The sequence below is a fragment of the Epinephelus moara genome, chromosome 16 (genome assembly GCF_006386435.1).
Source record: "Epinephelus moara isolate mb chromosome 16, YSFRI_EMoa_1.0, whole genome shotgun sequence".
Taxonomy (NCBI): domain Eukaryota; kingdom Metazoa; phylum Chordata; class Actinopteri; order Perciformes; family Serranidae; genus Epinephelus; species Epinephelus moara.
Genome location: NC_065521.1, coordinates 15,442,664 through 15,512,827, shown reverse-complemented (window position 1 = coordinate 15,512,827; position 70,164 = coordinate 15,442,664). Strand labels below are relative to the sequence as shown.

At 40.1% G+C, this 70,164-nt stretch overlaps 2 protein-coding genes across 2 annotated transcripts in view; one reads left to right on the top strand and one right to left on the bottom strand.

Annotated features, from left to right (window-relative positions):
• Positions 1-6,353, top strand: part of LOC126403389 (antigen WC1.1) — a 20,652-nt gene extending 14,299 nt beyond the window's left edge. The window contains exons 13-19 of the mRNA XM_050066021.1: positions 1,962-2,240; positions 2,916-3,100; positions 3,187-3,295; positions 3,523-3,675; positions 4,232-4,327; positions 5,073-5,240; positions 5,364-6,353. Of these exons, the coding sequence (XP_049921978.1) occupies positions 1,962-2,240; positions 2,916-3,100; positions 3,187-3,295; positions 3,523-3,675; positions 4,232-4,327; positions 5,073-5,240; positions 5,364-5,551 (1,178 nt within the window). The 3' untranslated portion in view covers positions 5,552-6,353. The remainder of the gene's footprint in view (positions 1-1,961; positions 2,241-2,915; positions 3,101-3,186; positions 3,296-3,522; positions 3,676-4,231; positions 4,328-5,072; positions 5,241-5,363) is intronic.
• An 11,482-nt stretch (positions 6,354-17,835) lies between these two features.
• si:dkey-8e10.3 (serine/threonine-protein kinase SBK1) lies at positions 17,836-26,619 on the bottom strand. The gene is made up of 4 exons (XM_050065317.1): positions 26,405-26,619; positions 23,532-23,694; positions 22,565-22,767; positions 17,836-20,450 (listed from the first exon to the last, which is right to left on the bottom strand). Exons 2-4 carry the CDS (start codon positions 23,692-23,694, stop codon positions 19,782-19,784), a joined length of 1,035 nt encoding a protein of 344 aa, XP_049921274.1. The 5' UTR covers positions 26,405-26,619; the 3' UTR covers positions 17,836-19,781.
• Positions 26,620-70,164: the final 43,545 nt, after the last annotated feature.

Here is a 70,164-nt window from a genome sequence, read left to right as displayed (position 1 = left end):
GTTGCTATAGCGCCCCCCTTTGGCCAATTGATGTAATATTGCTTCATTCGCATCCTCCCATGACCCTCTACCACTGTACCAAATTTCACATGGATTGACCAAGTCAGTGAGGAGAAAAACGTGGAACAGACACACAGACACACCCAGACAGACAGAGTTTTTGTCATTATATAGTAAGATAATAATACATTTTCAGGGTGTTATGGGCGAGAGCATTTGGGAGACATCCCTGCGTTCAAGGTCCTATTTTCCCCATCTCCATATTCCCTTAATATAACACATCTTTACATTTGTCTTTGTAGCAATTTAAAGATTTAAAGATTTATAAATAGTTATGTATTTTTCATGACGTAAACTTACATTGTCATCATTGTCATTATTCATTCAGCCACTGTGGAGATATCAATGTCAAAAGTTAAGAAAACTGTAAGGTTTCAAGGGGTTAGGGTAAGTAGATAGGCTAGAAGCTGTAAGTGGCATTAGAACACTGAGGGCGATGCACAGTATCTTTTAAGAAGTTTACACCCCTGTCCAGTTGGTGGCCTCTGCATTTTATTTAGCTATTGTCTAGTCTTGTCTTCGATCTCACCCGCATGACCTCATTGTCTAACTGGCTTTAGCCATTGCACTGGCAGGCTGTACCCCTACCAAGCAGCAACCTCTGTGGCTAAAAAAATTAAGCCAACATGGAAGAGCCAAAAAAAATGGCTGCTTATGGCTGGCTCCAGTAGCAAGTTAATTGCTATAGACAGCAGAAATAAACAATTTTGGTACAAAAAAAACAAAACAGTTTTGGTCCCTATAGCTAATTTCTCCCATCAAGACAACTGTATGGGGCTGAATTTTTAAATAAGTAATCCGTTCAAATGTTAATGAGGCTTTAAGTTACCCATAATCAAGGGCCAGGGTGTCTGCCAACAGTGTCCTCAGCTTCTCAGTCAGATCCACCCCTTGGTCCTCCACATCTCAAGCCTCTCACCTACATGTGGTCCCTTCTGGCTCCAAAAATTCATTGACAGCGACCAAACAGTAGTCCACCACCCAATAGGTGACATCACGGTAGCCACGTGCATTATTTTTACAGTCTATGATCGCTACATGTCCGTTTTTTCTCCAGTAGAGCAAATAGAATAATTGCGTCATGCGGTTGAAATCGTATACATTTTTTTGATGCTTGGAGATATAGCTAGGCTATATCATACAAGAAGGACAATAAAAACAAATGGAATCATATTGACTTTTAAGTTGTGTTGATTCCCGACCGTCAAGTATTGCAGTAAATAATATGCAAGAAAACATTCCACCTTAAAAGCTTCCAGTAGCTGCTGGCAGCCTTTGAGTGGCATGGTGAATGAGGCTAAATTATTTTTTCTCAGTCTATAACAAGCGAACTGTTAACTCGTAAAGATTACAAGGCATCAAAACATCCCTTCATTTTATAGTTACGGTCACTCGTGTGTAAACTTTTTTATCTTAAGAACAATGGTTATATGTCCTTAAAAACAAGCCATGTGCGTGCACGGACACAAGCATCGTAGGTGTACTGTGGTAGTTCAACAAAGTGCACTACACACCTGCTTATAAATGCATGATCTATAAGTATTTCCTGTATCTAAATGATTAAAAATGAAAATTATCAAATCAAAAATGAAGCACATGACAGAATTTTTACAACCCTTTTCATCAAAATGACGGATAAAGAGAAATTCTAACACAGCATCTGATAGGTGGGTGATTTCAACATGCTGATTCAGGGAAACATACACTGAACATTTGTCCAAGGGAAAAAAAAATTGCTATTGCTAAGAGTATGAAACCCTTTGAAATTTCTCTTTAATTGGTCATATTAGGAGGATTTTAAGCTGCGGAACACAGAACCTTGAGAACACAGATACTCTGCCGAATATTTAAACCAGAAAACCACAACTTTGATCTTGTTGTTTTATTGCTTTTCTTTCTAGATGAGCCCAAGGTCACCCTTTCGGGGCAGTGTCATGGTGAAGTGATGATAAACGGCCGTGAGGTTTGCAGCAGTACCTGGACAGACACAGACTCACAGTTGGTTTGCCAACAGGAATGTGGCAATGCCATTACTGGTGCCCCCAGCCTGAAGCCCAGACCTCCTCTTTCAAATATGGATTACTACCATGTCAGCTGTGAGAGCAACCATTACAAACTCGGCAATTGCAAGAGATTCATGGGAAAGTGTGACAAAAAAGTGGTGTATGTTTCCTGTACTGGTAAGTATGTATATATATAGATATGTATATGTGCTATTTGTGCCATCAAAACAATGCAAAGTATTCATCTAATCCTCCCTGTGTGATTATTATTTTAAATTATTTGGCTTTAATTCTTGATTCTTATTTCATATATTTTATTAGAATATCAAGAATTGACTTGATAATCAATTAAATGTGAAATATTTTTAGGATATTTATTCAAATACAGGATAGAATACAGTATTACCGCAATAGTTAGACACTTTAGCTTTATGCACTTTTTGCTCTTCTTTCCGAGAGTTAGATTAAAAGACTGATGTAACTCTCATGTCAGCTACAGACAGGAGATGGTCAATCTAGTTTAGCATCCAGATAAAAAGCAGTGTGTATTCTGTGTGAAAAATGAAATTTAAAACTACAACTTGTAATTTTTACACTCTCCTTTTTGTACCTGTGGACAGAGCCAGGTTAGCTTTTCCCTCTGTATGCAGTCTTCATGCTCAGTTTAGCCAACCATCTCCTGTTTTATGTTTTTCAGACACATATGAGAGCATTATGGATCTTATCACTTAACTCCAGACTAGAAAGTGGATAAGCCTATTTCATAAAAAAAAAATCCTTAAAACACCACTACCTAGAGTTGAAGCTGAATTATGATAATAATGAATATATATTTATTTATTTATTTTACAGACAACAATGTCAAGTTCAGCACCAAAAAAAAGTGTGGAGGTCAGATTTTAGTGACGTATCGAGGCAAATCTGAAAAAGTGTGTCCCCTGACGTCATTTCCCGAGGAAATGAAGGAGAAGCTGTGTCAAAGCTTAGATTGTGGTGGTCACAATAGTAGCACAAAGAGAAGTGATAACAAGAGCAAAGTAAGTCTTTGTATCACACTTTCTTGAGGGGCTTTCTGACGATGTCCCACTCATTTGTCTGACGATGCTGCCTCTATAATTTTAAGGAAAACTTGGAAACAACACTGAGTTGCGACACCAACGACATCCAGGACATCAATTACTGTGTCAAGTACAAGACGTGTAACGCCATACCAGCTGAGATCTACTGCAACGGTAACCAAAACCATGAATCCTCTCCCAATAAGTCAAGCTAGTTCCTAAAATATTCATTCAGTTGTTTTGCATAGGAATCACCTTTTCTGTAAACTGTACAATTTGAACTTATTTAACTTTATCTAATTTCTGATGTGATTGGCGTGGCACAAAATAACGTGATGAATCAAGTGGCATCCCACTCTGAGTAAATGCAGATATGACAATGTGACTGTGTTTGATTTCAGGCTATGAGGGAGACCCACCAAAACCACCCGAAAACTATTTCACAGTGCCCATTATCCTGGGAGTGGTATTTCTGCTGGTTCTGGTGATACTGATTGTTGTATTTTTACGAATCTACATTGTCAGGAAAAACAAGAAAGGCAAGAATTTCTCATGTGAGTACATTATTCTGTTGCACCTACTCTGGTAGTTGTTATTAATTTGGTTACAATTAAATACTGATTGACGATTTGCTTCAATGTTAATGACTTGCCTTGAAAAACTATTGTTCCAACAAACTGAAAAGCAACTCTGTCAATCTATCTATCTGACCATCCTGATCATCCCGGTGTCAATTTAAAAAAAAAAAAAAAGGTGTACTGGAGCCTTTTGCCACAAGAGGCCAGTCTTCCTGCATGCGGTCAAACTCTGACTGCTTTATGCTGTATCAGGCCATTTGAATAACAATATCTCCGCTGCTTTTGTCCAGCATTTATATTTCAGCTCTTAAGCTTCTTAAATTTAAATAGTAGCACACCAGTGCCATAATAATTACATGAAGGAAAATGCAAGAACAGAACTGGAACAGTTACAGTCTGTAAAAAAAGTTTAATGTATGCATGTGTTGTGTACTAACTGTTTTTCCACCTTTTCTACATTAGTGTGAGACAGTTGTTTGTCACAAAGCTGTAAATGTCTAATGTTCTTCTTCTTCTTTTTTTTTTAATGTAGCGAGAATGTTGCCAAGACAAGAAGTGGAGTTTGAAAGTGGCGACTACGAGGATGTCACAGACAAAGAGAATGAAATGGAAGACTTGAGTCGTGGCAGTGAGTCTCAAAACATATTCATGCACTTATTTTATTTGTATATATTTGTTGAATGAGTTAATCCTTATTAGGGGCTGCACCTCAATTATTATTATGGGAATAGTAGCATAAGAAGTGGTAACAGTATTTTATTTTACATTGCATTATTTTATTATACTACATTACAACTGTATTGCTCATTGTGCTTTTATATAACTAAATATTGGTTATATTCTGTGATACAAACTTCAGATTATCAAATAATTGCTGTATAATATATTTATTACATCTACTTCTATATATATTACATATAACATTGTATAACTCATTTTATTATTTTGTACTTTTATTCATTCATATTCTTCATAATATATATAGCTCACACATCATCAGCCAGAGTTGCACTACTGGAGTTCTTGTGCACAAATATTTGCGCAATGTATTTGCTGTGTATAACTTTTTTAATGCCACCTCTCTAATTGCTTTAATTAATCTCCTATTTCATTTAAAAAAAAATTAATTTCATTCGTATGGTTCTTTGTCTCTGTAGTCTTACTTTTTAGCTTGTCTCATTGTTGCTGCAACAGGAGAATCTCTCCTTAAGGATAATTAAAGGCTTACCCTCACATTCACACTTGATTTCAAAGTAACAATAAGCACTTGGGATATGATGAAAATATCTTTAATGATTGAGTTTATTTGTGATTTGAGATGTGAGGCAGTGTGAAAGTATTTGCAAGGTGTTCTGTTGCTGTCGTTCGTGCAGGATTCCTACCAGAGGTCATCACAGAGAACGACGCGCACAGCGCTTCCTCTTTACCTTACGATGATATTGACGACATGCTTGAGGCTCAGCACCTGACCTCTCAGGTCGCCACTTCTGGTGCCTCAGGAGACAACTACATGCGTGAGGGTGCCCTCAATCAAAGCGAAGGAAAGTTTTGAACCAGTTGAATCACATCTTTTTCACGAACTTGCATACGGATCTTTGACTAATTATATTGTTGTTAATTCAACTACGCACATTTTAACATACAACTGTCTTTCTTCTAAACAGATGGGGTGACCTATGAGGTGGACGACCCACAGGAGAATTACGACGACATCGAAGCCGGCCCTGAAATCACTGCGACTGAGGCTGAAATCCACGAAACCCCACAAACCGCACCTGAGAGCGACACAGCGCCACCTCCAGAATTAGTGGAGGGGGATGACGACTACCTGGTGCCAGGCGTAGATGGGTGAGCCAAGACTGGGTTCAAAGCCAAGTGACATAATTTTCAATCCGGCAAAGCAGAACTCCCCTCAACCCCGGGAAGAAAAGAGAAAGAAATGCATCCCTCGATTAAACTGACTAAAATATGCATACTCTGACATACTGATAATTTCAAATCAGACAATATTGTTTTAAAAAAAAAGATGTTTCAGAGTCTAAACATTTTCTGTATATAATGACAAAATAATCTGACTGTGTACTGCTGATTTGTGTACCTTTCATTGACACGAAGATAGTTTTATTTCTTTTGTTTGGTATCAAAAGGTTTGGCCTGTAACAAGATAACAGGTAGTAAAATTTCCTTTTTCTTCAAATGTACAAAATTAGAGTGATAGGGACAAAGAGCAATAAGCACGGTTGCTTATCTTTTTCTTATTGGTCTAAAATCTACTGCCTGTTGCGTTGTACAGTCATATATGATTGTTTAAGAATGATGTGCAGTTGTATATACAGTAGTTAAGCTTCTATGACTTATGCAATCTTTTACAAGAGATTGGTTTTTCAGCAGTTTGTCAGTTCATTGATTGCAATCCATCCAAACACCCATACGATCAAGGCCTGTAGCTAATGAAAATTTAGCTCCATAGAGCACAGAGACAGCAAAAATGCACCAAATGTTATATGAGTGAACACAGCTGATACTGTAAACTCAGGTCATATCAACACATTGTTACATCATATATTTTTATAATTGTATAAGCTTTGTAAGGATGTAGAACTTTGAGATTTTACACATTGTTTTTTTTTTTTTTTTTTATAAAGGAATAGTTGCAGAGAGTTAGATGAGAAGAAAGATATCACTCTCATGTCTGTAGGGTAAATATGAAGCTACAGCAACCAATTGGTTAGCCTGAAATAGGAAAACAGTAATTAAACAGTAGTAGTTTTACGATGCTCTCCAGTGTAGAGACAGCTGCTGACCCAGACCCAGGATGAGCCTTGGTGAGGTGGAGGCAGCTGCCCGGGGGAAGAGAGGCTTTGCCCGTTCAGGCTTCAAGATAATGTTATCATCTGCCTTCTGCGTAAAAGGAGTGAGTTTACAGCTTGCAGCAACCTCAAATGATACAGTCTCTGGCTGTTTGATATCTAGTGTTGGAAAAAAAATGTGTTCCTCATTTCTGACCCATTGTTAGCGTAGCTAGCAGGCATTAGCTCGAGGGGCTAATTTGGCTTGTTTACTATGCTAAGTGAACATTGCTGTCACCCTGTTCAAACTTTAAATTTTCATATGAAAAAAGAAAGAGTAGTCACATGTATTGAAAAGCCAAATCAAATTTGACTGACATGATTCTGAGCTGGGTACAGCCCTATACAGCTAGCATAGCCAGCTAACGTCTGTCTGCAGATGCCAAAATTCACTAATTAACACATTACTCTTGTTTGATTCATACCATTTCCAAAAGCCAAATAAAACAACAAGTTGGGGTTTCAATATTTGCACTGATTACACAAATAGGATATTAAAAATTATAGGTGCCAGTCGGTGGATTTTAGTATCTTTCAACAGGCAGGCTAGCTGTTTCCCCCTGCTTCCTGTCTTGATTCTAAGCTAAGCTAACCATCTCCTGGCTCTACTGCAGCTTCATATTCACCATACAGATGTAAGATCAGTATTAGTCTTCTCATCTAACTCTCAGCAAGAAATGCAAAAATGTTTCTATTTTCGACTTTTATTGTTTGAGTGTTGACAATTTATATGTTTTAACTGGTAACAACAACAAAAATTTTGTTATTTTGTACTCCTGTAAAGATGTTGTATATCTTGTATTTCATGTTTAACTTCAGAATTAAATTCAGTCAGTGCATCATAGCGTCACTCCATTGTGTTACATAAGAAGCTGTGTGCAGAAACAACATTGAATTCTTTGCCGGGGCTTTGTGTATGCTCTGTGTTTACAATTTCAGGTTCTATCCTCTCCCTGCCTCAGAGAGTCCCGGGTTTTGGAGATGGCTCAGATGTTGAGTATCAAACTGTATGTTATATATGTCATATATAGTTTGATACACAGCACAATAAGCCGTTTTCTTCACAAGACGTCGTTTGTCGAGGGACTCCACATTGCTTGAAATTCACTCTGTTTTATTTTGGTTTGTTGATTTATTATTAATACACTGCACTGTTATGAACTTGCTTGTCATTTATCACACAGAGCCAAACACTCTCAAACACTGAACACTCGGAACATTTCCAATACAGTTTCATCTCTATGCACTTGAACATTCTCTATAATCACTTATACATACTTTATACACTTAACATTTCCCCCCAAGCTGCTGGGACATGGAGAGGGAGCAGCTGCTCTCTACGAATGTTAACATGAGTAAGGCCATCCGTAAGGGACTGACAGACATACTGGTGCTGCTTTTTACAGATCGACGGACCTGATAGTCTCATATGTTTAATCAGGAGTTAGCCAAGGGCCACTGAGATCAGAGAGCCAGCAATACTACCAAAGGGACTAATTTGTAAGCAGCAGCCCTCGTATGATATGTAAACATCACACCCAGGCCTGCTGTCAGAGGCCTTGCTGAGGGATTATGATGGTGGATTAAGTCTGCTGTGTGGCTGAAGCTTAAACAGATACAGCAGAGACCAAGAGATCTCTAAGTGAAAGAGGTAATGTTTTCATAAAGTCTCAAGTGCCACTTGTGCACAGCAGGACCCTGTGGGACCTAGCATGACCAGAGGGAACTCAAAGGGTGTAAGCGCTGTGCTGTTCAGTCGAATTTGTAATATTTTGATAAGAAATCCTCTTTATTGACAGCAGACATGATCTCTTAACAACAAAACAGCAGGTGGTCAGTGCTCTGGCTTACTTTTACGCACTCTGACATTAAAGGAATATACTGATGTTTGCACGATTACCTTAAAGGGATAGTGCACCCAAAAATGAAAATTCACCCATTATCTACTTACCCATATGCCGAGGGAGGCTCAGGTGAAGTTTCAGAGTCCTCACATCACTTGCGGAGATCCCAGGGGAGAGGGGGTAGCAACAAAACTCCAGAGAAAAGCAGTCAGAGCTACGGGCTACAATGAGGCTAAAAACAGAGTTCAGATGACGTTTTTCCAAACAATTTTTTATGTCAGGGCTTCAGGACACTTGGATCACTACGGATGAGCAGCATGGAGATTTTTTGTGGTTTCAATTATGTGTTTGAATCTGGGGCGCCGTAAGCCTCCATTAGGTGGAATTTTGTTGCTACCTCCTCTCCCCTTGGATCTCTGCAAGTGTTCTCTAAAACTTCACCTGAGCCTCCCTCGGCATATGGGTGAGTAGATAATGGCGGAATTTTCATTATTGGGTGCACTATCCCTTTAAATAATTTTAATTGTTCCATTACCTAGTTTATAAGAATGACTGCATTATGTGTTGGTGGTACATAATGTTATGCACATAAAAATTTTATAAATTGTTTATAGCACACTTTAAGTGGTTGTAGGCAGGTATAGGTGTTTGTTAATGTATTCATTAACTCCTCCTGTAGGCACCAATAAGTGGTGCCTGGTGTATAAACAGATAATGAGTTACAATACAGTAAAACACAGTTGTAAGAGGCACTAAAATGACTTTGTAGCTACAAGTGAAGTGTTGTTTATTCCATTCAATTTGGAAATAATGCAGTTATAAATTCTGGAAACATTACTAAATGCAAATGGCTCTTTCACTCTGCAGTTTGGGCATCATTTAGCCCAATACCCTTAAATCATTTTATGTACCATTTTCCAGAGAACGCCATTGTATTTAGGGATGTTAGTGTTAGTAGTCCACTACTTCCTCCTCTTAACGCCTCATTATGAGTTGGAAGTTAATCATGTTTTGCATTTGCACGTTCACCTCAACTGACTTTATACTGCTGCAGCTTGGATCGGAACATATCTTATCATAAATAATATGGCGGGACACCTGTAGAAGGCAAATGTCTATTTAATGGATGTAAACATTATGAAGCTGTCATGAGCACAGCAATATTTTAATTATCAGAATTTATTTTGTATACTATCATGGATGGATTATCAGTGACAAAGCCAATCAGGATATGAAATGTTTCTTTATAGATGACCTTTGACACACCTCATCTTATGTGAATGTCAGTTTTATTCTTTAGTTTATCATCTTTTCACACTATTTAATGAGGTTTTATAATCAGTGTTGCATTTTCCAAATGCACGTTTTGCTATTCTGAAAGAACGAGAACCCTGTCTTGTATGAGCCCTCAGATGCCTTTGACCAAATGTTCGTAACCTCATGTTTCAAATATTCATCCCGAGCACTCTGATCCATCTCCTCTGCTGGCTGTGGCTCTTGTGTTCCTCATTTGTTCAAACACAAATCGGTGTTGATTAAAAGTTTCTTCAGCTACCTCATGATGGCTTTTTATGGAGGTGACAGACAGACGAGCCATCGGCTGGGAGAAAGGTCCCAGTTGTGGTGATTTTCCATAACAAACAATATGGTATTATTTATAGTGCTCCCGTGTGTATGGAGTCATCCAGAAAGCCTGGATATCTCGTCTATGGCTCTGTGTCTGTGAGTGTGTGTGTGTGTGTGTGTGTGTGTGTGTGTGTGTATTGCGTGTGAGGGGGTTGGGGAGTAGGTGGGTTGGGGGGGTGCAGAGTAGAGCAGTGAGAGAGAAGACACGTGACTTTTTGATATGTACGGCCTTTGTGTCAACACATGCTCCACACATAACAGTATCAAATCATACTATGACCATTCAGCTTTGCAATGAGAAATATAAACTCCGGTTCTTACTGTATGTAACCCCCCCCCAATTCAGTTGAGGATTGCTGCTAAACAAAGATCCTGGAACAGAGCAGTTTTTAGGCATAGTTGATTTAATCTTTCATCGAGGGTACCTCAAGCCGGAGGGAGAAGTACAATTTCATTTCGGAATTATTTTAAACATACTACTTTTAAAGGTCTGTCATAATGACTTCTAGTGCCTCTGTTTCATTTACTACTTTACTGTCTTAAATATCAGAATACAGTAAAGTACTGTGGGTGCTCTCACCTATATTATGTAGGAGAAAAAAAATCAAAAATAAAGATGAATGTGGGATCACAAAAATTTGTCAAGTGAATGTGTATTTGTGTGTAATATCTATACCTCAGTACAGGAATGACAGAAGATTTGAGAAATTAAGACCCCTTCTGCACAGACAAACCTGGATAATAAATAAATAAAATCACATACGCGAACATACAAATAACGATCATTACTTAAACACTATACTTCAAATATAATCAAAGCCAGAATACTCATAACTGGGATACTAGTGTGCATGTAAATGTACTCATTGATGGACTCTATGTTGTTAATGAGATGATACCGAGCAGGAGTTGACGAAATTGTATCAACATGTTATTTTGCTATGACCAGATTATTGAGGGATGGGTTCAAGTACCTCTTTAAGAAATGGCATGACTTTCCTTTTTTCAAAGTTTAGGCTTGGTCTCTGTGTCTAGCTTTGCATCCAGAAAGTTTAGTCATGGTTGTCCCCATACTACTACCAGTTGCAGTGGTAGATGTTTCAACTGTTTATCTGTTACTTTCAGTCATAGAATTTGACTTTTCTGCTGCATAGTTTTTACATGCTTGTAATTACAATATATGATGTTAAGGTGTAACAATTTACTCAAGACTGTGGGAAACTGATGTGTATGTATTTTAATATAATATATGATAAAGACTTCATGATTTGTAACTCATGACTTTATTATCAGTTAATAAATTGCTAGATTATAAAAAATTCAGATATTTAGTTTATTGCCAACTTTTTAACATTAGCAGTACATGAACATTTAATAAATGGTTTACACCACACTTTAATTTCCTGCAACCCTGCGTCCTAAGGACATTACATTTTGGGTAGGCCGAATCACATACTTTGCCTAACTTTGACCTGTTGTCCTCGTTCATGGACACTTTTTGGGCCATCTAGTGGTAGCAACAGCAGAATACACTAATCCATGTAAAAACAAGATGGCAGTTATCTCTGTCAAGTCAGTCTACAGCCGAACCTGAAACAAAAGTGGACAAGGTACAAAACCTGATCACATATTATGGTTGAACCCATGAATTTATGCTTAATAATGCCTGTAGTTTGATATGTAAATTTGATAAGAAATTCGACCCAATTTAGCAATAGTCACAAGCTAAGGCGTTGTTAATTAGGAAGAACTCATTTGGGGACATTGGGACTGCATGAGGCCAATTGGGTGAGACAGACTGTTCCTACAGACAAAAAAGACATTCCTAATTTAGAATATAGAGAAAGGAATCTTTATTAATGACTATAACTCCTATGGGCATCCATAAGTGGAGGCTGGTCTACAAATAGACAAAGAGTTACAATATTTTAAAACACAGCTTTAAAAGTTTATCATAGCTATAAGTAAAGCCTTGTTTATTCTATTCTGTTTGGAAGTAATGCTGTTCTAAATTTTGGTAACATTATTAAATGCTGATGGCTCTTTCACTTTATATTAAGCCCTTGTGGTTGATGTTTCAAAATTATGAATAAAGAGACATTATAAAGATATTTAAATGTAAATGTAACTAAGTCATTAATAAATGAACATGAACACATCTTTAAATTATCTTTACTGTAAAGTTAAAGAGCCAAAACAACAACCAAAAAAAAACAAAAACAGATGGATTTTCATTGGAAGGTTGTTCCACAGTTGTAGTGCCCTTATGGTAAATGCCCTGCTACCCTCTGTCTTAAGTCTTACCTAAGGGACTGATAACAATAGCTGGTCTGCAGATCTAAGAGTGGGGGCAGGGCTGTAAGGGGATGAGAAGGTTATTAATGTCTGATGGGGCAAGGTAACCAGTGCAATGAGGCAAGAATAGGGGAAATGTGTTCATATTTTCAAGGTGTTATAAGAACCCTAGCTGCAGTATTGTAAGTATAAGTAAGTTGGAGGTGGTTGATTGATTTCTGGGGCAGTCTGACAAATAAATACTTACAGTAATCTAGATGATGGGAGACAAAAGCATGAATGAGAGTGTGTGTGTTGCTCAAAATAAGAAATTATCTAACTTTGGCAATACTCCTGATTTGACCGATTTGGTAATGCTGCTAAAATGTTTAGAGAAATTCAAATCTGAATCAAAGATCACTACCAGATTTCTGGCCTCATAAGTGCACGGCAAACCCTGGGAAATAAGATTTTACTCACACAGTCCCTGTGTGTTTTGGGTCCAAAACACCATCACTTCAGTTTTGTTATTGTTAAGCATGAAGAAGTTATAAGCCATCCAGGACATTATGATTGCAAGACGGTCTGTGAGAGAGGTTATTGAGGAGTAGTCTGATGAATTTAAAGATGAATAGATTTGTGCATCGTCTGCATAAAAATGAAAAGTGATATTGAAGTTTTGCATGACTTGATTCAGTGGCACCATGTAGATACTAAACAGTAGAGGGCCAAAAAGGGACCCTTGAGGAATGGCACAGGTGATATTAGCGGGGCTAGATGAGACATTCCCAATTGATATGGAGATGGTTCTGTTATTTAGGTAAGACCTGAACCAGTCTAAAGCATCCAGTCATGCCAACAACCATCTCCTGAATTCATCCTAATATTATTATATTATAATATATTATTATGTTATATTTAAAACTTTTAAAAGTGCAGTTCCTGTATTTTGATGACTTTGAAAACCACACCGAAACTTCTCAAAAAGTGAGTGGTCATTCATGAATGATAATAACTGAGAATGTACTATTTTCTCCAGTACTTGGGCAAGAAACGGTAATTTGTGGGCCTAAAATTATTAAGATTATCCTCATCGAGATTATATTTTTTTAAAAGGGGTTGAACAACTGCTGATTTTAAAATTGGAGGCACAACTCCAAGATAAGGATAAGGATAAGGACTTGTGAAATAAAATATCTGAAGATAAAAAGGCAGAGACCTCTTTTAAAAGTGTTGTTGGTAACAACAACCAACAGGGAGGTGGAAAATTTCACGTCATTAATCATCCTCACTAAATCTGACTGGGATATCAGATAAAATGAGTCAAAAGTCTGATGCACCTCTCTGTGTGGTGAGATAGACAGTAATGGAATGATTTGGGCTCTGATGCTGGAGACATTATCGACAAAGACAGACCAAAATGCCTCACATCTTTCAATAGAAGGGACTCCATTGGAATCTGGAGTGTGCTGGATAAGAGAATCAATCGTCCTAAATAGCAATTTGGGGTTGTGAGGATTTGTAGCAATAAGATGTGAGAAGTATTTTGATTCTTTTACAGTGTCATTTAATTCTTTTTGAAGCTCATGGAATTGAAATTGCTGCATAATTTGGATGCTTTCTATTTCTGTTCAGCACATCTGGCCGCCCTTCTAATGCCCTGTCCTACCGTGTCCTACCTTAAAGAAACAACTTCCATGGTAGGACACGGTTTAGACATTTTAAAGGGAGCTACAGCACAGTGCACAAATTTAGTAGCCAACTCCTCCACGGAACATGAAAAGTCTAGGGGATCAAGCTGCTGAGATGCCTTACAGGGGATGGGTTGAAAGTGTTGAGGGCCTCTAAGATTAGAGATTGCAGGCACTGAAGGGACATTGAAAAGGACAGCAACTTGGTCAGAAACATGCATTAGTTAGATAAAGCATGAGTAAATTATCTATATCATAATATTTACATTTTTATAAAGCTGAGTACACTACAATCTCTCCAGGCATCCCTTGGTAACTGCAAAAGCACCCTGGCTGGGAAACACTGGCATTGGGTGCCAAAAGGGCCAAAAATGACCCTTTTCCAGGACATGTGTATCCATCTGTCACAGTGCATGATGATTTATTTATGCAATGTTTAAGTACTCAAGTATTAGAAACATGACACCCTTGCCTTGTAGATAAGATAAAGGGGAAAGTCTATGACCACAGTGTCTCTCTTAACAGCATGAAGCAATCTTTATTTGGCAGGCAAAGGAAGTCATGTGGTGATTAGACTCATGATTCTTGTGTAGATGTAGTTTCCTGGAAATGATGCTTTGCTGATCTGTTTAGTCTGCTACCGAGAGTTTCTTACATTTAGCAGGAAAGCATAATCTGAAACACCTAAATAACTTACATTTTAAAGTTCTCTTGTGAAGCAATTTTTTTTAAAGTCCACAAGTTTAATTAACTGGTTGTAAAGCTGTGTTACACTGAACAGGCATGCAAAACATTGTTTTAATGTTTTTAAACGCTGGGTCTGTTACTGTATGTGTGAATGCCATCACAAAGGGCTTTGCGGTCAGATTTACTTGGCTGTATTAGTTTGTATGACAGGCCTGGTTGTGTAGTCAGGCCCAGGGGTCGGCTGAAAGATGACCCTGGTTAGTGTAATGCCCTAAATATGCTGTAAAGCATGAGGGGGCCGAGCAGGATCAGGCCCCGGGCCAAGTTTGGGTCTGCCCCCCTTTCAGAGGCCGACACGTCCTGTCCTGAAAGCACCTGTGGTGTCCCGTATACTCCAACAAAAGCAGGACATCCATCAGTGGAGAGCCAGCTGTAGCAGATTGCAAAGAGATTATAAAATGTAAAGGGGCTGAAGAGGGTCAGTGTGGTGAAGTAGATGAGAGGGGGGAGTGAAAACTGAGTGAGACAGATACCGAGATCTGACATATGTCATGGCTCTAACTTCAAGGACAGCAATGTGATATATGCACAAGAGAGTGGATGGAAAAAACAAGACTAAGTGGATGGATGCATGATTTTTATTTTTTCAATTTTCTATTTTAATCTACATGCTCTTACATCACAACATTATGAGCAATGATACAAAGATCATGTGAACTGTGTGGGTGTGTGGGTGATATGATAAAAACAGTTACAGAAATGAGTCTGTTGTCACACTAAGCAAAACTTTTTTTAAATTGTTTTTATGTCAACCATTTCTTAGTTTTAAAAATCAAACATTTAATTACAAAATCTATATAAAAATAACAAAATACACTAAAAGTTAAGCTCATACATGGCTCAACATTTATTAACTTAACAACTTTCAAAATATTGATTAGTATATAACTTATATAGATTAATCCTGCATTAATATTAAATTACAGACAGTAAAGAGAGATGTGGTGTAGTTGAAGGCAAATTTTATCAGTGAACTTTTATGATTTATGAGAAGTTTCATTTCCGTTGAACTGCAGTCAACCAGGAAAGCATGCAAATTCCACACACATCCTACGGTAGATATGGTACGGTATATAGAGAAATTAATGCTGTATTTAGCCACTGTATTAAAATGATCTCAAAAAGGAATCTGCAGTTAAAACTCAACTATATATATATATATATATATATATGTATACACATTACTTTTTGCAGCAACAGTGGGGAAACATAAAAAGAACTGTACTGCTTTCTTTGTGCAAACTTTACACAACAGCGCCATCCCCAAAGGCAGAAGGTCAGAACATGCAACAGCAGTCTGTTGCACTCCAGATGATGTCTTGCAGGAAATGAACATGTGCTGCCTGGTGCTTGCATTCGCAGTGATATCTGGAAACACATGGTGAACGCTTACAGTTTTTATAATTGCTGTCCACAAAACCCTAATACTTCCTCTGCTGCACCAGAATGTTATGCTGTGGGACTATTCAGTCCAAGAAGCAATGGGTTTGTGTGCTGTCATGTACTGCGAAAGACTTCACACTAACTGACTTCACACTATAGGATTTAGGGGGATATACTGGCAGAAATGGAATATGATAAGTATATGTTTTTTAGTGTATAATCACCTGAAACTAAGAATCCTGTTTTTGTTATCTACACAGGGAGCGGGTCCTCATCTACTGAGATTGCCATGTTTCCACAGTAGCCCAGAATGGACAAACCAAAAACTGGTTCTAGATATGCCCATGTCCATTCAAGCCCCTTTGCATCAAGAGTCAGAAAAACATATTATTTAATGTCAAACTGCTTTATTTGGTGTTTTTACCAGTTTAAATCACAGGGTCAGTTTGTTTCGGAGAGGAAAGGACCCCTGCAGATAATTCTGCTCCCAGTAAAAACCTCTTAAACATCTTGATCTTAAGTTATCAGAGATATCAGGTGCACGCACATTAGTAGGTGCTAGGCCCTCTCAGACATGCCAAACAGCACCAGAGAAAAACAGCTTTGTAATGTGAAACTGCTTTATTCAGTGTTTTTACCAGTTTTAATCAATGTGTCACTTTGTTTTGGAGAGGAAGAGACTTCTGCAGATAATTCAGCTCACAATAAAAACTTCCTGAACATCTGAATCAGAAATAAGGTGAGCGCACATTTGCGGATGCTAAGTTAATGGTCTGTCTCCAGCGGTTTTAGAGAGTCTTGTCTTGTATTGGAGAGGAAGAGACCTCTGCAGAAGAATGGCTCATGGTAAAAACCTCCTTAATGCTGAAGAATTCCAAACTTGAGAAGTTTCAGCTGGTTGCAGTCTGCAATCCTCACCACTAGATGCCACTAAATCTCCCTAAATCTTACAATCTGGGCCTTTAAAAGCATCTTTGATTAAAACATGAAGTGCAACTAAATGGGCTTAACTTAATGTTCAGTCATGTTATACATTCATTCATTCATTCATCTTCTTCTAACGAACACTGGATCTTACATTCCCACAATGCAATGCATGTAAAGCCCGATGCATGATAACCACAATCACATCATCAGGGTTATTTTTTGGAACTTAAACTTAAGCTCCCTCCAAAGTCACAAAGGACATCACACTACTGTTTTCACAGGCTGAGTAGTACCTCTCATAAAACTGACAACTTTTTGATACTTAAAGCAGCTGTGTGGAACTTTTTGTTTTCGTTGATTATAGCGCCCCTTTGGTCGAAGCGGTATGACACCCACAGCCTGGTGTTGTAAAATTCCGACTGCAGCCGGCAATTACCGCATGCATTTGTTTTGGAGAGCGAGAGGATTAACTAACGTCAGGTCAGTCCAAGTAATTAGTGGAAACATGCTAACATGCTAACGTTACACACAAATTAGTAGTAAAGTAAGACCTGTTCATAAATGTTCTGGTGTAGCTCTGAATTTCTTATAAACTGAGGACAACTGCCTGCTGTATATTTGTGTTCATGGTCACAGTCACAGATAATTTTAGATGATGCTCCTTCGTTATCCGCCATGACATCAAAAGTACAACCAAGTCCTCATAGATACATCTCTGGTAAAACTGTTATGTGTTCAGCAATGCCCGTTGCGTACTGCTTACTCGAAGAACACTGTAAACACGGCTCCTTCTTCTTCTGTGGTTTAATCGCTGCAGGCCGCTGCGGGCGAGCAGAATCACTTCCGCCTTGGGTGCCGTATTCTGGTTTGCTGACTTCCGCTGTGTGTCCAACCCGAGCGAGGCCACGCTAAATAACCATATAGAGAAAGGCTTTTTTGTCGCTGTTGGGTTCAAATAAATATGTGGATCTTCAAGGGGGGGGTGATACGAACTAGGGACAGTTTTATTAATGGTAAAAAGTTCCGCACAGCTGCTTTGAACTTGTGTATTTACATTGATGTTACATTTTACATTTACATTTAACTACTTAACAACATTTTACTCATTTACATTGATCTGACAGCTATAGTTACTTTGCACATCCAGATTTTACATTCAAAACATATGATCTATAAAATATGGTGAATTTTTATGGGTCGAAATACCCCAGCAGCATGGCTGCATTGACCTGTTAAGGGGATTAACCTGTTTTGGGGCTGTGTTGTTCCCCTCCTTCATTAGACCCAGGGACCAATGAGTACTCCTACACTGGAGTACGACCTGGTCCCATGTGAGCACAGTAAACTAACATGAAGTCTTAGAACTAGATTTTACACAGGGTCCCTCTTAAAAGACTAAGTAATAATGCAGGCTTTAGTGGTGTAAGTTTAAAGTTGCTAAATCAACTAAACAATCCTATTTAAAGTAATAATAATTCATAACATACAATGTATGATCAGTATATATTACTGTAAGTAAGGATGCATTTTGCTTAAAATACTTTAATTTAGTAAATTTTGAATGCAGGACTTTTACTTAAAGGAGCACCGTGTAGGATGTATGGGGAGCCATTGGCAGAAATGAAATACAATATTCATTAGTGTATCACCTGAAACTAAGAATCATTCTGTTTTTATTAGCTTAGAATTAGCCCTTTGTATCTTATTAGGGAGTGGGTGCTCTTTCATGTCGACCGCCATGTTGTACTGAAATGTTTCCGTAGTAGCATTTAGCCTTTCATGTTTTCATGTCAATGCCACTATAGGCTCTTTACGCGCTTGGAAAGGTAGGGATATTCAGTTGGCTGCAACCTCAGTGTTGGGGGGTAACACGTAACACATTGTACTGTTACTGTAATCACATTACATTTCTTTGTAACGCAGTAATGTAACATGTTACTGTCTAAATTCAGTAATCACACCACAGTCACTAATCAAACAGTTATGTCGTTGCTTGAGTTACATAAGTTCTTCAACTATCTACATAATGGGTGGATAGAAAAAAATCATCAAGCATGCCGACAGTAGCATCATCCACTAGTGGAGAGGCTCTTCTACAGTCTCTTTTATCGTTTTATTAAGGCTTATTGATATATTATTTTGAAATAATTAATATTTGTACCAGGCAATGTTAGAAAACGCCAACCTCCTTTATACTTTTTATCAGACTTGCACCGATTAATCAGCAGTGCTCGTAATTGGGCCGATTTTCATGTGATCAGCCGTGACCTGCGACCAGCCGGTCAGTCTAAAATATGCCGATTTAAAACGCCGGTCAAATTCCCGGTGCGCTGCATGATTGACATCGTGTAACATCAGCAGCGCACACACATACCTGACAGTGCATCTCAGGTGATGTTGCAGAGTAACAAAAAAGTGATGTAAGTGATTTCCACAGGGAGTATATAAGTACAGTAAAGCATTAATTTTTTAAAGTATTGAGTACATTATCCTTGTAAAGTGACGACCCCAACGCTGCCACTAAATGGCACTAAATTCTTCCCACTGCTCCTTTAAATAAAGGACCAGAGTATTTCTTCTATCACAGAAACTGCAGCATCTGTGAACTTTATGTTGCTGTCAAATGGTCTTCATCATTCATCACTGCAAATCACATGCCTGATGCCAGGCACCTATGACTGTATATTTGACATGCTGTCTGGGCATATAGAAGCTATAGATTATACAAATGCAGTCTGTTACTAAGTATTAGGCTGAACCACCTTGCCATGCCCAGGATTATTCCTAAAGGCGCTGACTTTTTCCTTTTCTGCTGTCTGCTGCTGCCCGGTCCCGTGTACCTTCTTAAGCCAGTCCTTGTCCACATACGCTTTCACCTCCCCCACTGTACACCTCTTTTCTACATCCAGATCCAGGAGCTTACTGAACATCTCCATGGCTTCTGGAGTGAACCTTCTCCACAGAGGAGGAATGTCCTCCTCTGTGTTGGGTTTCTCCTCCATTCTGCACCAGTCTGCAAACTCCTGGTAGAAGTCGTCTGACTCCATGCAGCGCTCCCAGGGAAAGTAGCCCGTAAGGATGCAGAAGATAACCACCCCGAAGGCCCAGGTGTCCAGGCTGGGTTCCACACTAAGCGGAGGAGCGGTCACTTCTTTCTGACCCTCCATCAGGGCCACGGTACAAAGCTCCGGGGCCATGTAGGGCAGGGTTCCTGTGATGAAGCGTATCAGAGTGCCTCTCTTCTGGGCCAGGCCAAAGTCTGCCAGCTTCACTTGGCAGCAGTGATTGTCCAACAGGAGGATGTTTTCAGGCTTGACATCACGATGGACCAGACCATGGCTGTGGATAAACTCCAGTGCACTGGCGATCTGGAGGACACAACGTTTTACTGAAGATTCGGGGATACCCACCTGAAAATATCAGACAATGGAGAGAGAGGACTCTTTGTGTTATTTACAAAGTTGCCAGAATAAAAAGTGAGCACTCATCACAAAGTACCGTGTAAAGCAAATAAGGCTGGATCCAAGTGTCCACCCTCCAGACTTTCAGGCATGGGTACTGTGTTCAGACTCATCACTCAAGCTGCAAGGCTCCATGAGCACCTGACGAGACAGGCCTCGCATGCAACAGTTTAATACAGTCACATTTAAGCATCATTTTTTCCCTTTACATATTTCGACATACTTACAGTATATGGTTAAATATTTCCACATGATGCAGGTCACATCTCATTATTTTTTTAATACATTTAATGCAGGCAATATATTATAATTTATATCCTTCGTCCCGACAGCAATAAGACCGTTTAACACTTCCTGAATCCAGTCACACACACAGTTACACACATCACATTAGCCACAACTGGCTGGACTGTGGAATAGACAATATTCTTTTAATTTAATTTCTATTCATGCACTTATTTTAACTGATCTTGTCTTATGTCTGTTTTAATACCTCTGTGTCGTTGTTGATGAGGGGAAGTGTGGTTGTTGTTCTTTCTCTTTTATGAGTTGCTGGACAGCTTGCGTTAATATTGCCCTTATATCAGCCCTACACCTCAGAGAATTGTGAATATCACAATCTGTATTTATTATAAAACTAAAGCCTAGAGGCTTTTAAATACAAAGTTGTCACAGGCATAAATTTCACACAGACATATTTTTTAAAAGACAGTTACTTTAACTAAAGGTAATATATCAGTCCCTTCATGATATTGGGATGTTGTGATCCTGGCACTTAACGCAGATTCAGACAATAACCATGAATTCTATGGGATCTTGCATTTGATCATTTAAAATGGGTAAAATCTCATTTCATTGAAGATCTGCGCACAGCTCTACAATGATTCTCTTTCTCTCTCTCAGGACGTTTACATGACATTAGAGAAAATTGGTTTATTGTGTCAGGCTGACTAAAACTGGACATTTAAAATGCATGTAAACATGTTAGTCTGACTGCAATCGTACTAAATCCAATTTCTCAAAGTCGGACTAACACACCCAGATAATGCGAACGGGAGTCGAATCAGTCCTGCGTTTATACAGTCAATCGGAAGTTCGGAACCAAACTGGCCTTGGTGCTCTGCACATGCTCCAGTTTCCACCCAGGGCTTTGACCTGGAAGTCGAATAGCATTAAATGCATAACAGAAGAAGCTGGTAACAACGTGGTGAAATCTACATCCAGAGCCATACATTTTTGAATGGATCACGAGACATCTTTCATGCTGTGTTAGCTGAAGGGATAAATATTTTGAACTACATGGATGGGAGGAAAACACAGACTGGCCACCTGTTCAAAAAAGTGGCAGAACAGCTGGACGACGCTAGATTGTTTGGTCTGTGACGTAAAAGGTCAACCGGAAAAAGGTCAATACTAACAAACTGAAAGGGAGCATATTGCCACCTATCGTAGTGGAAGCAGACATACTTTGGCCAGTAAATTGATTCCTGTACCGTGCTTGTATACTGAGACAAGGACAGTGGTCCAGTTAAATGGCCTTGTTGAGCTACGGTTACAGCTTGACTTATCTGTGCTTATAAATGTGCTGTCTGTGTTTATCATGGGACTACTGGTGTGAAAGTGCATGCTCTGTTCTTCGGACAAAGTCACACAGACAGTTACAGGGCTTCTATTAGCATCACATGGCTAATGTTTATTAACAGGTTTGAAGCCAGAGTAGAGCTGTTTCGCTGTCAGTGTAAGATTGTTGGGACCCTTGAACTGTTTGGTGTTGGACGTTAGCAACTGCTGTCGTGTTAACCTCAGGTAGGCCTAACACTCCAGAAAAGACATTCTAATAAAATTCCCATCAACCTCAACTGTACTTTGTGTTCTGTACTAATTAGCAAAAATTAGCATGCCAACATACTAAATTAAAACAGTTGTGACACTGTGAGCTGGTTAGCATGCTGACATTAGCATTCATCTCAAAGCACCGTGCTGTACCTAAATACAGCCTCACAGAGCCAGTAGCCTGGCATTAGCCTTAGTGTTTTAGTGGTGTTTGCCAGTGTTTGACTCACCTTTGGCTGGATGACAGCAAACAGGTCCCTGCCGATCACAAGCTCCTGGGCAAAGCAGTAGTGCTCATCAGACTGGAAGGCAATGCCAAAGAGGCCCACGATGCAGGGGTGGCAGGACAGGTGTAAGGAGATGCAGTACTCTCGCAGAAAGCCCTGCAGCTTAGTCGAGGCTTTGGGCATCACTTTCAAGGCCATGGGAGTCCCTGCGCAACATCCATACTTTACTTTGGCTATTATTAAAACCATTCATGCACATCTTCTTTGTCTTACTAGGGAAATGAAGTATTACAGATATTTATGACCACTGCAGTGACACTGAACGGATATTAGGTATTATGCTGTATACTGTAATGACTATCTAATATCCATTGCAAGGCTTTTCTACAACATTAAACTTCACCCAGGTCACCCCCGATTGCAGTTCCAATGGTTATCTAAGCCTCCAGGCCTCAAGCCAGCCAGCTTTATGCCAGCTCGTGCTCTGCGTTCTGCTCTCCCCTTTGTCATTGCTCTACTCTGGAGTTTGGGGTTCCCATCCCATCAGAAAAGTGCAGTCACTAATCTTTAGCTCTCTGTCCAGCTCAACCAGCTATGTGTTTATCATAGCTGGCTGGAAAGTTTTGAAAAGTTATTTATTTTCATTCATTTATTTCATTTCAGTGAAATGCCCACTAATTTTGGGGATTTCAGAACACCCACATAGAATTGTAACTGGGCTGACAGTTACAAAAAATAAAACATATTAAACAAAGAACTTAAATTATTATTATTCAACTCATTTGTTAGTTCTACTTTTTACCCCCTATAATACTAATGCTGGCATCATAAGACACTTCAAACTCATTGCCTTTTTAATTGGGAAAAAGTGGTTTCAGATCAGCAAGACTTTATGACCATTATTATATTTCTGTAATTGGTGACTGCTAAAAGGTTCTCGACTTAAAGAGAATTGAAAGTGCAGTCATACCCCGGAAGCGATGCGTCACAAGCAGCACTTTGCCGTATTTCCCTCGGCCAATCTCCTTGATGATGTTGAAATGTTCCTGGATCTCAAGCTGACTGAGGCTCTGTGCCGTCAGCTCCATCAGCTCGTCGATCAGGCTGCCGTCAGGGAGGCCCAGCTCAATCATCTGTACCCACACATGGAGAGAACAAAAGAAATTAAACCTTAGGGGTGTAAAAATACAATACATAGATTTTTTACTACTTATTGGAATATATTAAAAACCAGCATTTGTAGATCAAACGTTTCTCACTGCTGCTGGAACAAATCCTTACTTACAATAACAAAAAACTGTCCATTGCTTTCCACTTCACCATGCCTGAATGCCTTCTCTTTAGCTCTCTCCTATAATGTTTGACACAATTATTTCTGCTACTTTCCATGTCAATAAATAACTGTAACACTACGAACGTCTTCAGGAGAGACTCACTGAAAATATGTGCCATTATCCCCAGAGTTAAACAAAATGACATTGTATGAAATTCCAGTGTAGATTTTAGGGGTGATGCAGGGGACACGTCCCCCCAAATAATAAGAACATGAGCATTTGTCCTCCCCAATAAAAACATGAAATTAGCAGAAGAATTTTGTTTCGACAAAATTAAAGACACCATGAAAGAATACAGAAAAAGCAGAAATTGGTACATAGAAATTCACAAGAACGCAGGAAATTAAGTGTTTGATACTTAAAACGTTCTTGCAGAGGAACCAAACCTCCACCAATGTTCACACAAATCCTATGCCCTTGCAAATAATTTTTGTCTGAGCTTAATCCTTCCCTAGCGATAGCAAAGCAGGGTGTTTATCCCTACATAAACCCCTAAAAGACAAAATTGCAACATTTGGCATTATTAATTTTTTCAGTTGCACAGATGTTTTTTTTGACTTTTCATTTATGTGAGAAGATTTTTATGTCTTCCATATATTATGTTGTTTCAAGATTTGGTCAAAAAACAGCTATATCAGCTCCATTGACCCTTTAACCACAGTTAAAGGATCGTGGTCCTGATGGTCATGATAATTATAATAATAATAATAATAATAATGCATTTTATTTATAGGCACCTTTCAGAGCACTCAAGGACACCTTATAAGTCAAAGTTAAAAAAGAAAAAACAAGCAACAATGTATCAAGAGATCATAGAAATAAACAATTCTGTAATATACACTACAAGTAAATAAAATGACTAGACAAAAATGATTATTATAAATATTAGGTATGAAATCATCATCATAAAGTCATCAATCAATCAGTCAATTTTATTTCTAAAGCCCAATATCACAAATCACAGTTTGCCTCACAGGGCTTTACAGCATACGACATCCCTCTGTCCTTAGGACCCTCACAGCGGATAAATCATCAGTGCAGGCCACCATATGTATGTTTCCGTTAAATCCGCCCGAATATGCCAACTTGAAAAGGTGTGTATTTAGATTGGAATTGAAAGTGGAAAGGAAGTCAACATTGCAAATGTCATGGGGGAGAGAATTCCAGAGGCGGCGGGCAGAACGGCTGAGGGCTCTAGAACTCATTGTAGTCAAGCAGGCAGATGGTGATGTGAGCTGGAGAGCATGGGAGGGTATGTAGATATGAAGGAGTTCAGACAGGTAGGAAGGGACTTGATTATGAAGGACCTTACAGGTGAGAAGCAGAATCTTGAAATTGATGTGATATTTAAGTTGCTCGAGACCAGGAGTGATACGATCTATGGAGGGGGTTCTAGTAATGATACGGGTGGTATGGGTAAAACATGTACCATAACCACAATCCATGGTTTGACTCTGGCTTAGGATCATGGATGAAAGACAACAAAAATAATAAACTGCCTTCCATTATTACCCTCATTATTGCATATAATCATGTGAATTCTTTTTTCCTCTCTTTATTTCTGTTTCATTTCAAGGCTCCGGCAAAAATCTTTATAGCCGCACGTCCAGCCTGGAGCGACTCAAAAAAACCTGCTTTCGTCAGGACATTCAGATGTTGAACTCTGTCTTCTGACCTTTGTATGTCCTTGTCAAGTCAAGTTTATTTATAGAACACATTAAAAAGAACAAGTGTTGACCAAATTGCTTTACAAAGAGATTAAATAAAACACAATAATAATCAAAATAAGAAACATAAAGAAGAAATTATAAGTCAATAAAAGCGTACTGTATCTTGATGAAATCATAGCACAAGCAGCCGTGCACGAATAACAAAATTAAGAAAAGAAATTGGTTCCGCAAATCTTTATGATAATTAAGGAGCTAAAGAAAAGAGACGGGTTTTTAGGTGGGTTTCAGCGGAGGGGTAAATTTTAACTTTTAGAGGCAGACTATTCCACAGTTGCGGGCCAACAACTGAAAATGCTTGTTCACCTTTGGTTTTTAAGTGGATGCGTGGAATGGACAGCAGTGATTAGTCGCCAGATCTGAGGGTCGAGAGGTGCAATAGGGGATGAGAAGTTCCTCTGCCAATTCATTTTATTTATCTTTATTCTCAAAATTTTAATATTCACACTAATCTTTTAGTAAAGCCTTAATGCGTTTACACGCATACACATATCCCTAGTGTATATTGGAAAAAAAATTATTTAATTTTTCAATAATAATTATAACAACAAAGTAGGCTATATATAAGATGCAGAAAGGCATTTGAGTTTGAGTATTTTTAGTGCACATTTGGACAGTGGTCATTTGTACAAAATGAATCAAAAATTGCACTGAAATATTTTGCTATCCTGCTAATATAATTTCCTATTAACAGCAGTAGCAGTAATAGCATTCTGTAATAGCAGTGATGGATATCACATCATTCTAACCATGATTAGATATTGATCTGTTTCAGGTCTTACCTTTTTTCAATTGGTTCCAAAGGTGGTCACAGAAGTCTGAAAATAAGCAAACCAAACACACAAAATGACTCACACACTCACACCACCATGCTTACAGCTGACAAAATACAGCTAGTCAATGGGCTGAAAAACCGCCGGTTCAGTGTGTGTCCTGTCTATCCGCCACCCTCAGTGCTGCTGCTGCTGCTGCTGCTGCTGGTGCACAGATCAGCGTGCAGAGTGGACCTGAGAGCTTTACACTGCCCAGCATGCGGCTCTCAACTGCTGCGATGGGGACAGAGCCCACTTTGACAGCTGATTACAAACTGCCTCTGCAAAGGGCACACACACACACACACACACACACACACACACACACACACACATACACGCACACACGCACAGAGTGGTACGTACACATTAAGTAAAATCAGCTCAACACTGCTTCTGTAAATATATGCAATGCATATGCAAAACACATAAACTCTGACACAGATAACAACTCATTTACATTTACTTCACTTCTTAGATGTACTTGACAAATTCATGGGTCTGTTACCACTAGTAAGCACATGTTCACAGACACACACACACACACACACACATGGATACAGTGTGCACATACATTCAGTAGTGCCTGTGTACCCCATAACCTCCTCCCAATGATCTCATTACTTTATATTAATGCACTGCATACAGTATTACATGGGATCGGCACACCTGCCATGCACGATACATTCTGGGATGGGTTTTATGCTGGAATAAATTAATAACTAGAATTGCGGTTGCCTCCGTGAATGAGTCGCAGTTACAGTTTATATCCATATCTGTCCAGACTCCACTTTAACCCTAAAAGTTGACAATACTATAAAAACAACCAAGATGTCTCCCCTTCTGTTATTAAAATTATGACCAGAAAGGTGAATTTGCAGAATGTTATGATGTCACAGTGATGTTGACCTTTTGGGCATAAAATGTCATCACTTCATTATTTTATTGTGTTAGACATTTGTGTGAAATTTTCTTGCCAAAAAGATGTTTTGTGAGGTCACAGTGACCTTGAACTTTGACCTTAGACCACCAAATTCTAATCAGTTCATCCTTACATCTGAGTAGACATTTGTGCTAAATTTGTGCCAAATTCCCTTAAGGCCTTTTTGAGATATTGTGTTCATGACGCAAGACAGACGCAAGGTCACATTGACCTTGACCTTTGACCACAAAATATATATACATACATACATATGTATATATATATATATATATATATATATATATACATATATATATGTATTAGATATCATTTTAGCCTACAGTATGAGCATCTTACCTCAATGTGCTTGCATGGGTTAGAAGAGGGGTTTTCAAAAGTGCAGATCTCAGTGTTTTTCAGGAGGCAAGGGGAGCACCTCATCATTTAATGGTTAGGTTTTTTTGGTATATAATGTGTGGCCTGATGTGGTCAGGGATTGTTGGTGAAAGCTGCCTCTTGTTCTGGATTTTACTCAGTCATCACTATATCGTGGTCAAATAACAGCAGGTGCTTCTTTTTCTTCCAGGCAGCTGGAAACTTGGCATCTGCAGTAGAAGTGCTCCTCACACATGTTCATGGTCCCCAGAGGATGATCCCTATACTGACTTAGATGATCCACTGAGTTTTCCTGTAGTCACTATGAGGCTGATATTTTGCTTTTTTCATTGCACGCTCAGGCTTGTTATAAGAGTGTCCCAATATTCATGACAATAGGAAGAAGATAGGAAGCAATAGATTCTTTTAATAACGAGACTCTATATGCTTTTTCTTTTTTTTTTTTTTTTTAAAGATATGTTTTTTGGACATTTTTGCCTTTAATGTATAGGACAGCCAAGTGTGAAGGGGGGAAAGAGAGAGGGGGTTGACATACAGCAAAGGGCCACAGGCTGGACTTGAACCTGGGCCGCTGCGGCAACAGCATTGTATATGGGGCGCCTGCTCTACCACTAAGCCACCGAAGCCCCTCTATATGCGTTTTCAACTGTACGCCAAAACAATAATGAATATCACAATATTGATAATCTACGCTATCTAAAAATTGCTTTAAAAGCTACACAGCACTGATTATCTAACAATGTTTTTACAGTGTGATTGATTAATGTGGACATGACAGTAACATTGAATGGATGTTTCCACTTCATGGCATGGGGAGCTTTATGGCCCTGAACTAGAAGCCATGAATGCACTCAAGCTGTGGCTCTCATACAAACAATTCCCCCAGGGTGTCGCCTACAACTTGTCAGGCCTAATGGGGTGTTGTTGTCTGCACCTGTGTGCGAGTAAGTGTGTAGATGTCTGTGTGTGTGTGTGTGTGTGTGTGTGTGTGTGCGTGTGTGGTTCATTTGCTGTGAACTCACTCAACACTCTGACCCCTCGTAGTTATTCTGGGGGGCAGCAAGCGCCCACATGGGCGGGACAAACGGTACAAAGAAAGGGATACTTTGGTGTGTTGGCCCCTGCAGGGCTGTGGTGGGTTAATGAGGTGTCAGTCACTGCAGTCCTGGGCTGTTGGATTTCCCAAAAGCTACAAAGGTCATTTTGTTAGAAATACCTGGTATAAAGCTGAGAGGCTTTTGGTGTGACCCATCCGTGTCAAATGTTTGGACACTAGGAATGAGGTTGTACATTGTAGTTTGGGACAAATTTCTAGATGCAGCTGTATCTATTTTTTCTACTGTGCTAAATCTAAAAGCATCCCGCTGTGTTCTGTAGCAGCTGGCTAACATCATAACAACCCTCCCCTGTGCTCTGTCAGGTGGTGTGAGACTGCCATCAGTGATTAAAGTTATCTTGTGGAGTGTGTTTTGAAGTTTGTGATCATCATGTTACGCCGTCACCACAAACATGGGGTCATGTCATATTTGGGATCTTTTACATCCCAGGTTGGGTTAGAGCAGTCTTCGAGGCGCCAGACGGGGTCCATATCCCAACTTCCCGTCCCATCACGATACCACTGCTGTCCTCATAGTCTCACAGGAATGGAATTACAGAGCTGTGTACACTGACAAACCAAGAGTTCTTTGGCAAACATTATGAGCTCAATCTTAAGAAGATATACCATGCAGTGCAGTTTCAGCTGTCAGTTCAGGGATATCAGTAAGAAGAGTATTGCTATTTACCACGATTAATATTGTAGAGGCATTCTGCACTTGTTTTTGACATGCAGTGAAAATAAAGCCGAGACTATCAATTCCAAAACAAACCCGAGAGAATATTAACTCCAGCTAATGATTGTCCCTGCCTCCGCATCATGGAAAGTTCATCAGGAGAAATAAGGCTTATGTTTCCAAAACATGACCTGTTTTCTGCTGACATAGCTGAGGAGACCTTGTGCCCAATTAATCAGTCAGGGTGTGTTTGAGTTCATAGTGCCCACAGTTCTATGAGGAAATCTGAGAAAATCTTTTGGATTCTTAAAAAAATACTTTGACATTTGGGAAACTATGGTCGTTTGCCATCCTACACTGAGTCAGACCAGAAGGTCATTATCAATTTCAGCTCTGTGCTTCCAGAACGGAGATAGGTCATGTAGGGGCATGACGAACTTTGTGGCTCAAAACCTTGAAGCAAAGGAAACTATTTCGGCACTATCAGCAGTGAGGAAATACACCTTGCAACAGCCCAAAAACTGTTTCATTTGCATGGTGTATCTTGTGTTTCTAGCAGGTGTAAGTGTAGACAGGACTCCAGGGCACTTACAAAGTTTATGTCCTGCTTCCAATCTTAACATGAATTTAAGTAAAAACAAGGATGATGATGTAGTAACAATGAGGTCAAGCCAGTAGCTGAGACACATCCATCAAAGTTCAGGGACTATGTGGTTGTGTTCGTAGCACCAGGGTTACCACTTGTAAGCACGGTTCTTTTTCTCATATCCTAAGTCGTATAATGGTCTCCACAGGCTGAGGAAAACATTTATATAATGGCTGTACTTAGTAGTAATTATCAAGTGTTAAATATTTGCTCAGCATATTATGCTTAGTATTCATTTTGGAGTCACGTTTCTGGTAACCACATAAATGTAAGTCCAATAATCATCCTTTTTATCTAGGTGTCTGTCATGTGTTTCATTGTGTGTGTGTGTGTGTGTGTGTGTGTGTGTGTAAGTATCTGTCTGCAGCTAATCTCACAAACTACTGGACCAATCAGCCCCAAATTTTGTGTGCATATTTATAACCGTAGGCTCAAGAATCTCTCATGGGTTAGTGATTCACAGTTGTTGAAAATACTGTTTAGTTGTTTTATACAGTCATTAACAGCTGACTCCTCACTTGTCCTAACTAGAGTGTATTTTTATTTGCTTCTGGGACACTTCTGAAAAGCGCCGTGCATGTCTGCTGGAATTTCAAGAACTGTCTAGAGTGGCTGGGATCAGCTCGGGTAGCCTCCTGGTAGACATCTGCACTCTACTGAGTACACTTTTCTAGATTAAGCTGGTTTTTATGTCTAGTTTTGGGATTTTTATATTTGTGTATGTCACTGTGTAGATTGTTGATTAATGCATTCAACATTAAATGGTACAAAATAGACTTTTTCTTAAAGAATACCTTCATCGTAAGACTTTTCCCTTAAAGTTATTTTACTTGAGAATCTGAATGCTTTTTCACTAACTGTAAGTAAAACAGACAGCAAGTGTTTTAAATGGTGAATTCCTTACAAACTACATATCTCACACAGCTGTTCTGAACAATAGCCAAATAGACAGAGGTCCGGATGACATATGACATTTAGTTCAAGGCTTGAACATTAAGATTGAGAAATTTAGCCCCGTGTGAAATTACATTAACATGTCATCATTTACAAAAGTGCCGCTCTTATCACAGACCATATCTGACAGCTGCTCTGCACACTGGCCAGGCCTTTAATGTGAGGTTGTGACCTCACTCTTTGTACGTGCACAAATCGCCTGTACATGATGTTTCGGTCATTTGGCTAGTTTACAGACACTTTCTTTTTATGTGGCTTAGCATATGTGTTCGCGCATGGTTTCGCCCATTCTACAGCAGTGAAATGCTTCACCCCACAACACATTAAAATATAGACGTCCCGACACTCGGTGTACGCACCTGCCATGGGAGAAAAGATTTAGTAATCACAAGTAATGATTGTGGGTATAGGGTTCTTGGGCGTGAGAAACTGCATCTTTGCAGTCCAACTCTTGGTGACAGATGCTTCATCTTGTGCCGTGGTAGTCTCACTCACAGACACACACACACACACACACACACACACACACACACAAATGTTCACAAGGCACGCACAACATCCATGCACACATTTGTACAGACAGACAGCTTTAACATTCCCAATTACGTTCTTCAGCTGCTGCTTTTAATGTTTGAAGGTTAACATTTATTAAACCCGCCAGGATGATCATCCATATGACTGTTGTTTAATTTTTGTCATTATGGACTTTTAATCCCTGACTGTTTATTTAGTATCCATGATTACAGTATGTTTAGCCTCTATAAGCATGCATAAGCATATAGACACTTGATATAACCTTCCGGAGGGGCTGCTCCACTGCCGGCCCAGACTCTCACCGACCCAGAGTTGTTTTTGTGGGCTTATTATGCATTCTAACCTTATATGTACTTAAACCAGTTTAAGAACTCCTTCGTGCTGTATTTTAAACAATAGCTTAAAATAAGCAAAGTTTACTGAGGCCCACTGCAGTACAAAATCATTTTTGATGTATTCATATCTTCAGTTTGCTGGTGGTGTGTAACCATATGCATTGATGGGTCCAGCTCTATCTATCTATCTATCTATCTATCTATCTATCTATCTATCTATCTATCTATCTATCTATCTTTTCTTCTCCCATAAAATCATAACAGGCAAATAAACAGCTAATTAATTATGATATTAATGTTCGTACACATTTCTCCTGTTAATACATATCTCCATTGCACTGACTTAGTGACTTCATGCTATGTGCATAGTAAACAGTAATCAGAGCTAAATAGAGTATGTGTAATGTACTACAGAATACCTCTGATGAAATATGCATCTACAGCACTCTGATGTCAAACAAGGGGAGGTAGTAAGTAGGCCTTAAAATAGAAAGGTTAGTAAGTGGATGGGGTGAAGGAATGAGGTTTACAGCAGTGCTAGTGTTGACAGAGTGGGTGAAGACAGGCTGCTAAGATATGGTTACAGACTGACATGCCTCTTCGTGGTTAGAGCGTTCTGCCTGATAGAGTTGTACCTCTGAACTCAGTTTTTCCAGTTAATCAGCTTACTTTGACCACAAATGTACAGCATTTTTTTCCTCATGTCACTGAAAAAGCACCACCCTCACTAATTAATTAATTATTAATTATTATTTTAAACTATGAACTACCCAAGTGACACATTAAATCATAGGTTAACAAGGAATGATGAAATAAAACGAACCTTCCAGACCCTCTCATTGTTGCAACCCTTAAACTAAAGGGCTCTGCCTGATACGTGCCTGACTCTTGTAGGACCTTTGGGACCTGTCTTCTCTTAGATGATGTATAGAGAGTCAGTAAGTCTCTTGGTCATGGGCGCAAATATTTTTCGATGGTCATGGATATGGTTGAAATGAGGAAGTAGTTGGACATCTGAATCGTCCGAACACTTCTAAATGCAGATACAGTATAGGTGAGACAGAATAAACAACTTGCAGATACTGTTTGTATGTGTATGTTTCCATAATTGTACTGCAAAGCCTCTGTAAAGGCTGTACTAGAAGAAATACGTTGACACTCTATGGAGATTGGTTTGTTGCTATTTCAATCCACATGCTAATGTAAGCCCTACAATATACAAAGAGAGTCGACCAAATTTTGTAATGTGAGTAAGTGTTGCTGTTGACTAAAACTGATGGTGACAAGGATACTGGATAGGGTGACTGGATAGGGTTTGAAGGATAATATGATTCTGGGGCAACTATTAAAAGCAGAAAAGCAACTCATCTTACGATTCTGGGGCAACTATTAAAAGCAGAAAGGCAACAAACCTTTTGTGGCTTTATAGAGACACTGGCAGAGTGTTGATTTTTAGTCACACTTAAAATGCATGATCAGTGGATCAGTCCATCACTTTGGTCTAGAAAATATTTCCAGAAAATGTCTGAACAACTGCAGGGGGACTGACATGAAATTTGATACATGCATACATGGTGCCCAGAAGATGAATCCTGTGACATGGGCGGTCTCGACTTTTTGACATCAGCAGGTCACAGATATCAGTCATTCAGTGAAATGTCATATTATATCTCAGGATCTCCAGTGCCACCATGAGGTTGACATATTTAATCTTCAGTGAAATATGTCAACAACTATATGAATTATCATCAAATTTGGTACACAGGTTCATGGCGTCCAGAGGGTAAAACTTATAATTCTTGTTATCGCCTGACTGTGCTCTAGCGCCACCAGCATGTCAAAGTTTTCACTTATCTTGTGAAAAATCTCAACATCTCCAAGTTGGATTGGTCCAACATTTGGTTCCGACCTTCATGGTCCCCAGATGATGAATCCTACCACCTCTGATGATCCCCTCACTTTGCCTGTAGCACCACCATTAGGTTGACATTTGTACTTTTGAATGCAACATTGGAGAACTACTGGGAGGATTGCCATAAAACTTACAGACACTTCCCACTCAGGATGAATTGTTATTCCCAAAATTTTCATCTAAAGCCATCACCAGGTAAAAATGTATGACCAAGTAGCTTCAAAACTAATGACTCATGGCTAATGGACTGTGCTGTATTTTGTGTTTAGTACTTATTAGCATATGTTTTATGCTAATATGTTAAACTAACATGGTGAGCGTGGTTAACATTATACCAGCTAAACATCAACAAGTTAGCATTGTCTTAGCATGCAGATTTTAGAATTTAACTTAGAGAGTGTGGCTGTAGACTCTACAAATAAACTAGCACAAAAAGGGAGTTCAGTCATAGATACCTATGACATAGGTTTTGATAAGATTTCACCTGTTGATATCACCACTGCACAAATCAGGTGTATCATATGTGATCAGGTCATGCCTTAATAATATTTCCCAACATTTTGTTTATATTCTTTTATGAATGATAGTGGGAAGGTCCACCTCTTTTCATTTCTGAATGTGACACCATTTTGTGCAGTCACTGTACTTGCTTCATTGTGTATTCACGGGGTAACACAAAAGCAACATGTTAAACATTTTGACAATACTTGGAACATATTAGCTACTGCTATGTGGTACTGTATGTCTCTTCTAATCTCCATACTTCTAGAGCAAAACCTTTCCAAAAACCTGACTAGCACATATGACAAATTGAGCTGTGATAGCAGCACAGGTGGCTGAGAGGAGAAAGATACGATGACCGGTGGGCTAAGGCCTGGTGGGTTTACAGAAGTTATGTTCAGGATGCATGTTTTATGACGCCTCGTGTTTCTGCCAAGGCAAATATCAAACAATGGAATGAGGAGCAATGACCACGTAGTCACACCAGAGTCACATTACAACGTGAACTCTCTCTGCCTTTCCTCTCCCTCCTCCCTCCTACTTTTTTCCATCCAAAACAGCACCCTCACAATACTGTTCTCCCAAGCCTATAGCAGATCCTGTGGCTGGTGTTAATTGAGATAATTGTGTGGTATGAGGCTGAGCCACTGCTATGCCTGTCGAGTTATTCCTATCATGGGGTAACAGGGTGGCACACAGATTCCATAGAGATTTTACAGCGAGCAGAGCGATGGAAATGTATCCTGGTACAGCACAGTGGCTGTTATCCCCGGAGGACTTCCAAGTTGCTGGATACGGTGTGTTGTGTTATATCAACAACCACTGTTATAGTAGAGCTGTGTCTTGTCTGGGGTGGTGAATCTCTAAGAATAGCTCGATGGTAGCTGATATTCTCTCAACTTGGCTAGTAGAAGTGTGGCAATACTCAGAGGGAGGTGACAATATAAGCAAAGGTCTCAGTGACTGCATCTTTGATAGCAGTGTCCTATGGGGATTAAAAAAAAAAGTTTGGAAAGTTCAGACATCTACAATTCTATGACAGGTGGGAAAAATCCATCTGCTGATGAAGCCTGTGTGATACAGTTGAAGGTTTTGGCAATCTCTGAAGAGATTTAGGATTAATCAGGGCAAGCACCTATAGAAAATACGATCTACTATACGATGTCCTGAAGAAAAAAAAAATGACCGTCCACTTTCTAGCTTGTTTTTTGCTTTCGACCATGTCACATAGTGTTTATCAGTAGACAAGGTTTAAATTTTAACGGCTTTTTGTTGGTACAACTTCGTTTGAATTCTCGGGTCTCTGTAAATTAAAAGAGTATGCGCTAGACAAACTCAAAGTGTGTTGAGATTACTTTTGTTCTGGTTTGGCGCTAAATAAATAAAATTGCCTTGACTTGACTTGAATAATGGACAGTTTGAACGTCTACAGTTCCATGACCACATGACGACTCAATCTGCTGATGAAAACTGTGCAATCAAAGGCTCCAGAACAAGTAAGTACAGTAAGTGGACCTTTGCCCATTGTCCCCAACCCCCTTTTTACGCCACTGGTTGACATTTGCAATACATCATGGATCGCTGTCTCATCGCTGAAGTGATTCCAAGATGGGTTCTAGTTCAACATTAATAACATTTAAATTTATAGTATATAATTTGTTTAAAAAAGTTCAGCACTTTCACAACCTGCTTGGAAATTTTTATTAGACTATATATTATATAATATGCAAGGGGTCTCTGATTTATGAGCTCTGGTAACGAAGTGTAAAGAACACTGACCTATGTCATGATGACACATTGACAGCTTTGGAATCCACTGTGTTTGATCCATGGGAGATTCCTCCCTTTATCATCTCTTTGTTGAATGCTGCTGGATGACACTGATGATGGCTAAAGTTACACAACATGCTCACACAGACATGCGCTCATGGCTACATGATCCTATAACACAAGAAAAGCCAAGCCACCACCATTAATCAAATGCTTGACTGATGATGGTGATTTATGTAAGATCCAGAGAAATAAGTAAAATGCTGCCATCTAGTGACACTAAAGGCAAACACATTTATAATTCTGCCAAAGGAAACATTCAGATGCTTGTAAACCTGTTATTCATTTATATGAAAAGAAAGCTCTTTTTTGATATTGTAAATAAACCTTTGGCCACATTTTACATAATCTTTGCCAAGCAGTCAGCTGTGCTATCCTGGCTCAGTCTAATGTGCTGGACACTGAGAGAAGAAACTGGATAGCTAACTCGACACCTCACTTAGGATTCTTCACGCTCTGCACACATTAACATCTCACCTTGGGAAAGAGTGTGTGCCTGAATGTAACCATAGCACTGATGTCACCCTGACGAACTTCTTTGGGTTCACATTGCAACACCCCGATACTGTAAACTATATGTGAATACTTACACGTGGTTGAGTGTGTGTGAGGGGGCTGTAAAGTTTCACAGAGCTAATTTGGGAGATTATATTTCCTATAAGTAAGTACATTGCTGCTGTGTGTATGTTATAAGATGAGGTGTGTTTTGCACAGTATTTCACTCTGTGTTCAATGTGACATGTCATATTTCAAACATTTAATTTGCAAGACATTTCCTACAGGCAACACTGTATAGCATCACTGTCAGTTGTTAGAATATATTAACAGAGCATCCTGACATTTGGTCTCCTTTGTGAAGGTGGGCAGAACACTATCAGTGTTTTAATACAGAGAAAGGGCAAAGTTGATGAAACAGCCAAATTAAACAAAACTGATGATAACAGACAGTATTACATGAAACAGATGACCTGCAAAAACTAATCAAAGTCCTCTGCCCTCTCACATTGCTTCTAAAGCCCTGTTTCCACCAAACATTTTCCATTAGTACTTTGGAACCAAAAGTAACCCTACAGACATGATACCTAGACCCTAGGTCCGTTAAATATCTCCAACACAAACAGTACTCATAAATGTGGGTGGGGTTGTTGTCACTCACTGCTCCGTCTAGCACTTGCAGTGTTTCCTCTTCAGATGAAAGTCTGCACCTCATTTATCATTCACGGAACAAGGTTGCATGCCGACATTTTCACAACAAAATAGAACAGGCTGGAGTGGAAAATCTCTCTCGATAGCTGGATTGTGCACTAAGTCCTTCTCACACAAGCGCACGGGTTTAGTGTTATCACAGCCCCCTGCAATGCTTTTTTTTCCCTTCAAGTGAGGATTAGACTACATGCAGTTCACATAATCCTGTCAATATTATATCTTTAAACGCTTGACGATCCACTCATTACGACTGTCGTCCAAGAGGGGCAATAAGAACTAATGGAATGGTCAAGGTTCATTCATTCATTCATTCATTCATTCATTTTCATCCCAGCTGACATTGGGCAAGAGGCAGGGTTCACCCTGGACAGGTCGCCAGACTATCACAGGGCTGACACATAGAGACAGACAACCATTCATGCTCACATTCACACCTATGAGCAATTTAGAGTCACCAATTAATGTACATGTCTTTGGACTGTGGGAGGAAGCTGGAGTACCCAGAGAAAACCCATGCTGACACATTGAAATTTAACGTGTGCTGATGGATTCACATCGTAACGTCATGCACTGAGTCACATTACAAGTAAACGTTCCAACTTAAAAGTCATTGGCAGTCAGCCCCGTGAATTAAGTTATCGTTTTCTAAGACCATAGCTGCTGCGAGAGGGAGCAAAACATCATTTCATTTTATAGTTATAGTTTACTAATGTAGGTAAAACTTGCCACAGTATGAACAGTGGTTACATTGGCTTCAAAACCAGCCACAACTCATCCTTGAGCAGAGTGACATCCACGGCTCTGTGTGCTAGGTACCCCAACAGAGGGGTGACCAAAAATGGGGACGGTACGGAATGGTTCCATTGGTACCATCCTCAACTTTTGACGGTGGAAACAGAAAAAATGGGCACTGATCTGACCTGAACTGGACTGCTTCAAATGTTTACAGAAACATATTTTAGTGTACTGTTTAGCTGTAAATTGAGTGAGTTGGTCTGACAAACGGTCTCATTTTAAAGCTACACAGTACACTAACACATGTTCCTGAAAACATCTGAGGCAATGCAGTAACAGAATCTTGATTAAAATTTGATGAGCACTGTCTGGTTTGACAGTTTGACTGAAGTTCACGAGCAGCAATTGACATGACTGACTGCTGTGTCAGAGACTCCTCTGCTCTAAATGATTGCTTCCCTTCAGCTGCGGTGGATTCTTGCAAATACCAGTAGAAGGAAAAGAAAAGGCAGAGAAACATATTATCACAGATTATCTGTCTCATGTAGTACTGTGTGGATATAGTGACAGTACAGTGACAGACAGGACTTGGTTTGTTTTGCTCTGCTGACCTCTGCTGATCAGGAACCAGATTGTTCCTGGTTATTACAATTAATGATGACAAACTTTCACAATTAAGAGCAAAAAAGGTGGCAACAGCATCAGAAAATGCTTGCAATAAATATAAAAGAATCATGAAACACATCAACATTTATAATAATACTTATGTTATTATGGGGTGGCACGGTGGTGTGGTGTTTAAAACTGTCACCTCATAGCAAGAGGGTTCCTGGTTCGAGCCCAGGAGGGAGCCCTTCTTGCATGTTCTCCCCGTGTCAGCGTGGGTTTTCTCCAGGTACTCCNTAAATATAAAAGAATCATGAAACACATCAACATTTATAATAATACTTATAATAATAATACAAGAGGGTTCCTGGTTCGAGCCCAGGAGGGAGCCCTTCTTGCATGTTCTCCCCGTGTCAGCGTGGGTTTTCTCCAGGTACTCCAGCTTCCTCCCACAGTCCAAAGACATGCAGGTTAATTGGTGACTCTAAATTGCTCATAGGTGTGAATGTGAGTGTGAATGGTTGTCTGTCTCTATGTGTCAACCCTGTGAAAGTCTGGTGACCTGTCCAGGGTGTACCCTGCCTCTCACCCCATGACAGCTGGGATAGGCTCCAGCCCCCCGCGACCCTCAAGAGGATAAGCGGTTACAAACATGGATGTTGTTATGGTATTTAATTTCCATGAGTATTCAGCTCTGTAGATGACATACAGGTGACCTGACAGTAAGTGAAAGTTAGAACACCTCAAATTCTCAGACTGTTGTCTTTCCAAAATGAGCAATAATAAGGCTGACCGGGGGTCAAAGTCCCAGCGTCCTGGCAGTACACACTGTCTAACAAATGTCCCCATCTTTTTAAGAGGATGAGGCCAGCATCAGTCATCAGTCCTGCTCTGTTTCCACCAGTCAGCTCCTTGGCGTTGATGCTGCTGACGGGACTGTGCTCACCGGCAGCCACCCGTGAAAGATGCTCTGTTTGCAGGGCCAGGACTCACGCTTGGCTGAGAGACAGCGGGGGGTCCCGGGGTCCGAGGCCCTGACCGCTCACTAAATTGCTGTTCTGGGACTGTTGTTAAGAGTGAGTGTGCATGTGTGTGGATGGCGTCTTGGCCGGTATCCCTCTCTTTCACAATGTAGAGGAGACAGCCAGCAAAGCAGAGAAATTGAAGTGACAGGACCTGCTGCCTGGCCCCCATGTAGAGTCTCTCTGTGTGTGTCACAAGCACACACACACACAGTTTTACATCTCTGACAGCTCCACTGGACATTTGGCTCTTTGACAGCTGTCTCATTCCTTTCTTTATATAGGTCACACTTAATTTACATAGTGCTATATTTCTACTCAGCCCCTGTCAAATTAAATTTTCAATAAAATATCCCCTGAGTGTCAGGTGATTCTGACAATGACATGATAAGACACCTAACACAGTCATGTTAATGTGCGATGGCAGCAAAAGACAGTCATACATTGCTAAACAATAACAATTATCACATAGTCAGTATGGGTTTATGAAATAATGCCTCCTTTTTTGTACATTTTTGAATGTAAAATCAACAACAACAAAAAATAGACCAAAAAAAGAGATTTAAATGCAATAAGAAATTAAATTAAATTAAATTATTAAATTTTATTGTTGCACAGTGAGGGAAACTGATAACACATCAGTTACACATACTAGAGTAAATACAGTAATATGCAAGCATGCAGCGTTTTCTCTCTCTGTCCAACAAACCACATTATTTCCTGCTTTGTGTTCACAGAGGGGTAGACATGAGTCAGGTCTATGGGATCCCAAGGGCAACGTCGGGGTGTCAGCTCTGTCATCAGGCACAGAGGGAGGTGAGGCCGTGAGTGACAGCTTTACAAAGAGAAACAAAGCAAGCACCGTCACCTTCACGGCATGTCTGGCCTCCATCTCTACCACGGCTTAATGTTTTATCGTAGTGTGCACAGGGAGGTCAGCGTGCACGGTCACACTGACACTGGAGGGGGGAGTGTTTTGTGTGTATGTTTATTTGTAGGCCCATTGAATGAAAACAGGAACAGGAGTGTTTTGAAAGTGAAATATGACGGGGTTGGACTTCTACAGAAAGAGGAACTGCGCGGAGTTACTGGAAAGGGCCGGCCTCTTTCCCACATATATCTTCCTTTTTTTGTTTTTCCTTTTGTCGTTATTTGTCTCCCCTGTTCTCTCTTCATGTTCACAAAGAGCAAGTTCACTTTTCATGTAACAACAGAAGGTCATGTTTTGGAAAAAAGGTCACGACCAATCCAGGAATAGAACTCTTTACTTTTGCTTGTCAGCACAGTGAGTGTAAGCTGAAAGACATATGAGTAAAACTTGTCTCTCAGTGTGCACGAACACTGATGTGAAAACATGTAGTCTGAAATGGCACATGCATCATGCTACTGTGTCTACTGTATGTACTATTTATTAAGTACATTCCACTATGTACCATCAATAGTTTCTTGCAAAGTAAAATAATAACTGAAGAGAACATTTTACAATCTTGAGGATGAAATAAAGTTAGGTGTAGAACAACGTATAAATGGAAACACAATGTTTTAGAAAAAATAATGTACATAATGCTTCAATATCCTCATATCATGCTTTGTGTATATGATAAATCAGTTAAGTTATTCTCATATATAACAACATACCAGCATGTTTATTTGTATTAGTATGTGTGTTTATGCTGTATATGTGAATGCATATGTGCATGGGTATGTAGACATGTGTATGTGCACATATTCAAAAGCATGTGTGCAAATATGCCTCTATATGGATATGGACTGTGCAGCATATTCATGTAAATGCTGTATCATGATAGGGCAGACCAAATTAACTATGGCTGCAGCCTGCACCTTTAAACCACTGCTATAATTTTTAGTTTAGACATTGATGTCTCGTCGCTGTCCAATTTTTTGTTTTGTTTTTTTAGATAAAGGGAGGGAATAAATGTTCCCAAATGGGTTGTGAAAATTCTTAAAACAGGACTTTTAAAAGGCAGTGATGACATCATTTATTTTAACTTTAAGACCAATTTACAGATCGCACAATCAAAAAGAAAAACAAAACAAAACAGAACACCACCAAACAAAGCAAACAAACAAAAGAACATGCAGTAACTGGCAAGCACTCATATGTACTAGAATTAGGAATATGATAAACATGTAGATGCGGCACGGTGGTGTGGTGGTAAGCACTGTCGCCTCACAGCAAGAGGGTTCCTGGTTTGATCCCGGGTGCGGGAGCCCTTCTGTGCAGAGTTTGCATGTTCCCCCCGTGTCAGCGTGGGTTTTGTCCGGGTACTCCAGCTTCCTCCCACAGTCCAAAGACATGCAGGTTAATTGGTGACTCTAAATTGTCCGTAGGTGTGAATGGTTGTGATGGTCTGGCGACCTGTCCAGGGTGTACCCCGCCTCTCGCTCCAATATAATGAAGGCACTAATCCATAATAACCATAGTCAAGCGTGAAGACAAAGTCCTAGAGTATGTACTTAACTTTAAAGACAGGTATTAGTGCATTGGTACATTTGGTCAGTAATATTTGAACCAGCAGAGGGCGCTCCGATATAAGAGAACACTGTAAAGTACTGCTCCTGCTATAGGTTCATATTATACCAGAGCACACCCAAAAACCATCCATGAGCAACATAAGATGCAAGTCAGTAATGCAGAACCTATCAATTTCAAAATATGGAAATGACATGAACAAAAGCAACAGTTTGAAAGCAGAATAGAAATCAGACCTTCCTTATCTCTTCCATCCAGAGGGTAACGTGGTCACTGCTGTGTCTCTGAGTTCAGTCAGTTCATGTGGCTCCTTCCTTCCTCTTTTGTCTGACTAAAAGGTTTGGTTTCTAAGAATTCATTCTGAGCTGTTGGGCAGCTTCCCACACATTTCTCTGACAAGCTTGATATGATCTCTTCTCTCTTTGTCATGCTGTCAGTGTTTCACAGTATTTGCACTCTCCCTTTGCATTGCACATGAGGCTGTGTGGTGTCCCTGCAGTGTGTGTGTGTCAGTGCATGACAGAGCAAGATAGAAGTAAAAATCTGCAAGAACTGCATGCAGCTGACTTAAATTCTGATTCGATCCTTATTTAGAGTTCTGAGATGTATTGTCCATGTGTATCAGTACATGGACATATTTATACTGGAGGGATGCTTGAGAAAAGAGTATGAGTCTCTAAAGGCCAATCCTCTGTGGTATAGACAAATCCAGAGGCTGTTTTATGTGCTGTGTCGCCGCCATGACTTCATTTTTTAAACACATGACACTGTAAAAGTGGAATTTTGACTAGGACACATTGTACAGAGCTGGCAAGAATCAAATGGGATGCAGCTCAACATCACGTGACCAGGTTGCTCAGTTGATGGTCAGGCTTGTTAGCATGCTGCTTGGAATGCGATCAAAACATATGGACTTGATAATTCCAAACCCCCAGCCTGTTTTCAGAGGAGCTGCAAAACAGAACATATACTCGACAAAGGTTTTGGGGATTGTTAGTGTCATTAAATGGCATTTAGTTGTGTTTTCAACATTCTGCTGGACAGAAATCTTGGCAGAAGCACTTCCATGCATTACAGTGTTATAACCATGTTCACAAGTCACCACACAGGTGCCACCACAGTGATGGAGGCTCTTCTACTTGCACCTATAATCAGGGTTCATCTATAGTGCTCAACAACTTCATTCATACTGCTGAAAGTTACATCCCAAACTAATAAGGATGTACATGTGCCTCAAAGTGTATGAATGCATGCCTTCACGGACAAGTGTGTGTACATCTACATGTGTGTGTGTTTGTGTGTGTGATGCCTAAAGCAGTACAGTATTTCAGCACTGTGATGTGGGCCGCAGAGAACTCGCCCCAGCCAAAGAAAAAGGCCAAAAACGGTTAAATTGGGTTGCTCCCCTTGGATGCCAGGCTGCAGCATGTTTCCTTGGTAACAGAGGAGTTTGGCTGGCAGCCAGACCCTGCAGTGTGGAGTCCCACCGCAACGAAGCCAACCTAAATATACACCCATTTCTCTCACTCCCTCCCTCTTGTACACACGGACTCACTTGACTGTGGACACAGACACTCGATCAGGCATAAATTCACAACACAGGCATGCCCACATATGGGCATATGTCCTGACTGGAGCACATGCCTGCGGTACAGAGAATACACACACATACACATGTATAGAAGCCAATCTAGACATGCCTGTGAACTACATGTCTCATCCACCCTTTTCCAACCTGTTAGTGTCACTCTGTCTCTGACAGTTTGTCCCCCATTCTTACAACCACACCCTGATGCACACACAAGTCTCACCTCTGTCTCTCCAAGTGCTCTGGTGATTAATGAGCCAATATACTGTTGTGGTGCATGTGCGTGTGTATGTATATACTGCTGTCAGAGGAGTTAGTGTGCCATTGGGCCAGCTTGATGTCATAATGTCCTGATCCATCTGCAGCAGCTCCTCTTCCACACAACTTTTATCACGATAAATCTACTCTGGCAGTTTTCTGCCCTTGCCCAGAATCTATACACACGATGGTGCTAAATCTTTTCCATCTTACAGCGAATATTGAATGCATATGTCACTGAGTTGTGTATCATACTGTATGTGTGTGGTAGAATTCTTGTGCCTCTGTTATTGCCATTAAGCGTTTCACAATCCCACAGGCAAGTCAGCACTCTTCAAATACCTTCACACAAAAACAAATATGTGAACATATACAGGGACTTACAGTAATGGCAGAAAGAACACAATAAAGTGTGGAATTTGTGTATTATTGATCTGTTCGGGAAGTTATTTTTCACATTTTTTGTGGATTCTTGGATACAATTTGAAAAATCAACTGTTTTTTGTAAATTTAGATTTTCTACCACTCACGCAAGAACATTTCTGTGCACTTATCATAAACCACTCTTACTTTTTTTCTGTGAGGCTTGCTTGTACGAGTGTGTTGCTCTATAAGGCTACCTGTACAAAGATGAATTTCACACTGCGGTGCTTCAGGTCAGGTGGTCAGAAATCAGCAACAGTAGTCAAATTTGAGGACACAACAATAAAATATTACAGCTCATTCTCACCCCCAACTTGTCAAACACTAACTTGTCAGTGATCTTGGCGTCAGATACCAAAACACAGAGGCACCTTTAGTGGCTGTTTGATATGCACCATGCAGCTGCAGTTGTTGACGCAGCGGGCAATGCAAACTCTGGACTTTAACACACGAAACGCGCTGTACTTTTCCCTTTTAAAACCAAAATTCGGTCGAGATATTTTTATAGGAACGTAGTGTGGTATCATGTGTAGCATGCTGTATGTAACATTACATATGTCATGTGATGTTACATGACGTTAGTAACAATTGTACTTATTTCAAGCCATAATGTTTTTTCCTAAATCTAACCACATGCTTTTGCTGCCGAGACCTAAGGAAGAAAACCCCCAAAACAAAGTGCTTTACGTACCCTGTAAGTTTTTTTTTTTTGTTTTTTTTTTAACTGTAAGCTATGTTTCTTGTGAAAACGGATGTTTATTTTGAAAAGACAAAATGCATGTAACTTGAATCAGACATGCCGTCCCTGACAATCCAAAACTGATGCAGGAGGGTACCTTGCACATCATATTTTGACGTGTCGGACTATTTGACAAGTTGGGATGAGAATGCATTGAATATTACTACCCCTGTCAATGGCGTGGAGCTGTACCATCACAAAAAAATGAAGGAATCGCATGACACGACATTAGATGCTAAAAAATGTCTTACTTAAGTAAAGTGGTCCATCAGATGTGAAGTGCAGTCCTGGGGACCTGAAAGTCTCTAGCCAGGAAATATATTATATAATGTGGGGGTGTATATATATAATGTGTCCCCCAGTATATTGTTAAAAAGAACATAAAGAAACTCTCTGAAATAATCATGAGCAAATGAAATTATTATCTTAAATAAACTAAACAAATTACCATTATCACTACAGGTTCTATATTACAGTGCACTGCAGGACAGCATGTGGTTTGTGACGGTGGTGTTGCCATACCCCACTAGAATCTGTTGCTTGACTGATGTGGCTAGGTACAATCAGTGACAAACACTATACTGTGACTTTATTTCATTACTTTACTTGTAGATGTATTAACAAGTAAAGAAATAGAATGTAACATGAGTGTTAGGGGTTGGCTGTATTACTGTAGATTGTTATCGTTTTTTGAAAGTGTTAGTAGCCATAAAAGTACGCCATAAAAAATGTCATAAAAAGCGATAGTATAGTATGTCATAAAAAGTCATTAAAAAGGTCATATTATAATATGTCATAAAAAAAGTCATAAAAAACACATTTCCTGTGCAGCCCTCAATCACATGCTGACATTCTGGCTCCCTAAAATGGCACTCAGTCAGCAAAACTTTGAGAACTGCTTTGTCTAAGATTTGTTTCAAAATGCTATAAAATGGTCAGTTTAGCTGTTAAGTTTCTCAGAAATTCTCCTGGACAAGAATTCCTCCAGACCCCTCTGGAGGGTTGAGTTGAAGAAAGTGTTGAAAATAGTCACCCTCAATGTTAAATCGGGGAGTGTAGCCCTGACAGCAGGCGATGTTACAGGTGCAAAAAGAGTGTGTGAGTTTTCTGAGCAACCCCTGTACTGCATAGAATTGTATGCTGATAAAATATTAAAAAATGTTGCATTAAAGATTTGTATGGATATATTTTATTTAATGATAATATACAATTTAGATGGCTAATATTAGCTAATGTTCGGGGTAATGGAGGGGGGCTGAGTAATTTGAAGAGTATATCAGTGTAATATTGAGTGCAATATTTCACATGTTCTACATTATTTCTGGTAGCAAACCTACCACAGATACACCTGCATTGCATTGATTGGTCAAACACATTTACAGCTGCCTAAAGGCAATGGCTGCCAATAGCAGCATGTGGCCGTTTGCTCCATTTTATGAGAACCCAGCTCAGTAGCTACTTAAAAACCACCTAAATGTGTCTGTCATGTCTCTGCAAATGATTTGGTTCTCTGTGTGAAAGCAAACACCCTGGGGTTTGGGTGGCTTTTTGGAAAAATCCATCTTTTCATGGAAATGCTTTGTCTTTCTGAGCTTCTTGAAGTTTACCTCCTGTGGCTATCTGCTGTGAGGAGGAGGGGGGGGCAAGAGGGGAGACAAGAGGAGAAGGCGAAGAGAAGTGGAGGAGATAAAAAAAGCCACATGGCCAAACTCACGTGCGTAATGAGGGCCCCAGTTTTAACGTCGACCTCAGGCACATGTTGATTCCCACAGAGGATATGGTCTCAGAGGGGACTCAGCTCAGCAACCAACACGTGCATGAATGTTTTTATGTGGGAGTGAGTATATGTGCGCTTGGTCTCGGCACAATAACTGGTGAGAGGCTACATATGCACCTGCAGCCTTTGGAATGCATGCCTTTGTAGGCATTCACTAAAGCAACCCTTAAAATGCATATCAATATGATAATATACAATACAAAATTACTGTTTTTGGTATTTCACTCAAAGTAGAGCTGGAACAAGTAATATAATATACATGTAGCATATGAACCATAAACTATGAGAATATATTCATATTATGATTAAATAATATAACAATATTATAATATATTATCATAGGATGTAAAAATCGCAGCATGTTGTGAAATCTCACAAAATCATTTCATTCCTATGGAATGACTGCAATCAGTGGCTTAGCTTGCCAGAGCAAATGAAATCCTTTGGAATTATTCACATTACATTCAACTATGACATCTGCTCTTGACAGTCTTGACTGTTGAGGGGATGGAGAGCCAGAGAGTCCAAAACAGAAGAAACTAGCATAGCTAATTAGCTATGTTGCACTATTAACTTTAATTTCACCTCCTCTATCAAAGTATAAATCAACCCAATTGTCAGGAAAAGTGTTGGCTGTTGGTTTGTACATTCCTGCAAACTGCAGATACATTACATTTTTTGTATATTGTTATGTAGCAGATACACTGAAATTTTACATTTAAAAAACACTGATTAATGTGTGATTAGTTTAGGCATAAAAAACACTTGCAGTGTGTCTCAAATCACATACTTCCGTTAGTACACTTCCATGTAGCATACTATGTGCACTATGTACTTATTGGTGTAGTGCGCAAATTTCGACATCTTCTTCTTTTTTTTAATGCCTAATATGCAGCTGTTAACTAGTTCGCAAACTAGCATTAGCATTCGCGTTATCATTTGCGGTACCAAATCATTACAGACTGCTAAATGAACCCAATAAACATACTGCTGGCTTATATCCAACAACAGTATAGTGGTGCTTAGTGCAAAAAACACACGTATAACTTACATTTGTACAATGCTCATGGTCGCACAGTCCTCGGCCGCCATTTCGAGTTTGAAAAGTGGTCCCTCCCCTTCCGCTACATAGCCAAGATGGCGACCATTGAGTGCGACAAGTGTCCATAGTTACACACTCAACTTCTTGACCGTTTTGAGTGCACCATCCGGGTACTCATAGTGCACTGCATTTTTCCATACTTCTCAGTGTGAACACACTTATGAACTCAAAATATCAAGTGTAAGTACAGAAGTTCGCAATTTGAGACACAGCATTGGTTATGGTTAGGAAACGATCATGATTTGGAATAAACTGCCTGGTTTTGGGAGCACAATCCCCGCTGGAAAAACAACAATATCTTTCTTAAAAACAGCCACTTTTCATGTGGAATAAAGCCATGGGTCACTAATAAACAAGCAATTTTGTTATTTGTTGGTCTCATTCAGTGGTCTGCAGCTTGGCAGGCATCTCGCCTTGGTGTCATGCCATCCACCATCCCCTCCACCTCCTGAGTTAGCTCATATATGTCACTTTAAAAACTCTGATATATTATGTATGATACATACAAATCTAACACATTTGTGGTTTACAGAAACCTACAATGCTAAAATTTTCTTCTTGTGACTGGGCTTGTATAACCTGCTTCACAACAGAGAAGTAGACAGGAGTTGATGGCCCAAATACGTCTTTTGAATGAACTATGAACTTATTGTTACGTTTTAGCAATTGAGCTAACAAAAGTAAATGGAAAGAAGCTTATGATAAGCTAGCGCTACCATGTTTTCCTGAACCACATATTTCCAGAAATGTGCAGTAACATTTTGCCATGCATCTTTCTGGACTGACCAGACCTTCAATCCACAGTAAAATCCCAACAGTTTCAGTAGCATTGCTTTATGTTTCGGCATTTCTTTATGCATTATTTCCCAAATTTCTATGGTATATAGGCAGCCTCACATCTTCTCTAAAAGATTAAAGCTTGTTGAAAATGTTGAAAAGATCATTTGATGCCTTCTCTTCTTTATGGCCTTAAATTTGAGATGCCACTCTGATGGAGAGACAAAGGTCCGTGCACTACAAGACACCCCATAACCTAATGGCCCTCATCACGTTCCTTCAAATTCACTTTGACCCCAATTTCATCATGCCCTTCCAGTTCTCTTTGAGAGCCGTGCGTCAGCAGTAATGGGATGTGACGGATGTTTGAGGGCAGTGCTGTGTGAGAACGGGACCTGGTGTGGTTCTGTGTCCGTGGAGACCATGGGAAGAGGAGTGGGGTCCAGCCTACAGGCCTCCCTCCACTCTCTCTCTCTCTCTCTCTCTCTCTCTCTCTCTCACACACACACATGCATGCATACCTCCTCTTCCCTACCTTCCCCTTTTTGTAGAGCCTCTCTCTCCCTGCTTCTCCCTAGCTCCTGTTTCTCCCCACTCTAACCCCTGATCTCCCCTTCTCCTCCCTCCCCTTCTTTCATGCGTTTACCTCCCCTTGTCTTTGCGATGCTTTTGTTTCTCGGACCTGCTAGAGTCGGAGCCGTGGAATGCTGCTGGCAGCCTCATCCCGCCTCCTCCTCTAGCATTCCCATGCTGGGTCATTGTGGGTGGGACTGAACGAGCGGGGGTCACAGCCAAGGAAGTGAACTAGGAAGTTTTCACAAGCGTTTAGCTTCTTCTACATGCAACCTAGACTCTGCAGAAATGTATTCATTGCAGTCCTCCTCTTCCCTGTCCCCAGGACTCTAAGGATTCATTTCAGCAAACAAATAATACAATGGCACTTTTAGAGCACATTGATAGAGACACAGAGAGGCACTTGTGCTCATTTGTTCAATTAATGGAATTAGGAGGTGACACACCTCGCTATACCACAGCCTTAATCCACATTTATGATATTTATTTCATTCATTATAATAGAGTTGAAAAGCACTGAGAAGTGAAAGGATGCCAACGTGTTTTCACCACTGTAATGTTTAAATACTTTATATTTTGGGTATCTGCATCTCAATTGCAGTTTAAAACTCACAATTTATTTAATATAACTTTCGAAGAAAAGGTGGTAATAAATCTCCTGTCTGACAAGCTCTGCATGCTAACATTAGCAGCTTGGGCAGCTAGCAGCCCTGTCTTATAGAAATCTGAAACTAATCTGAAACAGCAAATACATTTTGAGGGAAACGTGAGGCTGAGCAAATTATGGTGTCTATGAACATAATATGTTGCTCATTAACATACCCGGCAAGTCGCAAAAATGTGAATACGTAACCTAACAGTAAAATGTTCGGGCGTTTCAGTTGCAGTCGTTTCCCCTTAATCCTAATGCTAACCCTTTTTATTAACACTTAACTGAAGTCACGACATTCCCTGAACCTCAACCTAATTGCTTTTGTTGCCTAAAGCAAAGACAAGAGTCTTTGTTATCATGTTTTTTTTAATTAAAATGTAACCAAAATCACTGTCTTTCCCTTAGGGCTGGGTAATATATTGATAATATGCCGACACTGTGATATGAAACTAGATAGCGTCTTAAATACTGGATATCCTAATACTGTAAGTGTTGTCTTTTGCTGGTTTGTTCTAGCTTTTTCATTTCTCTTTACTCACTTGGTCATTATATCCACATTACTGATGATTATTTATCAAGATTGCCATCATGTAAATATTTTGTGAAAGCGCCCATATTCAGCCCCACCATATCGTCGTGAGGTATTTGGTCAACAACATCCTGACATTTGATTTTTCCATATCACATAGCCCTTCTCTCCCCAACCTTAACCAAACTGCATTTGTTGCTTAAACCTGAGACAGGGGTCTGGACACTATCCCAGAATTTTGGTGTCAAGTTCCTGCACTTTGTACGCTAGCTATCCTCCCCAACCACCTCCTTGCAAAGCCTAGGCGGTACATGGATGTAGTGTTCGTTACCTGAAAGAACTGTTCCCAGCTGGCCATCAATGTCATGACACCTTGATATTTAATTGAATTTAGGTTGTGATGTTGGGTGACCAAAATTCAATATCAGCACAGCGTCTAGTACCAACATTAATTTGGAGTAGAATACTGATGACCGACGACATTGATATTTTGTTTGTTGTAAGTTGTTAAGTAACCAAAATCAAAAGTCTTCCAAACGTCTCATGCCAGTGTCATCTTAACATAGAATAACAACATTTAGTCGTAAGGTGTGGAGAACAAAACCCAGTGGCAGCAAAATGTCATAATCTTAACGTCCTTGCGCCATGAAATTCTTACGTCATTGGTCATTTAAAATATTTCAACCCTATTTTCATTCCAACCAAAATTTAATGTCTGTCTGACGTAAGAGTCCAACGTCTTTCTGACGCCATATTGACATCCAGAGCCAGCTGGGTTGTATCAGAACATAGTCCAGGCATAACCACAACAACGTAAACAGGAAAGCAATTTAACATACAAATGTCATTTCTCTGAGACTCAAAATTAAAGTCACTGATAAACTTTGATGACCTTTGTTTCTAATTTTAACAATAATCTGTTGAGGTTATTGAGTGGTCTGTAATTTGAAGTTAACTTTTTATAATAGAACTTCATTTAGAAATGATAGTGTCTTTTTTGTGCACAATGTAGAAACACTTGCTGCCTCCCAGATCTGCTTCGTTTGGTGGTCACATTCCTTTTAGGTTCAATGTGGGAAGAAGCCATAGATTACATGAGGTGGGGTTCTCACACACACACACACACACACACATTAGGGGAGAGTGTGCATTGGGTTCGTGGCTCCAACGGCCGGCTCCAGTGAAAAGGTCTGTGTGTGGCGGTCGCGGCGATTCTGGGGCCTTTCTCCTCAGGAGCCTTTGTGTCTCATCCAAGGAGAGCAAGTTCACAGAGACACAAAGAGACTGGAAAAAGGAGGGAAAGTGAGGGTGGACAGTTTTTTTTCCTACCCTTTCTCCTCAATGCCTCTTTCTCTTTTGACTTCAAAGGCTACTCTCTGGTACTTGAATGCCCATCATGATTCACTTTCAGGCAGTTTCGAAGAAGGCTTGGCTTTTTTGTCATGCACACTTTGCTTTGGAGGCTGTGATGAGGAGATAAAAAGATGACGCGGACCGAGATGCAACAGTCATGAACCTCTGTTAAAACATGATTTGACAGAACTGCATCACACTGTGGGTTCACACTTTTTGCTACAGTGTTAAAGTGTCTTTAGCAGCAGTTCATTTTAGGTGAGAGGGGAGCAGACGAGTTCATTTGTAGCTTAATCTTGTTCATGGGGATATGGATCACTTGTGCATTAAAATCATCCAATCAGCTCCTCCATCCCTCCTTTCCTGCTATCTGGTTACACAGAAAATAAATAACTACTTCCCTCTATGGGAAAAAAACGCCTCTAAAATACACGGACCATCTGCTAATGCTCCATTTAGCTTTCCAAGAAAGCAGGCCATCTTGGAATAGAAACACCAAGAGGATGGATTCTGTGTTTGCATTATCGTCCGGCTGAGTGGTGTAAGTGTCTCTTATCGAATATGCTCCCATTAGTAGTTGAGTGTGAGCCTGTTTCATATCCTCACATAAACTCTTGTTTGAACGTGCACATTTTTGCCGCTGTAACAGTGGACATGCACGCACACACATATATGCATGGCTGAAAACACATGCATCTGCATAGAAAGTTACACACTTCCACGCGCTTGCACACGCACTCACTCACACACCAGCCTCTGTGGTGTTTTACGACCATTATGTCCTACACTTGTTGCTAATGAGTGGTTGTGAGATGGGAGGCATTTCCTCCCTGGCTTTTCGTTTCCACAGTGCCCCATTAAGCCCCTCATCAATCATTGGATCACAGGCTGAAACCCTCTTCTGTGGCCAATGGCTGGCGTTGGATCTAAAGCACCTCTCTCCTCCTGGAGCTGTAGGGATTAAAGGCCTATTTTGTTCATGGCCATTTGACGAGTGTGCTGAGTGCCAAAATTCCGGTTTTGTATACATTTATGATGCACTTGAACAAAGGGTTATTGAGTGATGTTCTTTTTGTCTTCATTTTCATGTGTTAGATACCAGTTGTAAAATCTGTTCAAAAGTTTTCTACTTTTAAATGTATGTTTATTGTTATCTGTACTCTACAACAGTCAAAAGCAATGCAACTTTTCCCACACCTTTTTATTGTCAGAACTAGGAGGGTCATTTGACAATTTGTGTAACCTGCCAAAACCAACACATTCGTCTTTAGACGTGGTTGGATGACATCTTGCATGAACCAGCTCATTTTCAACCCATTTGCGTCTTTATTAGACACACTAGGCTTTTACATTAGCTAACTGCTGACTAAACCCATCCATGGCAATATGTGACATAAAGAGCAACTGATGTAATATAAATAGAGCCAGAAATCCACAGAGCGGGAGGAAGGGGAAGTTGATGGGCCAAACAAAACATAACTTTCACCCAGGAGACCACAGTTCATGTCTAGTGTTGTTTTAACGTAACGTTGGGTCATTTACATACTAGTGTTATGCACTGACGTCACTCACATGACTCATTTATGTTACGTTTTGTTACTTGTGTACTTATTATAACCTAGAATATGATCCTTTTCTAAACCTAACCAAGTGGTCTTACTGCCTAAACCTAAACGAGTCCATTTCACAACATCAGTCACATGTTATAATGTGTTATCGTTGTCACATAGATATGCTAAAGGGTGCCCTGTATGTCACTATGAGATGCAGAGGGGCGTGACAAAGCGTTGGTATTTTACAACCTGGGAATGATAATGGGTTGTCATTTCAGGCGTACTGACACCTTAAACATTAAGACATGACAGAGCATCCTTTCTATTCTGTCTACACTGTCCTGTTAAACTGATGAGATGAGCCAATAATGTATTTTCAGGGGATAGGCTACACTGTGAGGCATTACCTTATTTACCAGTCTCACACAATAATGTCCCCTCATTAATCAACTGGTGATTGCACTGTGCATTGGCTGTTCTCCATAAGAAGTGACTGAGCCTTCTGACAGAACGTTATTAGCCAACCCTTACATGTTGCTGGATGATGTTGCATTACAACAAAGTCAGGGCCAGCACAGTTTATTGCAAAATTTTCTTTACAAGACTAAAAAGACCTTCAAGTTCTCCTTTTCCATTCAGATTTAGGCCTCATTCATAAAAACACTATTATGAAAACAAGACAGAAACTGCAGTTATGCAGCAGTGACAGAACTGAAAAGTGAATTTGTTCCGCTTTGTTTTGCTCGGCCTTGTAAAGTGATGTTTTTAAGATGCAAAAGAGAAATCAAACAGAATGTTCTCAATGAAATAGTATTAATTCTGTAAATTATAAAATATGTAGGTTGCCACAGTTGAAATTACCACTGGTGGAACACTCCTCCAGATAGGGGCAAGTTGGCCCCAGATGTTCTAGTAACTACATTTAATACTAACACATTATCCTCAAAACGGTTGGTTTGTATACAATGATGCTGTTAATACAGGAATTGCATTCAAACACTAGTCAATAAGGAATGTTCTTAAGGGGGCATCAAAGTGGGTACGTAAGAGTCCCAACTCCTCTCTGATCCCTCTGTGTCCATCGTTTTCTTCCCACCTTGCTGTCTTCTCCTCTCTCCCCACTGACTCTTCTTCCTCAAATCTCTCTCTTTTCATGTCTCTCATTCTCAGTCTCTCTGTCACCTTGCATCTCTTCATCTGTCAGTGTCACTCCCTCTCATCTCCCTGTCTCCCCTGCCACCCACCCCTCTCTGCATCACAGGATTCCCGCCACTTCAGTCTCCAATCTTGTTTCACGGCAACTGGCTCTCAATGAGGGGCTCTGATGGTGGCGATGAAGGGGAAGGAGGGGAAGGAGGCGGGCGGGGTTGGGGTTGAGAGGAAGAGTTGCTCCCTGGGAGTGCAGAATATCTGCATTACATGAGGACAGAATGTTCTGAAGGTAAAAGGTACACATGATGATTGAACTATTGATTTTAATTAAGTGTTAATTATGGGGTGGGGAGTTCCTCTGTCAGTCAGATCAGTCAGGTGGCATTAAACAACATCTGAGAGATTTTCTAGTCGTTGCGTGTATCACGTTTTTAGACAGCTAAACCTGCCAAATCCTTGTCAAGTGTTTCAGGGTATTGCACCTCAAACTAATTCCCACAGGTTTAACGTTTCTCAGACGACTTCAGTTGTGATTTATTCTGTGTGACGTATCCTATAGAAAATACATGGACAACAGGGTTTGACACTTGTTTGCACTTGTTGGGATTCCTGACATATTATTTGCAGAGCTGTTCAACCCACACGTGTACACAATGAAAGGCTAATAAAGGTAACTGATACAATATGGATTTTTCAGTGAGTGTTGTGTACAATGTCATTGATTATTTACATTAGTTTGCTCTTTAGTGAGAAGATCATCTAATATCCAATGAGGTTGCGAGTGCACATGCACATTATAAAACATTGATTGTTTGACAGCTAAATGGGGCTTTCATAGCTCCCTCCCGCTGCATTTTGATAAGCCCCAGCCTGTGTGTGTTACTGCTGGCCAACCCACCGCAACCCATGACCCTGCACCACCAAGAGGGAATGACTGAATATTAAGAGCTTTCCCCTTCATGAACCCTCTGTCTGCCACCCAGTAAGTCTGTGTGGGCGTGTGTGGTATTATATGCTCATTTGCGTGTGCATTTATATGCGTATAAGGGTCCGTTATTTATTCATTTTTTTCTCTTCTATCAGTTCTTGTGTATATGTGTGTGTCTATGTGCAAAACTTGACAAAATGTATATGCTTTTGCTTGTGTGTTAAATGTTAAAGGTGGTACACTTGTATTTGAAGGCAATGGAAAGATACAACGAGATGCAAACATCTAAATTATTTTTCATTATTGATATTTTAATCATTATTCATATATTCAAATATGTATCCATACGCAACCATACACACATAAAACAAAACCAAGGTGGTGATGCAAATTAAAGCAATAGGTTGAGTTCTAGCCGAGTTATGTACATATACTAAACATGAAGCTAAAGCCAGGAGATGGCTAGCTTACTAAGTTTAAAAGATTCTCCTTGCAGTACTGATAAAACTCAGTCACATTGTATCTTGTTTGCCAGATCCATTTAAAACCCAAAATGTAAAAATCACAAGTTGTCGTTAGCTGGCACTATTTCCAGCTAACTTAGCCCGGCCAGTGTAGCTCGCACCCCAGTTAGAAGCTAATGTTTTCAAAAGTCAACCAACAGCCTTACATTTATTCATGATTTTCCTGTTTATGGTGCTATATGTTACTGGACTGGATGTATTTCTTGGTTTGCTTTTAGCCTTTGTGCTAAGCTAAGCTAAGCTAACCAGGTGCTGGCTCTAGCTTCATATGTAGTATGCAGACATGAGAGTGGTATTGATTGTTTCATTTAAGTTTCTGCAGTAATGACAGTGAGCATATTTCCCAAAATGTCTGTGAACTATTCTTTTAAGGCAAAATATGCATCCTTGGGAGGAGAAAATGTGTTTAAATTTGGGGCACCACACCATCTAGTAGAGCATGTGTCCCATGTACTAAAGGCTGGGTCCTTAGCAAAGGTCTGGGTTTGTTTCTGACCAACAGCCACATTGCTGTGTGTTGTCTCCTTTCTCTCTCTGTCTCTCTGTCAGTCTTCAGCTGTACTATCAAATAAAGGCAAGAAAAAGCACAAAAATAGAATCTTAAAAAAAGTAAAATGTTAGAAATTGAAAGAAAATTTTACTATTATCCCAAGGCAATTCGAATCCATTTGATATGTATTCAAACAAAAGAAAAACATTAAATGAATCTGAGGTGTCACACACAACTATAGACACATATTAATAACTAGATACCAAACCCTAAGATGGTGCCTATTCAGTCCAATGGAATTGCTTGCCTGGTGCTTTTTAAATGATTTTTCTCATCTTGAGGAGAGTTTTACAAATATAAAACCTCCATGGATCAAAAAGGTGGTTCGAGGTGTCCTGTCAACAATTTTGCAGACTTCTCTTTTAAAATGGTGGTCTATAAGGAAATGCTTTTTGGGCCGCAGGGGATTTTTTTGCTGTAATACTGCGAGTGGCCACTAGGAAAAATTGGAAGCAAGGCCGACCAACGTTCCTGGGGGCCTGTGCACAAATGGCTAATGTGTAATTTGCTAGCTAGCTACCACTAACATCTGTACAATTTGTACATAGAGTGTTAGTGGGGTATGTGCAAAGACTTTACAAGACACTTCAAGTGGTAGTTGCTCATTTGTTTTCTATCTTGCTGTGCATTCAGAAATTTAAATGTGAATGTGTGCACATAGCTGAGCAGGCTATTTATGTGAGTGTCAAAAGAGACGTGTATCCATATTGAAACATGCAACTGTATGATGACATATACACTATATGAAAGCGGTGGGTGGGTGTGTGTCCTGATGCTGCCACCCATGGTCAGCAGCAGCAGAGACAAGGAGGTGAAAAGAGAACGGGTCCCTGCTGTCGGGGTCACAGATCACTCAACTGGCCGCATTAACTTGTAACAATGTGTGAGTGAAGTGCTTAACCCAGACAGAGGCCTGTTTGCGGGCGTTCTAGTTAGCGAAATAAATCAAACCTTTAGAGGGGCACGCTGACAGAGGGACTGGCTGCAGAACAATCAGTTTAGAGCTCAATGAGGGTGAAAGGGACAAGGTCAGGGGCTGACCCCTCAGAAGATGTGAGGGCAAAGTGAGGAAACGAGAGAGGTGAGAACACTGGGTTTTGCTTCTGGAGATCTTCGGGAAGGAGGAGAGCTATTGGGAATGGGGAGAGAGGGAAGAGCATAAGAAGAAACGGGAAAAGAAAAGGTGCAGGTTAACCCCAGTGCCCTGTCTTAAAGGGGGAGAGGACAGAGCAGAAACCGGAGGCACAGCAGGGAGGGAGAGGGGGGCAACGACCCTGAGGATGACCTCTCTTTAGAGGGTAGTTAACACAAGAAAGCTCCTCATGTTCAGAAATAGAGAATGGGTGGTAAATGTGTTTTCAGTCGAATAAGCAGTAAATCTTAATTGCAGGTTTACGTAGGGCCAAAGGTGGAGGTGAGATAAAAAGAAAAATGGACTTCTTTTACAGTACTTTACTTTGTGAATGGTTTAAATTCTTCTTTCATCTGTGTGTAGTAAGCTGAGGCACCTTGCAATGACTTATTTGTTAGTTGGGGTCACTTTCAATTTCAAAATAAGAATGCTTCACCTCACTAAAGGTGTCTTTTGATGGAATGGCGTGCATACATTATCTATTTATTTTAATCTGACAGGGATCAAAGGAGAGCCCTGTTGCAGATGAGCTGAACAAACCCAAACACAAGATTATTACGCACCACGTGTTCAGAGCATAGACTGTAAAAGGAATGGACGTAGCCACCATGACATCACCCACTGGTTTGTAGACTGCCATTGTGAAGCCTCAAGTTTAGTGTTTTGGCTGTCACCATCTTTGTTTTTTTTTTATCCAGACGTGACTATATTTGGGGGAGAGTGTGGAGGTGTGGAGGAGTGTGGGATGGATCAGACTTTGTTGTGACGCCCAGTAGACAGCTTGTCACACAGCAACTCCGCCCTCAAAAATGCATTACTTGGGTGAAATACATAAAAATTCATCCCCGTGAACCTTTCTCTAATTGAGGTTCGCTATAGAGACCAAGAGTCAACCCTCAGGCTGAAAAATGAGGCCAACACGGAAGTGCCAATATCTGCAGTTCTTTAAGTGGTCTCTTGACGCTGGCTCCAGAAGCAACTCACTCCTCATAGACCCCCATGTTAAAATGCCCAACTTGAAAGCAGTAGTAAACATGTTTACAGCCTGGTTCAAAATAACATCTGTGGGGTTTTGCTCGCTTTTGGAGCCAACCTCATGTGGCCATTAGAGGAACTGCAGTTTTTGGCAGTTCTGCTCTGGCTCCATTTTTCAACCCCAGAGGTCGCCATCAGGATCAGAGATAAAAGCAAGGCTGTTCAGATCTTCTTGGGTATTAGGAATATTACTGTGGTGGAAAATGTACTCAGATCTGTTACTTAAGCAAAAGTAGTGATACTACAGCGTAGAAAAAGTCTGGTACAAGTAAAGGTCCTGTGTTCAAATTCTTGCTTAAGTTAAAGTACAAAAGTGTTAGCATTAGAATATACTTAAAATACCAAATGTAAAAATTACTCATTATGCAGAATGGCCCCTTTCAGAATAAAATGTCATTATTAGATGATCATTATTGATGCATTAATGTGTTTATCAGATTAATGTTGCAGCTGGTAAAGGTGAATCTCATTTTACCTACTTATAGACTTATCGATACTGAGGGGGAGATGAATCTATAATAATATATCATCATTTATTAGTTAATTATAGTTTGTGTTAATCCAGATCTGCAAAGAGAATAAAGAAATTGAACACATGTAATGGAGTAAAAACTACAAAATACACCTCCATGATGTATTGGACTGAATGTATAAAGAAGCATAAACAGAAATACTCAAGTTTAGGAAACAATATCTCAAACGGCCATTTCAAGGGTTAACCAGCCTTACTTCTCCATCCTCATGCATGCAATGATTTATCCATTATTTATTTTCATTATTTGCCAAGCACCCACGTATTCACACATTCATATTTTAGATGATAAATTTCTTAGAAAAAGCCCCACGATGAGGCAATCTCACTTGTACAATAAATCCAATTATGCTATCTCAACTGATCAAAGATAACATGTTTAAAAATCCGCAAAAGATTAATTTCGTGTTGCCCGCCTCATTGATTTTTTTCATGCATATATGCATTTATTTCATGAATTTATGACTCTGTAATTGGGTTGGAATGAGTACTGCTAAGTATTAATGCATGTACATGTAAAATGGAAATCTATAGGACTAAACACATGTGTTTGTGTCTCTCTCGCCTGAGTGGCGTGCTAATGATAGTGGTGGCGCTGCTGTGGTTTTCACGCTGCTACCCATCCCAGACCTGTTGTCCATCATGCAGTCCTCTGATAGTTAATCCCCATGTGGTAATGAGCTGAGGGATTCAGTAATGAAATGAGAGCACTGTGTGTGTTTTTGTACTTTCATGGAGGGGCGGGGGCATCCCTGTGTGTATCTGCATATGTGCACTTGTATACACTTCAGTGGTTGGATAGAAGATGGGGAATTAGTAGGGCGGGGGAAGGGGAGGAGAGGGAGGAAGAGGAGGAGGAGGAGGAGGAGGAGGTGTGCGAGTGGGGGTGAAGTGATGAAGAGGAAGAAACAAGAAGAACCTGTCTGTCTACTCTGAATTCTACTCTGGTGTAAACTGCTGCCTGCAGTACAAATGGCACTTGAGAGTAGTCTACACAGCACCTAAGATGACTGACATATTACCTCACACACAGAAGCATACACTTTTGCACTGTGACCTTCTGCCCCTTGCTGGTAGGTTACAGTTGATGGTTGGCTTTCTTGTTAACCCCTACAGCGGTAATTCAGCAAGCTCTCAAAGGATGCTGCTGCTGAGCAGACACATGCACACACGCAGCACTCGAGGAATACACCCCCAGATATATTCCAGAGTGAACAATCCCCCTCTCTTCCCCCACATGGCGCCTAAAATGCTCACATCAACCCCCCTTGTGCCCCTCCTTTAAACGCCCTTGTTGAACCCACGAGGGTGCGTGCATGGCCCGCCTTCTCAATGGCCACAACAATGTCTGCGGATCAGCTGAGGGTCTTGCTGGGGGCTTGCTATGTGGGGGGGCTTTGTGTGTGTGGTGCGTGTATGGAAGATACACAGAGACAAAGACAGAAACCAAAACACAAATGGCATATTGTGTTAGAAATAATCATTGTTTGTTAAGTGCAATGGGCTTTGCAAAATATTATAAAGCCGTTTATTTTCTTATTTTCCAAGACAGATTCATTATTTGTTACATAAATGATGAAGAAATTTAATATGAAATAAACCTTGAGAGTACAATCTGGACCCAAACATATCATCCCCATCATCTATAGTGACAGTATACAGAGACTTACTTACTTTTAAGTGTATAAATAAGTTTAAAAAAAACTGGACAGAAAAAAGCAGCCTATATGTTTTTTACATACCATTACATTACATTCATTGTTTCTTTTCAAAATACACTTACATTTTCATGGGAAACATACAGTTTCTGCTTGCTCTGTAAAACACTTTGGCTTTAGGTTTATTTCCTTAAGTTTAGGCAACAAAAGCCTGTGGATAGGTTTAGAAAAAAAACATCATGGTTGAGCTTGAAATAAGAATGACGGTTACCAATATAATGTAACATCATGTGACGTATGTCATGTGGTATACTTCATCAGCATAGCATGATATTAGCGCACCCTGTTGTTATCAAAATAGCTCCATTGACATTTGGTTTCTCAAAGGAATGAACATGAATGGCTCCCAGTTTAAAGTCCATACTTTATTTGACCCATCCACTTTACCTCCTGACCCATCCACTTTCTTGCTCTTTATATTACAGCAGTTGCCTGCTGCGTCAGAATCAGCCACTGCTAGGTGCATATGATGTGCATTGGTGTATGACCCCAAGGTCCATCGAAAACGTGATAATATTTGAGAAGTTTGGAGAGAGAGCAGGCTGGAATATTCGTCGCATTGATCTTCTTTGTTCAGGCACAACCACCAGTTGTCATACTATAATAGGGCCACATGATGTTATAACACTAAAAAATTACTGATGTTACTACATAACATTTAATTATCACAGTAAATTTTACAGCAATCAGTAACGTTTAACCGTTGTGTTTATCAGGCAGAGCTGGTCTAGCCCTGTTTAGGTGGGAATTGTTCTGATGCACTTGAACTACCTGCAATGGATCTTGCATTCGTCATTATTTTCCCCCAAACACAAGTGAATTAGAAATAAACAGCTATAAATGACTATAGCTAAACATATCAGGATATCATGTCTGGACCCACTCATTACTCAAGTGTGTCAACGTTTTCATGAGTCAAGTTACGGTAACATCAGCCATCGAACAAAGGGGCCCCTTGAATTGCTTGGCCCCTGACCACATGTGACCTGAGCCCCCAGCTAACACTGCATTGCTGTCTAAGAGCACACATACAATCTGCTCATTCAGCAGGAATCATGTGTGTGTAACAACACAATATGCCATTCTCATCATGTTCAGATGATGGGGAGTGTTGGTCAATCACAGACGCCCATAGGCCTCGCCAGACACTCTGAAGTCTGAAAGGTTTGAGTTGTTTCTTCAAGGTTCGAGTGGTTGTACGGCAGCTGCTGATCTGGCTATATGTCAAAACTTGTTCATGTTGTGCCCTGCAGTTGTAACATTTCTGGGTCACCAGAGTCTTTTCAGGCCTTGTGATAGCAGACCAGCAGCTTATTTGACTTTTTTCCATTGCCCTTATAATGAAGTAATGTGACTTTGTTACATAACTTTTACGTCACATTAAACTCTGAGGTGAAAGGGACGCACAGTCAGTGGTAACAGTGTAACATTAACATCAGCCTTCATTTTATCAGTACTGGCAGTAAATTCTATCCTTCTCAGGGATGATGTATCACTATGAAAAGAGCATGATAAAAGCAAGAAAACTATTAGTCATTTGTGTCTTTAACAATAACTTGAAGGTTTTTTTCTAGCTCTAAAGAGACCGGTTAAAGAGCAGTGCGCATCAAGATGGCTACCATTAGCGTTAGAGGAAACATCAGAGAGATTCAGCCTTATATGGCTGAGCTTCAGTCAGACCCAGACTCAGATGAGGAGAGAGTTGTGCACCAAAATTGGCAACAAGCAGATGCACCAGAATGATAAACGTAGCTAGCTTCTATTATTTGTTGATGTTGTCTGTTAGCTTGTTAGCTTTTAGGCTAATTGTGGCTTTCACAGTGTTAGTGGTTCTGAAACATATGATAATATCTGCAATGGGGTTTTGGTAAATAGTGGAAGTAAGATCCAGGGTCAGGTTTACATCCAAAAACTACACACTCTACCATGTTTGCTGTCAAAACTTTTACTATGCTAATGCGAATTCTGCTCTCTGGACTGACAAGTCTGTGCTGCGCCGTAGGTTTTAGGTTTCTTTGCTGGTGTTGTATTGACATCTGTTCCCCTTTCGCTATGTGTTTCCTGTATTGGACACATAGATGTATAAAGAGAACTGGATGCAGCCTGGTCGTAAGGCCCCATTCATTCCTATGAGTGTTGCTCAGTGGCGCATTAAGCCAAAATGGTTCACATGCCACATATAAAACTACACCTAAGATCCGGGGACTTCTGAAATATTAGCAGACAGGAAAGATTAAATCCGGATGGTAAAACGAATCATTTGATGGGGACTGTGATGCTCAAAAAAATGTGTCCACTGATTTACAGACTTCTCTTTCCCAATGTAAGTCAATGAGAGAATGTTTTTTCGGGCACAGGGCATCATGTCACGGACCATGGAAATTGTAGTACCACTGTCTGGCCTCTATGAAAATTGGCTTCAAAATTCGGTGCACTTTCTGGGGGCCTGATTGGACAGCAACTGGCTTTCGTATTAGTGACGTACTAGTCTGAGTGGGCGGAAGTTCGCTGCATAGATCAGCCTCTCATTGGGCGGAACGAGCCACCCGCTGAAGTCCCGCCCTACCACCTCCGGTTGTGTAGCAGTTTTCAACCGTTTTCAACATGTCCTTTACTAACTTTTGCTGTGTTTGATCTTGCAGGGATGTAGCCATTTTTCTGCCATGGTTCGCGTCCTGTAACCTGGACGCGAACCCAGAACGATTATGATTGGTTGAAAGAAATACAAGCAGCCGGGGCGTTTTTTTTCTCCAATTTTAAAGTGAGAGTCGGCCCAGCCAGACCTTTCTTTTCTTGAGAAAGGTCTGGTGAGCGAAACAAGTGACGTACCAAATCTAGTTTGCCCAATGTACATTTCAATCTCCAATTTTTGGAAAAGCTCGGACATCACCTCCTTCAGTAGAGGAAGTCAGTATAGACAAGGTCAGACAATTTAGGGGACATAAACACTAGAAAACACATTTTTGGGTTAAGGGGAACTTTAACGTGTGTAACTGCTGATGGAGATGTACACTAATGTACATTTTTGCAACATTTCTCAATATCATTCAAAAATCACATGACAGATGGATGTAAATATGACCTTGACATATCTTACTATCTCTCACACACATATAACACATAAACACACATTAAAACAGGGGCACACACACTTAAACACACAAAAACTTGAACATACAAGGTCCAAAGAACTCCGCCAACAGATGTTCAAGTCTTTATTAGTTAATTGTAATCTATGACTGCTTACATTCATGCCATTTATCATGATATGAACCTGCTGGTAACAAAGATGGCTTTCTATAGGTGGTGACAGACGTGACAAATCTGTCATCACTTTTCATCCCCCCGTTGACCGATGTTAAGCATGCAATGCAAGGAGTGTGTGTGTGTGCGATGGTGTGTGTGTGTGTGTGTGTGTGCGATGGTGTGTGTATGGGAAGGAGAGACAGATTGCATCCAGGAAATGCACAGCATCACAGTTAGGAAGCCTTAGGGAGTCAGGCAGAGGGGGGATGGGAGGTTACATGTTTTAGGAGATTGTCCTTCAACATGAGATCCCAGATTTTAACCTTCATGTCGGAGAGCACCCACCAAGTGTCCCTGAAGATCTGCCGTTCTGTTTCTGACCTTGACCTATGACCTTCATGAAGAAAGGCAGGGGGAAAAAGGAACATTCCAAAAAATGTATCACATTATTGATTAAATCATTCAGAAAGAAAAGCCTTAATCCCCACCATGCAGCATCTTCCCTTTACTTGCCCTTGTTATCCCAGCAGTATATCTATCATCCTTCCCTGACGTTAATTGTAATTGAATAATAAATTAGGCATGTTGTTAAACCTTGTTTCTGCTCTCGAGAGCACAAGGGCAAGCAGGGAGGAGGAGAGAAGAGAGCAGAGGAGCAGGTTAATTAATGACTTGAGCTGGAACTGAGTTTAAGCTTGGCTGGTCTCTGGATTGATCAAACCATATTTAGGTCAATGCAGTTATACCTTTTCAAAATAAAAGGGCGCTGTAATACTCAAATCCAGTCTTTTGAGATATGTTGTTTTATTATCGTAAATTGGTCTCCATCAAGGACTACTTTTGGCCACTGGTCTTGTCACTGGTCTTGCCTACTTTATCAAGACTTGAGCCCCTTTCACACATGCACTCTAAAACAGAAATTATCTAGACATCATCTGGAGGAGATGTGAGAACGCAAATGTCTGAATCAGGTGGATCAGAAATTAAACAGACTTTATCCTGCCAGCTCTCTAGTACAAAGTCAGTGTCATGTCGATTGAGCCCTTGTGTGAACAGAGCAGGTACAGGTCTGCAGAATTCACAGTGAGCAAGTGGGCATGTTGATGACATTTCTGTCATGTGGCTTGTGTGAAACCGAAAGAAACATCCAAGGGTGATGAAGAAGGGTCCTTTACATGAAAACAAAAATGTCTAACTGAAGAGACGACCAGATTTGGGAATTTCTGTCAGTGAGGGATGAAGCTGAAATCATCAGACGAATTCAAGAAACAGCACGAGACTCTGTTGTTGAGGTCCAAATTATGAACTGGCTGACCCCAGTGTAATCTGCATCATGATCTGCCTCCTGCATGCTCTACCCAGGTGCCACAGCTGGCCAAAGTGAATAGATTTCCAGTAGGAAAGGACTCTTTAAACAATCTGCTGTTGTGTGCCACATGTGTGAAAGGAAAACTCCAGACAATGTCTGGACCTGATTCTTCAGATGGGAGTTCCTATAGAAATGGCTGTAGTTTTGACCGAGACTGAGATTTGGTCCACTGTGTGTCACCTGCCCCCAACCTGCTTGTGCCACTGACAATTTGTAAGTAATTTTTTTTAGTGTGTAACATCATCTCACTGTAGAGTCTACAAGCCCATCCCAAAGAAAGAGAGTTGACTTTTATACCAAACACTTTTCCATATCTAATAAAATGTATATTTGTCAAATAGAATGGGCAGTTTTTTGTAGTTTTTTGACTCTGACTCTACGCAATGGGTAACCCACAAAAAGTAAAAATATGCATATATTTAAATTCACGGGTATGGGCACAGGTAAAAATGAACTACATGTGGGCAGGCAGTGGATGAGAACAAAAATATGTTTTTAATTTCTCAGAATAAAACAGTTGAAAAAGATGCGCAGTATATGTGTAATATTTTGAGATGTAACTCACTTTTATCAAGCTGCAATTCATTTAATTTTGAACATCAATGACACAAGCTGACCCTTGACCCCGTCGTCACGCACGTCACCGACGTGGAGGACACCAGCCATGAAACTTTGCAGCCCAAGGATGAGGTGGCAGCCTACATCAAGTTCAAGACACCCAAAGAGGATCCTTTTGAGGTTTTATGGTAGTGGAAGAAGTATGCTGAAGTGTTTCCTAACCTGGCCGTGACTGCGCAGAATGTTTTTGCCATCCTTGCATAGAGCGCAGCCAGTGAAAGAGACGTCTCCGCTGCTCGATTTGTAATTCAAGAATAGCGAATCCATCTTAATGTGAGTGACTGTAGCCTGTGTATGTTTAATCACAGGTGCAGGCCGGGTCACGGGAATTTTTGTTAACAGGTATAGGTGGGTGCAGCTTTGACTTAGACATAATGACAGGTAATGGGTCGTGTCTGGTATACCGAGCTTTATGGGTATGGGCAGGTGTGGATTTTCAAAAGTGAACCTGTGCAGGACTCTGGTCAAAACCTGAGTCTGAGACAAGTTTGATTCCTGGCACCATCCTTTGTATCTGTAACAGATTCTCCTGGCCTTATGATAGAAAGACGGGAAGAGAGAAAGAGTTTCCAACAAGAGAATGAATACAAATGAAGAAAGGAATAGGTCAAGGAGAGCGGGAGGGCAAACTGAGGTGAAGAACTAGACTGAAAATGGCGGTGGTAAAGATAAAAGAACGCAGATTAGGCAAAAGGCCAGATGATGTTTGACTCAAAAGCTACATCAAACACAATTAACACTGTGTAAAGTTTACTTAGTTCTCCAAATGATTACAGAGGGATATTTGTCTTCTCAGGGCAAATAGGACGGACTATTCATTTGACGTTCATCAGCAATTTATTTCATAATGTGTTTGCTCTTGCCGATGGGCTTTGCATGAAAACACATAATTGGCTGTCTACATGAGTGTAAAACTGAAATAATCTTCCAACAGAAGGGTTAATAGAATAGCCAGGTAGCCATGGTAACAGAACGGATAGGTGTGTGTGTGTATGTGTGTGTGTGTGTGTGTGTTTTCATACATCAGAGGAACAACTATGCCACAGACATGATTAGCCGACCACACAGCTGGAAAGTTGTCATTTCATGTGCCAAAAATGTGTAATTATGTCTGAATGGGACAAAGAAAACCATTTTAGATACAGATGATGATGATAAAAATATTCTAAACAGTTTGTATTAATGGTTTCAAATTACTTTGTGGGCCCGCTTTCTTGCCTCATGATAGGGAGACTAAACTGCCCTTTTCTGTTACTGTGTCTTCATTGACAAAATACTATGTCAACTGTCTTGTCCATTCATAAATGCTGCACATGAAAATAAATATATAGGCTACATTTTTTTGCAGTATGCACAAAAGTTCAGTGCAAGAAATGCATCATACTGCATGAGTGCCTAAAAAAGCATATTACTCTATATATTTTTCTCTTCTTTTCTACCTTGAAATTCATGTTTAAAATATCATGCAATATACCCAATTATCCTCCCAAACCTGGTGCACAGAACTGACACATATACAGAATATATGGAGCAAACATGCATAATTAACATATATTCTGCATGCAATCAACATATGGCATGCACATACATCAGCCACATCAGCATAATGCGTAAACAATGCATAAACTCCCTTCCTCCCTCTGTTGAGCACAACTTTGATCAGCTAATACTGACTTCTGCAAAAGGTTAGTATTTTGTTGCAATCATTAAAACACATCTATTTTAAAATATGATCTAGTTAACACCACAACAGTTGTAGAACAGGCTTTTTTTTTCTTTTTTGCAATTTGAGTAATGACTGAATGAGTATGATGCCATTAAAGGACAACGTTGGTATTCTGTATTTTTATAATGGTCAGCAAATCACATCTAAAGATCCAAAAGCAAGGTGTTAAGGCCCTTTCAGACAAAAAGCAGTTTAAGCTGTGTTGGCTGCTGCAGCGCAGCACATGTGGTGCACAGCCCTTGCTCGACGCAGCAAAAAGCCACAATGGCACAGTGTGTCTTAAATACTTCTGCAATAAAGTTAAACGTGGGATGGTGGACACTTCTTACCCCCAAAGGTCACCATCTTTTCAACTTCTCAACTTTTGACATGGCGGCCAGGAACAACAAGGAGCTTTAGCTGGCTATAGTGAACACCGCCATGTTATACAGATGTAAGCACTAAGTACCCGTAATGTTGTCTAATAGATGCCGTCAATAATGTTTGTTGGGTCTGTGATGTTTTGGTACTGCGAACTAACATTAGCATTCGCTAGCTAGCTAACTTGCTCCTAGCTAGTGACACATTTTGATCAGTATTGACATTGTGGTGTCAGTTTGGTTGACGTCTAGGCAGAGATAGTCAAAAATTGGTGATAATGCTCCCCTGTCTGTTAGTTTTTCACTGTTTAAAAAGAAGAGGCGGTTAGAAAAAGCCGTTGTCACTTCCAGTAAGTGCAAAAACCAATATTACTCTGTTGAAATTTGTGCACCACGCACAAAGTACGCAGTGTATCTGGTGTACTGCATTGAAGTTGCCAACGGAAGTATGCGATTTGAGATACGCTCATTGGGTCTCATTCATGAAAAGTGAATAAATCTGTGTGTAGATTTGCACATAAAAGCCTACGCTACTAAAAACCTACTCCGGATTCAGGAATGCTGCGGGAAACTCAGATTTGATCGTAAACACGTGTGTATGATCATGAATACCAATCCATCATAAAGTGACAGTGTGCTCCTGGTAATCAGCAGTTAACATAAATCCCCGCCCATGAATATCCAATGAACAAACAAAGAAAGCGAGGGAAAGAAGAAAGAATTTTTCCGAAGCGGAGATCGAAATAATTTTGGGTGAAGTGGACTTAAGAAAAAACATTTTATTTTCTTCAGTTAGTAGTGGTGTGACAGGGACAGACAAAGCGAAGGCCTGGAGGGAGGTAACAGATGCTGTTAATGTTGTCTCCGTGGTACAAAGAACCATGTCAGAGGTGAAGCGTAAATGGTTTTATATGAAACTGGAGGCAAAGAAACGCATAATAGGCCGTAAGGTGAATCAGAAAAAGTCTCACAGAAACTGATTTCCGCTCCGACATCTAAGAGTGGGCTACAATGAGTACCGGGCCATCAAATCACAGCGTCTGTCCGTCCACAGCACGAGTCATGTGTGCCACTTCACCACCGACCCAGCGAATAACGCTCAGACGGAACAAGTGCCGAATTACGACCCCGATCACAGGACTCTTGCGGGGTTATGAGCTACGAACTCCCGCTGATTAGCAGAACATGTATCGATCTTTTTTATGAAGTAAAGATCGTGTAGTCCCCAGATGTCGGAACGAGATGAAACGATAACTGCATTCACCTTATGGCCTATAAGCACACACAAAAAATACAGCGGTCACCAAACAAACAGAAGATTCATTTGTGGAGTTTTGAATAATGTGGGAACGGCCGAAGGCCGAAGAGGCTGTGATCTGGTTGTCCATACGGATATTTTTATTATCATCATTCAACATGTAGAAAGAACGTGTAATCTATTGAGTCGATTCACATAGATAATTCACAATCATGAACCTAATCTGGATCTTAAACCTGCCAACTGCCAACTAATGTAACTAAATGTGTTATATTTTTAATATTGTGTCATGTTTAGATTACGTGTTTCAAAGGCATCTGTGTATTGTGTACATAACAGAGCGCAATACGAATTAAAACTGTAATTTCCAATAGTGACAAGCAATATTTATGTG

Excerpts from the sequence above, each read along its gene's own strand:
- si:dkey-8e10.3 (XM_050065317.1), bottom strand. The coding sequence starts at position 23,694 with ATGATTGAGCTGGGCCTCCCTGACGGCAGCCTGATCGACGAGCTGATG. Across the intron at positions 22,768-23,531 it reads TGTGACGCATCGCTTCCGGG|GGACTCCCATGGCCTTGAAA; the intron begins GTATGACTGCAC and ends GATGTTGCGCAG. Across the intron at positions 20,451-22,564 it reads TTGCTGTCATCCAGCCAAAG|GTGGGTATCCCCGAATCTTC; the intron begins GTGAGTCAAACA and ends TGATATTTTCAG.